The 60948-nt window shown below is 51.6% G+C and overlaps 3 protein-coding genes and 1 pseudogene across 4 annotated transcripts; 1 reads left to right on the top strand and 3 right to left on the bottom strand.

The window, feature by feature from the left end:
- Positions 1 to 5389: 5389 nt before the first annotated feature.
- Positions 5390 to 23996, bottom strand: SCAMP4 (secretory carrier membrane protein 4). The gene is made up of 7 exons (XM_079773249.1): positions 23920 to 23996; positions 17399 to 17446; positions 14389 to 14517; positions 13918 to 14074; positions 13024 to 13125; positions 8301 to 8418; positions 5390 to 7356 (listed from the first exon to the last, which is right to left on the bottom strand). The coding sequence occupies exons 2-7, from the start codon at positions 17403 to 17405 to the stop codon at positions 7177 to 7179; spliced, it is 693 nt and encodes a 230-aa protein (XP_079629375.1). The 5' UTR covers positions 17406 to 17446; positions 23920 to 23996; the 3' UTR covers positions 5390 to 7176.
- ADAT3 (adenosine deaminase tRNA specific 3) lies at positions 17460 to 23980 on the bottom strand. The gene is made up of 2 exons (XM_079773248.1): positions 23920 to 23980; positions 17460 to 19986 (listed from the first exon to the last, which is right to left on the bottom strand). The coding sequence occupies exon 2, from the start codon at positions 19967 to 19969 to the stop codon at positions 18905 to 18907; it is 1065 nt and encodes a 354-aa protein (XP_079629374.1). The 5' UTR covers positions 19970 to 19986; positions 23920 to 23980; the 3' UTR covers positions 17460 to 18904.
- Positions 23997 to 42792: 18796 nt separating the features above from the next.
- On the top strand, positions 42793 to 51773 carry ABHD17A (abhydrolase domain containing 17A, depalmitoylase). The gene is made up of 5 exons (XM_079771617.1): positions 42793 to 42951; positions 46723 to 47263; positions 48406 to 48600; positions 51024 to 51203; positions 51291 to 51773. Exons 2-5 carry the CDS (start codon positions 46932 to 46934, stop codon positions 51514 to 51516), a joined length of 933 nt encoding a protein of 310 aa, XP_079627743.1. The 5' UTR covers positions 42793 to 42951; positions 46723 to 46931; the 3' UTR covers positions 51517 to 51773.
- A 4267-nt stretch (positions 51774 to 56040) lies between these two features.
- On the bottom strand, positions 56041 to 59553 carry LOC307100498 (NADH dehydrogenase [ubiquinone] flavoprotein 3, mitochondrial-like; annotated as a pseudogene). The gene has a single exon. The product of its transcript is annotated as an NADH dehydrogenase [ubiquinone] flavoprotein 3, mitochondrial-like (transcript).
- Positions 59554 to 60948: the final 1395 nt, after the last annotated feature.

Genomic DNA, 60948 nt, shown 5'->3' on the forward strand with positions numbered 1-60948 from the left:
ATGTACATGAAGTGACCTATTAGTGTTTCTCTCTCTCCCTCTTACTCTCTTTAGAATCAATGAAAAGTGTATCCTTTGGTGAGTATTTAGATAAATAAATAAGTAGGTAAATAAAATTACCCTCCTCCAAGGCCAAAGACTGGGGCTGCTTTGTTCACTGCTGTGCCTGTACATACACTAGGCACTCTTTTTTTTTTTTTTTTTTTTTTTTTTAGGCACTCTTTATATGGGGAACAAAGGAAACTCCATAGTCCTCCCAGATTCTGGAGAACTTGGGGTTTTATTTCCTCAGACTTCCTGTTCCATCTCTTCTCTCCTACTCTTGACATTCAGGAAAATCTGCTTTTAGGTGCTCAACTCCCACGGGGGACAGGTGGCACCATGGTATTCCTCTCCAAAGGTATTTCAGCCTTAAACCAGAGCTCCAGCCTTGCCCTGTAAAAGGCAGGGTGGTTTGGGCAGCTGAAAGAATGCAGAAAGTGAGGCCAATTTAGGGATTTTGCCAGCCAGAGTCTGTGTGACTATGGGTAGGTCAGTGACCCTTTCTGGTCCTCTTCATCTTCATCTGCATGTTAGGACTAACGATTCCTTGGGTATAGGAATCCATGAATTAATAAAGAACAGCCAGCATAAGGCCTTAATGAACATATTTCTCTCTAATCACTTATTTGAACAAATGTCTCTCTAATCACTTGGGATCTTTGAAAAAGCAAACCGCCTTTCCAGCTTCCTTATTTTTAACCCACTTCAAATATGATCCACATGTTCCTGTGTCCTTTTGGCTTTCATCATGGGGACACTGGGGAAGCTGGGGTGTGAAACAGCCCCTTTGGGGTTCTTGATAAAATATTGAACCGAGGATGAGCTGGTCTCCCCATCACCCCTCAGAAAATCAAACAATACCTTGGCCAGTAAATCCTAAACTGCTGTGGTTTTCACAGAGAAGCCAGCAGGAAGCGCCCTGTTCTGTCTTTTACCCTTACAAGAGGCAGGTTCATCTGTGTCCCACTTCTTGGAGAGACCCCAGGACAGGCTCAGGGCTGCGTCCTGGTGTCCAGCACCAGCTCAGGCACAGCAGGTGCTGGTTCACTTTTGTTGAATTAGTGTCCCCTGCAGGCAGGACTCTCCCCACATAGTGCAGAGACACACTTGGACGTGCGCATTGCCCTTTTCAAGATGTGAAAACAGGTTTAGAGAGCGGAAGAAACTGGTCCACTGACCCCAGCTTTAAAACACCAATGCTGCTGCCTTCCACCATTGGGTAGTGCTAGCTCCCACTGTTCTGAGGGGGCACCTGGGACCCCCCACCCCAGTCCCAGGGCCTGCAGCCAAAAAGGGTGTTAAACCAAAAGTGGGGCATGGTGCCATATGCACACGACTGATTTAGAGAAGTCAAAGTTCTCTTTCTGGAAGTTGTGAGCAATGGAGGGGAAACTGGGCCAGAAGACATATGGGAGAGGCAGTGAGGAGCAGCCTTAAATAAACAGATCTGGCACTAGCCTGTTTGGCTCAGTGGATAGAGTGTCGGCCTGTGGACTGAAGGATCCCGGGTTCGATTCTGGTCAAAGGCACATACCTCGGTTGCAGGATCCTCCCCGGCCTGGGCCCTGGTCAGGGTGCATGCAGGAGGCAACCAATCAATGTTTCTCTCACATCGATATTTCTCTCTGTCTTTCCCTATCTCTTCTACTCTCTCTAAAAACCAATGGAAAAATATCCTCGGGTGAGGATTTAAAAAAGAAACTGAGGTCTGGAGGGTACAGAAGCTCCTGGGATGAACTATCCACCTCCAGGGTCTCCCCATCCTCTTGAAAACAGCCCCTAGCAACCTGGTGTGTACCACATGACAGCCCAGCCGTCTTTGACCCAGAGTAAACCAATCCAAACCTCCTCTGGTGCTCCTGAGCAAGAGGAGGGAACTGACTTGTGAAGTGGGACCAGATAGTGGCCTTTGGCCACAGGTGGCTTCTTGGGCATTTGCTTACCCTATTGTCATACAGTGTAGGGTAACCAAGCACCCCAGTGTGTCTGGGTCTCCTGGGACTGTCAGTACTAAAACCCAAAAGTCTTGGCAAACCAGAATGGCTGAGTCACCTGAATGTGGTGCATGTAGTGTCCTACCTGTGACCAAGGGCCACAAGGAAGAGCTTCTCCATCCCACTCCCAGGGGGCCAAGGCCTAGGCAAGGTAGAGGGTTGATTAGTGTCCACCCAAAATTTATGTCCACCAAGAACCTCAGAATACCATATTTGGAAATGGGGTCTTTGCAGATGTAATTAGTTAAGATGATGTCATGCTGGACTAGGGTGAGCCCTTGAATCCAATGATTGCTGTCCTTACAAAAAGAAGAGAGACACATGGAAGATGGCCATGTGAAGACAGAGGCAGAAGCAGTGAAGCAGCCATAAGACCAGGGACACGGGAGCCCCCAGAAGTTGGAAGAGGCAGAGAAGACCCTGCCCTGGAGCCTCCGAAGAGAGTAGGGCCCTGCAACACCTTGACCTCACATTCAGGTTCCAGAATGTGAGAGGATAAGTTGTTTTGAGCCACCCAGTTATGGTGGTGGCTCATACAGGTGTGGACCTGGATTTGGCCACTGTTACGGGTTGCATTGTATGCCCCCAAAAGACATGTTGAAATCCTGACCCCCTTGATACTTATGAATGGGACATTTGGAAATAGGGACTTTACAGATGTAATTAAGTTAAAATGGGGTCACAGTGGAGTAGGAGTGGCCCTAATGTAATGACTGGTGTCCTTATATGAAGAAGGAAACCTGGACACATGATCAGGGAGACAACCATGTGATGACACAAAAATTGGAGTGATGCATGTACAAGTCAAGAATGGCAAGGAGCCGAAGCTGGTTTGGCTCAGTGGCTAGAGCGTCGGCCTGCGGACTGAAAGGTCCCAGGTTCGATTCCGGTCAAGGGCATGTACCTTGGTTGCGGGCACATCCCCGGTGGGGGGTGTGCAAGAGGCAGCTGGTCGATGTTTCTCTCTCATCGATGTTTCTAGCTCTCTGTCCCTCTCCCTTCCTCTCTGTAAGAAATCAATAAAATATATTAAAAAAAAAAAAAAAAAAGAATGGCAAGGATTGCTGGAGCCACCAGGAGCTGGGAGAGAGGTCTGAAGCACCCTCCCTCATGGACTCAGAAGGACCCAACCCTGCCAACACCTGTTTTAAGCCACCCCATTTGTGGTCATTTGTTATAGCACCCCTAGGAGACTAAGACAGCATCAAATAGTCCTGTTTGAAGTATGGAAAGTAGAGCAGGTGATGGAAAGAACCGCTCCCACCCTGGCCAGTGTTGCTCAGCGGTTGGAGCATTGGCCCTCACACTGAAGGGTTTGCAGGTTCAATTCCCGGTCAAGGGCACATACTGGAGTTGCAGGTTTGATCCCCAGCCCTGGTGGGGGCATGTGTGGGAGGCAACTAATCAATGTGTCTCTCACATTGATGTTTCTCTCTCCCTTGCACTCTCTCTTTCCCTCCCTTCCACTCTCCCTAAAAATCAATGGAAAAAATATCCTCAGGGGAGGATTAACAAAAACAAACTAAAAAGTCTCACAAGCTGGTAACTAGAAACTACTAGTAGCAGGACCTCCTGTTCCACCAGCCTCCTGCCACTAAGGGTGACCTATCCCCACACTTGGCCAGGGTTAGCGCCCCCCTATGGATCCTGCTAAGGGGTCCTCTCAACCCACCCCTCCCCCAGGCATCCTCAAGTCCCCTCTTCCTGCCCACACCTGAGGCACCCTTGGGCTTTGTGCCCACTGTACCATGAATACAGCTCTTGTCCTGTCCCAGGGACACTGTCCCCCACTACCAACCCCCTAAATGCAGCCTCATCAGGGCCTGGCAGCCAGCAGATTCTCCAGCCCTGGGATGCCTTCAGCTTTCCTCTTGCTTCAAAGCCAGTGGTTCCCCTGCAGGTACCCAGTGGTAGCCTCAGAGGCGTGTCACCCTGGAACCTGTGAATGGGACCTTATTTGGAAATAGCATCTTTGCAGATGTAATTAAGAATATTGAGAGATCATCCTGGATTAGGGAGGTCCCAAATCCAACGATGGTGTCCTTGTAAGAGAGAGACACAAATAGAGATGCCTGGGTGAGGATGGTGGCAGAGACTGGTGATGCAGCCCCAATACTAGGGATGCTGGAGCCCCCAGAAGCTGGAAAAGGCAGGTAGGACCTACCCCTGGAGCCTCCAGAGGGAGCTCAGCCCTGGGACAGTTTGGTTTTAGATTTCTGGCCCCAGAATGTGAGAGAATAAATCTCTGCAGTTTAAGCCACCTATCTGTGGTCCTGTCACTGCCACCCTTGCCAAGGGTCCCTTCTCAACTGTCCTTGGTCCTCTCAACTCCACCACGTCCTGTGTCCTTCCATGTCTCCAGGATGGTGCCCTCCCCCCCCCCCTATTTCTTTTCCAGTTCCTTTCCTGCTTTGCACCATCACCAAGCCCGCCTCCTACCCAGCTGGGGGACACCCGCTCTCTGTTCTCAAGGCATGTCCACCCAATCCATGTTCCATACACCACTGGACATGTCCCTAAGGCTCAGTGCTCCCCAATCTGTCTCTTTACTCCCTGACATTTCCTGTTACTCCCATCTCTCCCAGCTTCTGGTGGCACTAGCATCCTTGGTGTCCTTGGCTCATAGACACATCGCCCCAATCTCTGCCTCCATCTCCACAAGTGCCTCCCTGTGTCTGTGTCCAATGTCTCCATTACATGACACCAGTTGACTTGGATTAGGGCTACCCTGCCCCAGTATGAACTCACCTTACGTACACCTAATAAGGTTCCATTCTAAGGTCCCAGAGGGTCAGGACTTCCACATGTGAATTTTGGGGGGACAGTGTCCGGTTCCTCTCTAGGTCTAGTTTCCTTCCCAGGGTGGTAGTGTCCTGTGGAATAGGATTACCACGCTCTCTCCTGTGTCTGTGGGGGGGTGTCCACTCTGTTACCGGCAGGCCCTGAGGCTAGCTAGGCCTCTGTAAAACAAGAGTCACTTCTAGTCCAGCTACACCTACCATTATTTTTCCTTTATGGTAAGCAAAGTTTTATTTTCTGTGAATTTCCTTTTTCAAATGAAAACTATTGAATGTGGAGAAAACAAGTTGACTTAAAAGAAAAACCTGAAGGAAGCCACACTGCAGTGATGTGTGGACATTACGTGAGGGCAGATGCCTGGGTGCACAGTGCTGGGCTGAACGGGCTCTGTCCTTGGTGCACAGGGAGGTTCGGTGCTTATAGGGCAGGGTCTACCTATCAATGGAAACTAGGTCCAGGTGCACAGGCCGTCCTGGTGGTATTCTGTCTGAGGCCGTACACACTGGGGTACTTGACACACATACACCACAAACAGCCCCTGGGAGGCTTGGTCTGCTGCAGAAAGGATGTATTTATTTTCAGAATATTTTCCAATAACAAAAACTACAAAATAAAGTAACATAATCAAAAAAACAAAAACACCTATTACAATGTAACCAAGGTGCCATGTACAGTGGGGTGGGGAGTGGGGTGCTCATATGTGTTCATTCTGCACCTGGTTAACCGGCTCCATTACTAATGGCATCCCAGTCACAATGAGATTCGGTCCACAATTTGCCCAGTGTGAGCCATCGGTCGGTCATAGGAAGCTGGCTTGGTGATGTTACTGAGAACCCGGGAAATCTGAGGTTTTTGTTTTCCTCCCAGGAAGACTTGCCCTTCAGGGACCCAGGCCCAGGTGCTTCCTCAGGGACCTTGGCCACCTTTAGACACCATGTGGCATTCGGCACAAGAAAGCAAAGCAAGCAAACATGGACACATTCTGGCCATGCTGGAGCTTCAGGAGAGGATGGCATCCCAGCAGAGCGGGTGTGACAAGGGACAGGCAGTCAGGAGCCAAGGGGCAGCATTACTGGAAGCCTGGGTAACATGGGCTGAGAGGCCACCAGGACACCTCCCTCAGCCCGTCCATTCACAAAGGTGCTGTGGCAATACCCACACAACATCCAGTTCCTCCATCTCAGAAGGAACTAGAAGAATTGAGAAAAGAAGTGACGGTATTTAGATTCCTCAGTAAGGCACAGAGATTTGTCACATCTTGTTTCCTCCTAAAAGGCTTTTCTCCTGAGAAATGGGATCTGCTTCCACACATCCAGAAAAGGGCAGTGTGGATCACAGCCCGAGTGGCTGGCCCAGCACTCACACCTCTAGGCAATGGCAACCTCGGGGCCATACACACTCTGATGAGATGCACCTGTTTTCCTGTTTGCACAGTGGGGAGAGAAGCCCATGTCCCCACCAATGGGTTCAGTCCCAGGTTTTGGATCTCGATGAACATCCTGCTGAGGTTCCCTGCATAGGTACAACCAGCCCAGGCGTGGGAGTTCTAACACCTGGGAGAAGAGAGCGTCTCTGGGGGAGAGCGACTGAGGATAGAAAGGCTGGAAGCAAGCTGGCCAATGGTCCTGAACAGCGGCTGAGGACCAGTGCAGAGGACCTGGGACAGATGGACAGGGAAAAGCTGAGATCATGGCACCGAGGCAGTGAACTAGCCTCTGGCCATCCCCGTGAGCCCCAAGCTGCAGATGGACAAACTCAGGACAAAACGTTGAGCACCCAGCTGTACATCAAGTGTCTACATCACCAGCAGGGAGGAACCTCCCTCTTCCTGAGCACTGGACGAGGGTGATGGCCCTGACAGGAGTGGGGTGAATTTGAGGAGCCCTTCTTAGCGTCCCCAGCACTGGCATGGAGGGCAGCCAGCCTCCTTCCGACTTCCTAGGGAGGCCCAAAATCAGTCCTCTGAGACCCCAAGGGGAGAGAGTGTGGCTGCTGCAGTGGACATTATGTGACCAAAAGTTTTCAGGAGCGAGAGAGGCATCCTTCTGCTGGCTGGCAGGGCCAGCTGGCTTCTGGGCAGTGCTTGCAAGGACCTCTGCTCTTGGATGTGAGATGAGCTATGGGCACGGGTCCCTGAGAGCTGCTGGCGTCTGCCATCCCACCTGGAAAAGGTCCCGGTGGCCACCAACCTCTGCTGCCATCCTGGCTGGGGGAGGAGCCTACCTGCCACCTGGGGACAGATGCTTAGGGCTTCACCGGACCCAACGTGGCTACAGGCGTGGATAGGGAGGAGGAGGAGGGCTGGTGGTGGCAGGCAAGCGACAAGACCAGTCAGCTCCCTCTAAGGCCACTGGCTACCACTGGCTGGATAGGTGGGTACAGTGGGGTATTCAGGCAGGCTATTCCCTGAGAAGTTGTTGAACTGGGCCTCCCGAGACAGTGGGTCCCGCCAAGTGCCATTGGTCCACTCTGTCTGTGCCTTCTGGAAGCTTCCACCGGTTCCCCGGTAGATCCTGTGTACCTGCAGGGCAGAGGGTGGGAGCAGAGGACAAAGATCAGTACTTCTGTGAGTGATGTGGAGGCCGCTCACATTTAAGGTTGTGTTTTTCTTAAAGGAAGTACAAAAGCCACAGAAAGGTCTTTGTGGAAACCTTAGAAAACATGTAGAATCCAAGATTGTGAACTCAGGAGACCCAGCTGTGAGCCACAGCCCCTGGTGCCTCTTGGTGCTGACCTCTGTTGCCATGTGAGGCCCACAGCACGTCTGTCATGGAGAGAGGCTCATCCTGTCATGGATTTGGGGCTTATCTCTTCCTGTGACTGCCCCTACACGACACCCAGTACCTGGAGGGCGGCTCTGGGTACTCTTGGGCAGTGCTTGGAATGGAGAAATCCACAAGAAACTTGTATGACAATCATTTGATGGCCTCCTGACATGGCAGTGTCAGGCCCTAGACAGTGCACATAGCCATCCCTGGGTGCTAGTAGTGATCTCCACAGCAGAGACCCCTGGGACAGACCACTGACTCCCCACCATCCAGAAAGGCTGAGCTGACCTGCCCTGGCTGAGCACATGGGGTAAGCTGTTTTATTTCATTTTACTTAATTTGAATTTAACTACAAGTGATAATACATAGCCAGTGTGGACAGATCGAGCAGTGTGGACCTGTGTGTGCTGGGGACACACCCAAAGGTAGGTGTAGTCAGTAGCAACTGATAATGTGCCATTTCCCCAAGTCCTTTGTCCTTGGAAGGCCACTGAGGGCAGACAGGTGGGGTCTTGGCCTGAGCAGTTGAGGGTCCTGACTCAGAGAGACTTCTCTGCTGAAGGAAATCATGTCACTTCCCAGACACTGTACTGTCTCTTGCTCCTGAAACAGGGTAAGACGAGTCCCCAGGGCCAGGAAAGTCAGGTGACAGGATGCATGGAAAGAAGCTGAATGTCTTGGGACCCAGAGGACTTACCCTCATGATCACAAAGGCCATCATGGCGGCTGACATTGTGAACAAGATGGCCGGAAACAGCATGACCACGGCAGCTCCAACACTGGTCTGGAAGAACCCGATCGCTGCCAGCCAACCACTGCAAGGGGTAAGAGAGAGTGTGGGCGCCAGCATATCTGCCGGACAGGGACCACTACCCTTCCTATGTAAAGAGCTCTGAGAAAGGAAAAGGTAAACGACCTGCAGAGCAGTGGGACATTCTCCCAAGGACTACCGAGGAGTCAATAAACTCACAAAATGATGCTCAAACCCACCAATAAAGACACACAAGTTAGAACAAGTATCATTCTCCTACCATCGTATGGGCAAATGTCATGTGTACGAGGAAATGGAGACACGAATACCACTGTTAGTGGTAGTGTACACCCTTTCTGGAGGGCAATGGGGCATTATCTGTAAAAAGACTGTTACCCCAACAGTTTTAATTCTAAGAATTTACACTACAACAATTCTTTGAAATAATGAAAAACTGGGAGTACCCTACCTGTCCATTGGCTGGGAACAAGAACGTAAATTATGCTACAGCCACACGACAGATTACTAAGGAGATGGTAAAAAATAAGAGGGGAAAAAGGAAGTTGAAGCTCAGTTGGCACAGCAAGGTCCTATGAAATAAGAACATCATTGGCCCACATGAAAAAGAATGTCCATCTGTTTATACATGCTCCCTCTGGGAAGGGAAGTCAAGAAACACAGTCTTTTTGAGAATATTTTTTCTTAACAAGTAGTAAAACCACAGAGTTCAAAGATTAGGAAATTTAAAAGAATATACAATAAACAGTCTCTCTCCTGCCAACCCCACCCCCCATCTCAGAGGGAACCAATGTGATCTATTTGCTACGTATTCTTCCACAGAATCTTTATGAAAACATGCATGTGTCTACTACAGGCACATGTAAACACAGTACCCACTCCCGCTCTGTGAATGAAGGAGGAACATTCTACATACACTGCTTTCCACTTAGAGGGGTGTGAGCAAAACTGGGCAATGGAGGGCTCCGGTGGGCACTGGGAGAAATGGAAAGGCAGATAAGGTGGGGCAGCTGGACCCTATCCTATAGGGAAGGGGATCATCCTCAGGCTCTTGGAGGGGAGGAGGCACTGCCTCTGATGGGCATCTCCCACTAAATCTGGAGCCCTAGAACAAGAGGCTGAGTAGGTGGGGGTGGGGGGGCCCCAGTCTGAGGATCATGGTCTCTGAGGAGGGTGAACATACCTACAGTTGGGACTGTAGAATGGGGAGCCTGCTCCGAGGCACCGCCTCCCAGACTCACCAAGGAGTGAGCTGGCAACTGCCAGCTTCCCAAAGAACAAGCTCATCTATGACCCAGAATGACATCCCTTGCAACAGCGGGTGATAAACTGGCCTCAATCAGCTACAAACAGATGACAAAGTCTACTATACCCCAACCATATCCAGAGAGGCCAAGACATGCAGCACAGGGAACAGGAGGATAGAGAGAGGCCTGGGCACAGAGGGCAGGGACAGGGCGGAGAACAAGGGAGCCAGGGGGTGCCAGGTGTTCCCCCAGAGCCACTCAGCCAGGGGCACAAGGGGCCAGAACTAGGGAGAGAGGGACAGAACAAGAGAAAAGACAGCAGGGGACACAGCCTGTAAAATCTGTGGAATAATCTGGCAGTTCCTCAGAAGGTTAAAATTAAAATAGTTACCTTGTCACCTAGCAATGCCATTCTTGGGTATACACTCAAAAGAAAAACACACGTCCACACAAAAACACATAGGAATTTCACAGCAGTGCTACTAACAATAGCAAAAAAAGTAAAAAACAACCCAAGTGTCCATCAGCTAATGAACGGATATACAAAGCGTGGTTCATCCACACAATAGAATAGCATTCTGCCATGAAAAGGAAGGAAGCTCTGACACTCACTACAATGTGGATGAACCGTGAACACACGCTCAGAGAGAGAAGCCAGACACAAAAGGCCACACAGTATGTGATTCCATTCATGTGACATGTTCGGGACAGGCACATGCACAGGGACAAAAAATACATGAATGGTTGTTAGGGGCTTGGAGAGAAGAAGGTGGTGACTGTTGATGGGAACAGGGTTTCCTTTGAGGGGTGATGGAATGTTCTGGAATTAGATGATTGCATACAACCCTGTGAATGTATTAAAAACACTGATTTGTACACCTAAAGCAGGGTTGGGAAACCTTTTTTCTGCCAAGGGCCATTTGGATATTATAACATCACTCATAGGCCATACAAAATTATTAACTTAAAAATTAGCCTGCTATATTTGGTCAAACATTTAATTAATCATCCCTAAAGCCTTGGCAAGGCCAGACCAAATGATTTCACAGGCCTTATACAGCCTGTGGGCCAGACGGTCCCCATCCCTGACATAAAGGGTGAATTTTTGGTCTGTGTGTGTAGAATGTGTCTCAATAAAGCTGTTACTCTAAAAACCCCAAATATGGGACATTGCACAGGACAGTCAAGCCCACAGATCAGGGAAAGGCAGAAAAAGGCATCAACTCATAGAAACAGGCACAGCTCACCTGGGTCTGATGTGAACACTGGGCTAAAGCAACAATTAAATAAATGCCATAAGAGCCCCGCTGGAGTGACTCAGCTGGTTGAGCGTCATCCCCATGCACCGAAGGGTTCCTGGTTCGATTCCCAGTCAGGGCACAAACCTGGTTGCGGGTTTGATCCCCAGTCAGGGAGTATACCGAAGGCAAGTGATAAATGTTTTTCTCTCACATTAATGTTTCTCTCTCCCTCTTTCTCTCTTTTCCTCTAAGGATGTCCTCAGGTGAGGATTTTTTTAAAAGGGCTTTCATGGATACTGCTGCAGAAATGCAAATGGAGCCTGCAGTCTGGGTGGGGGCAAAGGTTTCAGGAAGATGGGTGGATGGCAACGCTCTATCCTGTCTCTGCACATTCTGTAAACCTCAGGGTAGCCAAGGTTAAAAGGCTATTTAAAAAGGAACAGGAGCCACTCAGCCGGCATGGCTCAGTGGTTGAACACTGACCTATGAACCAGGAGGCCAGGGTTCAATTCCCAGTCAGGGCACATGCCCGGGTTGCGGGCTCGATCCACAGTGCGGGGCATGCAGGAGGCGGCCCATCGATGATTCTCTCTCATCGTTCATGTTTCTATCTCTCTCTTCCTCTCCCTCCCATCATGGTCATATTTACCTATGATATGTTCACATATTCTAAGTGTCCTTCTCTTTTATAGATTCACAGGAATGTGCTTGCAGAGCAGACCACAGAGGTTGCAGGGAGTGACAGGTCCACATGACACGGGACTGGCTGGAGTGGGTGACTGTCACAGGGGCCCTCGTGAGAGCATCCCTTCTGCATGGGGATGAGCTGCAAGTCTCCCCTGAAAACTGTCCCTTCTGGTTCTTGCTCTCACCCCACCAGGAAGTCCCTCTGCCCTGTTCAACCCTGGAGAAAAACGATGCCTGAGCCCTAGCTGGTTTGGCTCAGCGGATAGAGCATCGAACTACAGACTGAAGGGTCCCGGGTTCGATTCCAGTCAAGGGCACATTGCCCGGGTTGTGGACTCGATCTCCAGTGGGGGGCATACAAGAGGCAGTCGATCAATGATGCTCTCTCATCATTGATGTTTCTATCTCTCTCTTCCTCTCCCTTCCTCTCTGAAATCAATAAAAATATATATATATTTTAAAAGACCCAGAAAAAGTGGAGCAAGAAGACTTGAGCATGTGACGCAAGAAAATGTTCGGGAGCTGTAACTGCAGATAAAATGAGCTCCTGTCATTCGGAAAACAATCAACCAAAAGGCCAACCACTCCAGGGACTGCCAGGTAGTTCTCGTGTGAAGAGAGCCACTCCAAATGCCTCTTACCCAACACTGGACACCACAGACACCACCTGTGGTTGGTAACAGCCCCGATGTCCTGGTCCCAGTAACTCTCGACACGTCTGTCTTCTCATGTGGTAAAGGGACTTTGCAGGTAGGATTAAGTTAAGGCCATGAACTGGGGATGACCCTGGATTACCCAGGGGGCTCAGTGTCCTCACAGGGTCCTCACAGGAGGGAGGCAGAAGGAACAGTCAGAAAGATGGGAGAGGCTGCGCTACTGGCTGTGAAGATGGATGAAGGGCCATGAGCCAGAGATGTAGCACCCTACAAGCGAGGAAAGGCAGGAAATGATTCTCCCCTGGAGCCTCCGAAAGGACCAGCCCCACCCACACCTGGGTTTAGCGCATGAGACCCACGTTGGACTCCCCCAGACCGGAAATGAGAAGTGTGTTTCATTTTAAGTCACTGAGTTGGAAGTAATTTGTTACAGGGGCCATGGAAATGTCATCTAATACCCTAAAATCAAGCAAACAGAAGACCGGATCTCTCTCTAGATGGTGGGATCACAGGTTGCTGTTCTCCAAACTTCCCTCCTAGGACACACTGCTGGCCCATGCCTACCGGTCTCTTCCTTGTGGCCAGCGTGGCTGGTAATCAAGCATTCACAGGCACTGGGTACCAATGTGGAGCAGACACCTGCCCCTCAACCTGGCACCTCCTTGGAGCATTTATAAAAGCAGGAAGTAAATGTCTGTTCTCCATCAGCCGTCAGAAGTTGGGGACTATGTTACAGTCTCAGCCTGCACTGACTGACACATGTATTCACGCACATGTCTATAGTTAACACCCATCATAGAAGCCACGTTCACAGACTTACCAAGCACCCCATCCCGAGAAGCCGATAGCCTGGATGACGGTCAGGACAAACTGGGCTCCGAAGATAAAGAAAAATGCCATGAAATTGAAGGAACTGTCGGCCCTGGAGAGTGAGAGGAATGACCATTATGGCTGCCCCAGCCTTTTAGTGACAACCACCCAGAGGAGAATGTGAGGCAGAGACAGCAACACAGAAATATTCTCCCTTCTTCAGGTACAACATGCATGAATTACTGCACCCATGCTCACACAAGTCTCTGACCATAGGGGCCGAAACACTGCCCCTCTGAGAAGATGCTGCATGATGGGTTCCTTACTGGAAAGGAGTATAAGAACTCTTACCTCCTAAGGATGGGATTTAGGGACCATCTAGGACCAATACACCTGAATAGCAGGGGACTGGCTAGGGGCCAATGTTCATAGAAGCAGGTTATGTCCAAAGGGGCTGGGGAGGGGATAGGGGTGACTGCTAAGGGGGATGGGGCTTCTTCTGAAGTAGTGAAAATGTTCTGGAATTGGATGTGATGAGTGTACAACCTTGTGAAGTCTCTAGAAACACTCAAATGCTAGGTGAGTTGTACGGAATGTGAAGTATAACTCAATAGAGTTATTAAAAGACATGTTCGTGAATACATGTGTCAGTCAGTGCAGGCATCTGTGGGTTGTAGTGCGCAGACCCCGATACAAGCTGTCATCCAAATTGGACAAGAGAAAGGGAGGGTTACTAGCACCTGGGCTAGGGTGACAGGTGCAGAGCAGGCACAGGTTCCAAGTACAGGAATCAGCATGGAGATGTGCACACACAGTTGGGGGCATCCTGGCTACTCAGTTTTGAACCCACTGCCAGCACAGACACTCCAAGGCCCCATGAGGGCATGGCCAGGCCCCCACTTACCGGAAGGCCTTGTAAGCAGGCTGGAACCAGCACACATAGCTACAGGGGGAGAAGAGCAGCAGCCAGACCAGGGCCAGGCCGAAGTTGGCTCCTGAGCCGCCTCCGATCCACCAGGCCAGGCATGCGACGAGATTGACTGCCAGTGTGGCGCAGTAGACTGGATAGGGGAGGCAAAGAGGCTTCAGCCGGGGTCTGAGAGTTAGGGCACAAGCACCTCCACCCCCCTACACAGGGACCAAAGGCCAGAGAAGGCTCAGGGAGACAAAGGTTCTTGCCCAATGGTCCACCTGTCTCGTCCATCACACCATGCCGCCTCTGGGACAGAATTTTATCAGAAAGGAGAGTTACTAAAAAGACCTCAAGTTCTCCCAGCCCAAGGATGGGGCAGCTTCCTGACCTGGGCCTGGCCTGGGTCTCTGCAGTGGTGTGGGGAGCCCCCCACCCCCGGCCCCAGCCAGCACCACCGCTCACACAGCCACAGCCGGTAGATCCTCTTCACTAGGACCTGGTGCTCAATGGGGATCTCGTCGGAGAAGTTCTGGTAGAAACAAGGCTTCAGAGGGATGAACTTGGGCAGCGGCGGGAAGTTGTTCTCCTTTTCTATGGGGACACAGAACACCGTGAGACTAAGCCATGCTGGGGCAGCACAGTAAAGGCCCCAAAGATGTCCCTGTCCTGTTCTTGGCACCTGAAGACATGTTGTCTCACACGGCAGAGGGACTTTGCAGATGGATTAAATCAATGCCCCTAGGATGGGCATGACCCTGGATTCCTGGGGGGCTCAGTGTCCTTACAGGGTCCTCTTAAGAGGGAGGCAAGATGCCGAAACCGGTTTGGCTCAGTGGGTAGAGCGTCGGCCTGTGGACTGAAAGGTCCCAGGTTCGATTCCGGTCAAGGGCATGTACCTTGGTTGCAGGCACATCAGTGGGGGGTGTGCAGGAGGCAGCTGATCGATGTTTCTCTCATCGATATTTCTAACTTTCTATCCCTCTCCCTTCCTCTCTGTAAAAAATCAATAAAATATATTTAAAAAAAGAAAAAAAAAACAGCAATGAAAAAAAAAAAAAAAAAGAGGGAGGCAGAGAGTCAGATCAGAGATGGAAGAGGCTGAGCTGCTGGCTGTGAGGATGGAGGAAGGGGCCACAAGCCAGGGATGTGGCGCCTGAGACACTGGAAAAGGCTGGAAACGGTTCTCCCTAAAGCCTTGGGAAGGACTAGCCCTGCCCGCACCTGGGTTTAGCCACCCGAGTTTAGTCTGTTAGACTCCCGATAAATCCTGTTTAAGTCACTACATTTGTGGTGACTTCTTAGAACCGTCACAGGACACACACAGACTCACGGGCAGAACCCAGGTACTGTTAACACCTGTTGCCAGGGGCGGGTCCTTCCAGCCTCTACCAGCTGCTAGGGGCTCTAGGCATCCTTGGATTGTGGCCACATCACCCCAGTGTCTGCCTCCATGGTCACATGGCCTTCTCCTGTGGTAGTGTTCAAATTTCCCTTTTCGTATAAGGACACCTGTCCTTGCATTAGGACCACCTTACTCCAGTGTGACCCACTTTAACTAATACACTTGCAAAGACCCTCTTTCCAAATGAGATAGGTTCCAATCCCAGGTACCAGGGGTCAGGACTTGAACATGTCCTTTTTGAGATATGATTTGACCAACAGCATGGTAAAGTCAGTGCGGCCTGTGGCCTCTCAGGGTCCTTCCACTTCATCCCCACTGCCACTGGGCGTGTTCCTGAGTACCTGCGTGCCAGGGTAACAAAAGACAACACACGGAGCCCTGTCCTCGGGCTCCATCCCCACAGGGGGACCAACCATCACTGTGACAGATGGGTATCAGTGTGGAGTGCTGAGACACGCTGAGTGCTGTAAAGAGGAACCACCAGAGCAGGTGGGGGCCAGCAGGGACAGTGCTAGGGGTGTCAGCTTTGACTTAAAAGCAGGGTCAGGGTGGCTTTACTAAAGGGTGGCATTTGAACAAAGCCTCAAGAAAGTGAAGAAGGGAGTTCAGCGGATTCTGGGGGAGGATGCTGCCAGTGCAAAGGCCCTGAGGTGAGGTCCTACCTGTCTTGGAGCAGTAAGATCAGAGGCTGGAGGAAGGAGAAGGTTGGAGTAGCCACACCTTGTTGGCCACTGAAAAACTCAGGCATTTACCAAGTAACACAGAAGCCGGAGGTGTCCTGACCTTGCCTGGCTCTCTAGGAGACCATGAGAGGCAGGGTTTCCAGCCTTCCGCCCTTCCAGTGAGCCCACCCAGAGGGATCTCCCCAGCTCTGGTCACAAACCCCACTTATAGTGCCCGACCAAGCCCTATGGCCATGCACCCAAGGCCCCAACAACAGTCCCCACCCAGCTATCCATTCCCTCGTCCTGTTGCTCCCTTGGCTCCCAGGACAAGGCAGGGCACCCCTTTTCCTGCCTGACTGACATCCAACCCCCACAGCAAGAACAGGGTGTTTCCAACAGTCAGTCCCACCAGCACGCACTGTGACAGGAAGGAGGCAGAAAACTGGCTGAATCTTGAGGCTCCTTGAAACCTTGTTTTCTTGGCAAAACATTTTGCGCTGGCCCTAACCGGTTTGGCTCAGTGGATAGAGCGTTGGCTTGCGGACTCAAGGGTCCCAGGTTCGATTCCAGTCAAGGGCATGTACCTTGATTGCAGGCACATCCCCAGTAGGGGATGTGCAGGAGGCAGCTCGTTGATGTTTCTCTCTCATCGATGTTTCTAACTCTCCCTCTCCCTTCCTCTCTGTAAAAAACAAAACAACAACAACAAAAAAACATTTTGCGCTGACTTGGAACCCATGGGCCTGGGTTCAAATCCCAGTTCTGCTACCAGCAGGGTGACCATGGGCCACCAAACTTGGGTTGTACGCTCTGCCCGTTTTCAAGCAGGACGAGGCAGGCCACCCTGGGGGCTCACTGCAGACTTCATGAGGAAATGAGGGCATCATCGTATGTGTATAGGCATGAACCCAGGTGACAAATCTCAGTGCCCACCCGTGGTGTCAACAATAAAACGAGCCCCAGGCAGAAGGCCTGGCCGGGCTGAACACCAGCTGACAACTCATGTGGAAACTGAACGCCATAAAAATAAGGCTTTTAAAAAAAGCAGCAGCAGCCCTGGCCGGATGGCTCAATTGGTTGGAGCGTCATCGCATATACCAAAAGGTTTCAGGTTCCATTCCCAGTCAGAGCACACACCTCAGTTGTGGATTCAATCCCCGGTTGGGGTATGTATGGGAGGCAATCAATCGATGTTTCTCTTCTCTCTCTCTAATCAATTTTTAAAAAGAAAGAAAAGAAACTGTGCCTCCCTGTGATCCCCTCAGTGCCAGGATGCGACTCCAACAGCCATCCTGGGAGGAGGAACGTGAGGTGTGCGCCTACAGTGGTCCGAAAGGGTCTGGCACCTGAGGGCACTTCCCCGAGGAACAGACACAAACCCCCAGGGCGCCCAGGAAAGACTCACCTGGCATTTCCAATGTGATGACCTGATGAGGCTGAAGCCTACAGCCACCTAGAGAGGAAACAGCAACAATCACCTTGGCTGCCAGCTGACCCTGACACCAGCTGTAGGCCTGTGCAACTGCTGTGGCTAGAGTCTAACCTCCAGGCTATCCACAGGGGTGTCTGGGCTCTTGCCTGGAAGGCCACCCCAAACGTGTGACCAAATGTGTCATTACTTCACCTCTGGGCAGCATCTGTGATGGTGGGAGGGGAAGAGTTAGCCTGCAGCCCCTGCCATCCACAGGCCAGCCTGGAGCCAGGACATTCCTGGGATCCCAGTGACCACCCCTCCTGCCCTCCTGTCATCTCATCCTCCTCACCTTTTATCCACAGATAGCTGAGTGCCTCATTATGGCTGCAGTGCCCAACTTCCAAATCGCCAAGACTGGGTGCACACAATCTGGTCTGTAGTTTTTGCCCCATGAGCCTTGTAAAACTGAGGACCCCACTGCAACCCAAGTGAAGCTCCAGGGGACCCTTGGCACCAAAGAGGGCCAGGAGCCATGCTTGAGGCTAGGCACTAGGAATATTCCTCACCTACAGTCCAGGCAAGAAGGTTCCAGTGATACTGAGTTCCATGGGGCCCATCCCTCAGCTTAGCAATGTTCCCACTGAGACCCTCTGTCATGCCCTGGCTGGCTCTCCCTGCAGGCAGGCAGGCTCATGCCCCACCCATGTCTGGCCACTGCACTGGCTCTCAGATGGAGCCCCCGCCTGCCCTGCCCCCACGAGATTGGAGCGTCCCCAGGAGCCTGAGCATCGCTTGGGACAGGAATGTCCTGGAACCCCTGAAGTGCCTTTGTGGTCAGACAGTGCACGGTTGCTGGATGGACAAACAGCCTGCTCCAAGTCCCAAACAAACAACTTGTTTCTAGTGCTGACTGCTCTGAGGACCCTCTGGCCACCTGAGATGGAGCAGAAATGGGACAGCCGGAAGGAGCCTTTCGATCAGCTGAGTCCAGACACACCCTAGCCAGCAACACCCCTTCAGACCCACAACTCAACTCGGGCAGAGCTCTGGTCACATTTGATTCAGAAGCTCCCCTCCAGCTGTGTAAGCCCAGGCCCTCGATGGAGGCAGCCCCACAATTGTCAACAGACACCAATCTGGTTTAAGGGTTGAGTTTATTTTCATGGGTCAGACTTGAGATAAAGGGGATACAATCCCAGTAGACCCGTGGACTAAGGGTGAAGGCGGCACAAGGAGGGAAGCCTGAGTGCCCAGTGATGAGGCCCGGCGGGGCCCTCGTTATGCTCCAGCCCAGGGAAAAGCTTGGTCTAGCAGAAATGCAGCACCACACACCAATGGAAATAGTGTAGGCACAGGTTCCGGGGCTGGGAGGCACGTCCCTGAAATCCAGACAGGATCGCAGCCCTTAGACAATGAGGGAGCCGGGGCCCAAGTGGATCTGTGAGGAGGCTGAGGCTGAGAGAGCAAAGAACAGTCTGGAGCCAGCAAGCTTGGCACCTACGTGTCGGGGTCCAGCTGGCGGCACTGGGCCTCCAGCACACCCTGGAACACCTGGAAACGGTGATTGAGGTCAGGTCGCGCATGGATGCGGAAGCGGGTGCCCAGGGCACCATCAGGAGAGGGTGCCCCATAGAAGACACGCTGCACACGGGAGTGCACCAGGGCCATGGCGCACATGGCACAGGGCTCGCGGGTAATGTAGAGGTCGTAGCCGGTACACACATAGGGGAGGCCGTTATCATCCGTGTCCATATCCTTATCCAGTGCGTGCATAGAGATGGCCTGGACACCCTGGGAGGCTGAGGCTGGGGTGAAGGAACAGGCAGGGTGGGGCCTGAGGTCATAGGTGCCTTGACCCTGGCCCTGGGCCACCAAGTCAATGCACACCATGGTGGCATGCAGCAGGGGGCTGGCTGAGCTGCTACAGTCGTGGCCCGTGGCCAGTACCCGGCCTGAGGCCGGGTCCACCACCACAGCCCCCACAGCCCTCAGGCCCCTGGTAGCCGCTTGTCGCGCCACCCGTACAGCCCGCTCCATGTGGCCCTGCATCTCAGCCTGCTCCTGTGCTGAGAAAAGTTGCCCAGCCAGGGCACGGGTCATGTGCTTGTCCTCATGGAAGGATGTGGGCCAATGGGCACGCGCCTCCTCAAACTGGCCCCTGGTCAGGGGTGGCCAGGCAGGCACAGGCACCAGGAAGGGCTGTCCCAGGCCTCGGGGATCCACTGCTGGATGTGGGAGGAGCTCAGCCAGCGATCGAGTGCCTGCAACTGGCCCTGCCAGGCACAGGAGCATCTCCAGCACGTGTGGACGGCTAGCATCACGGCTTGGGCGAACCCTTTTCAGGTGAGGCTGTGCAGGCAGTGGGTGGACAGCCGACACCTCCTTGAGGAGACGTGAAGTCTGGCGCTTGTCGAGGATGGGTGCGGCGTAGGCCAGCACCAGCTCCACGTCCCTGGACTGCTGCTCGGATAGAACAGGAAGGGCTTGCCACAGCACAGGCTCTCGATTTGGGCTCTTGGCCTTCTTATCCTCACACTGCTCCATGCAGCCCAGGGGATCCATCCTTGGCAGGGCTCCGACTGTGGGAGACAGAGATTGGAGCAGAGCATCATCTGTCAGCCACAGGAGGCCTGGGTGAGCCGAGGAGTCCATCCTAGGAGTGTGCTGAATCTGAGGGCTCATCCAAGAGCCCCAGCCCAAGTAAAATGCATCACTGGTCATGTTCTCACTCAGGTCTTACCAACTCTTGATTTGCAAAGTTTAAATCGCCATTGATTTTTTTTTTCCTTTTTCTTTGAGATGTGCTGTGAGCAAAAATACACACTGGATCTTGGAAACTTAATACGAAGACAAGAACATAAACTACCTCATTAATTGTTTTTATATTGACTATGTGTTGAAGTGATGACACTACATGTTTTAGGTTAATTAAACATTATTAAAATTAACTGCACCCATGACTTTGTACTTTCTAAAAATGTGGTTTCTAAAACACTTAACATTATGTATGTGCCTCTTATTCCTGTTGGTCAGGGCTGCCTTGGAGAATGTTAGAGATAAATCTCAGGTAACCTCAACTGGATTCAGGAGGAGCTAAGATGCAGCCGCCTGGCCAGAACACACTGCCCAGCTGGGTACCTGGAGTAGACCAGCCCCTCCTTCCTCTTCCCTGTGGACAAGAAAGTGTTGAAATCATTTTACAACAGTGGGCTTTTACTGCTCATGACATGCCCCGTGGCTTACTCCTAAGCTCCATGCGCCCTCATTTATTTATCAACCAGGCCCTTCAAAGGGCACGTAAGGTCCTGACCCACCACAATGTGTCCTAGGCTCACAATACCAGTTTGACAAACATACTGAACTAGTAGCCAGTGGCAGCCATTAAAATGGAACTCATGAAGGGTGCCCCTCATGTGCCCACAGGAGAGTCCATAATGCCAACTCTGAAATCTGCTCTGAGCACACACCATGCCCAGGATCCCACGCCACACACGGCCTTCCCTGGACCACAAAAGTTCTCTGTCTGTACAGCAAACACAGGCTGACTTGTCCTTCTATAAGTGCAACCTCTGTCTAACCCAGTGGTCGGCAAACCGCGCTCGCGAGCCACATGCGGCTCTTTGGCCCCTTGAGTGTGGCTCTTCCATGAAATACCACGTGCGGGCGCGCACGTACAGTGTGATCGAAACTTCGTGGCCCATGCGCAGAAGTCGGTTTTCGGCCTGGGCGAGTCTATTATGAAGAAGTGGTTCTAACGCTGAGCCACACTCAAGGGGCCAAAGAGCCGCATGTGGTTCACGAGCCGCGGTTTGCCGACCACTGGTCTAACCAAAACAAAACAAAAGACAAATAATGGAGGCTGCCTTTGGGACATATCTGGCTGGGCCCTAGAGAGGGCGGATAATATCACAGGATGATCACCATTTGACCCAGCAACTTCCCTCCACTCTTAGGCATGTGCCCAGGAAAACTGAAAACCCACATCCACACAGAAACCTGTACACACGTGTTCACAGCACCAGGATTCACAACAGCCAAAAGGTGGATGCAATGGGTGTTCACCAACAGATGATAAACACAATGTGGTCTGTGAATACACTGGAATATTATGCAGCCATGAAAAGGAATGAGGCACTGACACTCATCACAGGGCAGAAGGACCTTGAATACATGATGCTCGTGAGAGAAGCCAGACACGAAAGGCCACACAGTGTGATTCCATTTATGTGAAATGTTCAGAGCAAACAAATCCTCAGAGACAGAAAGTAGATTCCTGATTACTGGGGGAGGTAGTTGGGGGTGATGGCTAATGCAGACAGGTTTCTTTTTGGGGTGATGGAATTGTCTGGAGTTAGATAGTGATGACATTTCCACAACCCTGTGACTATACTAAAAACCACTAAAATGTACGCTTTAAATGAGTGAACTACACGGTATGTGAACTGTATCTCAATAAAACTGCTATGACAGAAAATGGGGAGAGGAAAGGATATCTGGCGAGTCACTAGGCCAGAAGACCCCAGACAAGGCCCAGCACGTCGGAAGACAGTAGCCTTTACGTAATACCATGTCCACGTCCTCACGCTTTCCCCAATGGGCTCCCCACTCCTCCCCACGACCTGGTAGGGAGATGTGGGACTGTCCCCTTTCTACAGGACAAGGCCAGGCGCCCTGAGTGGAGGCTCTTGACCAGGGCACATAGCTGCTGCTCACCAGCTCACCGACTGCTTTCCGAGTCCCTCTGTAAGACAGAGGTCCTGAGCCCATTCTACAGATGAGAAATAAACAGGTTCCACAGAGAGAACCCGAGCCCCCATCCCAAAAGCCCTGCAGGGAATGCCAGTCCACCTACAAACAGAAACTGCACATTTTTGCTTAAACACATCCAGGGATCTTAAGTACGGCACCCCGACTACCCCTACAACCCACCCCCACGAGGTCCTGCCCAGGTCAGTCCCTTCCCTGGGTGCGTCCATTTCCTCTGCCTGCAGCTATAGCTGCCTCCTAATAACGTCTGTGCTCTGGTCTCCAGGGGGAGGCAGACAACCTGGTCACATTTATGGTAGTGGTGCCTCTGCCCTGGGTGCCAACTGTCCAGGGCCAGAAGCACTCAACTGCACTGGCAGATCCTGGAGGGTCTGGTGGACCAGGGAGATGGATCCCTAACTGCAAGGCCCCTCAGCGGCTTAAGACTACCTGCTGCCCCAAGGCACCAAAGTGGAAAACAGGTGTGTGCTGGGATTCCTGGGAACACTGGGCAGGAGCCTGCTGCGGGGAGAGGAGGGCCGTGGCCCTGGGGTCCCAGGATGAGTGGACTCAGGCTTTAGGGAGGGACTTGGTAAATGGTGCTTATTCAGTGAGCCGAGTCAGGCTCTGCAGGTGACAATGTAAATCTCAAACAAGAGGCCTTCTTTTAGCCTCGGATTAGGAAGGCCAGAGCCGGCACCTGGCTGTGTCCTGACCAGATTGCCTGACTAACCCCCACTGCAGCTTTCCCCTCTGTGAAATGGGAATCCATCACCACCACGCAGGGGGGTAGGGGCAGAAAGTGAGCTAGGCCAAGAGGACTGTCCTGGATTGATGAACAATCCCACAGCCCCTCTAGGGCCCTGTGCCCTGTCTGTGGCAGCAGGAGGGCTCTTCCACAGCAGGGCCTGGAAGCCAGGCAACGAGGGCAGGGAGACCTGAGCAGAAGGGACAGCCAGTGCTGGAGCCTCAGAGGCACCCACAGTTTCTAACGCAGTTTCGAGGTCCTGGCTCTACAACGAGGAGAGAGCCGAAATCTGCATTTCTAACGAACACCCCAATGGGGTGCAGTCGCCAAATAACGCATAGGATACCGTTACATTCTAATTCTAGATGAGCGGAGATTTTTTTTAGCATAAGTGTGTCCCATGCAATCTTTGGGACATACTAAAAAAAAGTTATTGTGAAATTAGAATTTAATGGGGCGTCCTGAGTGTTTGCTAGACCTGGCACCCTACAAGTGGGCCTTCTGGGCAATAAAAGTTGGAGAACCTTGGGCTTGTGGGGTTTGGGAGAGACCTCTTATCCCGTGGTCGGGGTAAGAAATGGCCTTGAAAAGTCACACTTCCTATAAGCAGCAGGAAGGACCATCAATGTTTAGGATGTATGTCAAGATTAGGGACCTTCGCCTAAAGCGCGCAAAAGGCTGGTCAACCCGCAGCCTGGTGGCAGGGGTAGGCCAAGATGATCCGAAGGCAGGGCGCGCCGGAAACAGCTGGACACACGGGGTCTGATCACCACGCTTCAGGGGCGCACGCAAGCGCAGAAGGGAGATGGGCACAAGGAGCCGGGCTGTCCTGTGCGCACGCGCACACGCGACGCTCCCCGGTCCGCCCGAGACGGAGACGCGCGCGAGCCCTGCGCGGTTGCCCCCTCGCCCCAGCGCGGCCGGCGTCCCCCTAAGCCAAGTCCCCCGCAGCCGCCCTCGCCCCACCTCCGCGGGAGCCTGGGACACGACAGCCGAGACCCGGAGGCCGCGCGCTTACCTAAGGAGACAGACGCTAGCGCTGAGCTTCACCAAGCGTTAGCAACTGGCCCGCCCGCTCCGCCTCCGCCAGGCGCCGCGGGGCACGACGGGAGCGTAGTTCCAGGGGAGGGGTTGGCGCCAGGGGGCGATGGGGCCGGGACTACAATCCCCACAGGGCCGAACGCGGCCGCCTCGCTCCGCCCCTATGTGGGGTTGCTGGTCTTGTGACCCGCAGGAGCGCCCAGCGTGCTTTTAGTTGTGGGTTCGAGACCCTATGGGGCGAGGGGCCGGGGTCGGCCTTTTGGAAAATCAGCAGAGTAAGGACACTGAGTCAGAGGGGCACACGACACCCGCTGCAGTCACTCACAGAGCTCAATTTGCTGTTGTCAACGTAGTTCCAGAGAGGCTGCCCCCCTGGATGAATTGCCTTCTAATTCTGGGTTGAGGCCCTGGCCAACTCCTGGCCTCAGTTTTCCCATCTGCACAGTAGGCGAAGAGAACCTCTTGACTTTCCTGGACAAAACATGCTCATTTTATGAGCAAATCTAGTGATTCATTTTAGTTAAACAGGTTTAAACCAGTTATTTTTTTCAACCAGGGGCAATGTCTGGGGACATTTGTGGCTGTCTTGACTGGGTGGTGCACCTGACATCAAATGGCATCAAAACCTGGAAGCCAGGGATGCCATTCAGCACCCTCCAGTGCACAGGACGCTCCCTCTAAACAGAACCGGCCCAAATGTCCACACTGCAAAGGCTGGAAAACCCCAGTTTAACCCCATTTCTAAGTAAAGAAAAAAAAACCCAGGTCTAAAAAACCCCTGTTTGTTGATTAGTAAAGGAAACAATTTGATGATCTTTGATTACCAAGTCATTAAAAACTGCCTAAACTTTCTGCATATAATAAAGTGAATCCCTAACGGAAAAATAAAAGTCTCTTTAATGTAACTTTCTGCCCATTTTTCATTTCTCAAAAATTAAAAAAGACATACAGGTAGGGATGTAAAATGGTGCGGCAGTCTATCAAAAACAGTTTGGTGTTTCTTCAAAAAGTTAAACATAATTACCCTGTGACCCAGCAGTTCTACTCTAAGCATATACCCAAGACAATTGAAAGCAGGCACTCAGAGATTTGTACACCCAATACCCAGGTCCACAGCAGCATTCGCCACAATAGCCAACTTATATATTCATCAACAGATGAGTTGATACATACAATTTGGTTCATCACACAGTGGAATATTATTCAGCATTGGTCCCTGATCAGGAAGCGTGAGGGAGCCCATCTGAGGTTATGTTTCCAGGACTCGAATTGGGGTGGGAATGGAAGTGGATTGACATCCCCTAAAGTGGAAGCCCCCCTACAGGTGGCATCTGCATCCTGCCCATTCAGCACCCAGCTCCCCTTCTGGACCTGGCACCCAGTGTTTTGTGGGAAATTGTCCCTCCTCCGCTCTCAGTTCATGTACTAGGACCTCAGGGCCAACGAAGCCCTGTCAATCAGAGCATTTTCTTCCCCCTGGCCACAATGGCGTGGGGCGGGGGGGTGGGGGGGTGGGGAGGGAAATAGACGTGTGACTCAAGTGAGACCAATGAGAGTCACCCCTGGGATTTGAAATATATGCAGAGTTGCTCTCAATGTACTATAGAGTGTAGCCTGGAGCTGCCAGGAATCATTTTTGCCACACAGCAGTGGAGCTTGTCTGTAAATGAAACCAAAACAGAAGAAAGGAGATCCCAGAAGGAGGGTCAATGCCTTGACAATGTTGTTTAAGCACCTGGATCTAGCCATGCCTGAACCAGGTGTCTTTGAGCTTTCCTGTGTTTTTTTTTGTTTTGTTTTGTTTTTTGTTGTGTGTTTTTTTTGTTGTTGTTGTTTTTTACTTAAGCTAATTTGAGTCTTGATTTCAGTTCTTTATACACCAAGAGCTTCTACTGATAGTCCCTTTAAAAAAATGTATTGATTGCCCAAACTGGTTTGGCTCAGTGGATAGAGCGTTGGCCTGCAGACTGAAGGGTCCCAGGTTCGATTCCGGTCAGGGGCATGTACCTTGGTTGCGGGCATATCCCCAGTAGGGGGTGTGCAGGAGGCAGCTGATCGATGTTTCTAACTCTCTATCCCTCTCCCTTCCTCTCTGTAAAAAATCAATAAAATATATTTTTTAAAAAATGTATTGATTGATTTTGAAGAGAGGAAAGGGAGGGAGGGAGGGAGAAAGGGAAAGAGAGAGAAACATTGATTTGTTCCATTTATTCATGCATTTATTGGTTGCTTCTTGTATGTGCCATGACCAGAGATCGAACCCAAAACCTTTGTGTATAGGGTAGACACTCTAACCAACCAAACTACCCAGCCAGGGCAGAGTCCCTTTTGTTTTGATGTTCATTGTCCACAAGTAACACGACCCTCAAAACTCATGGCAACAGGTTTGTGTCCAGCACCAAAAGGTTGTAGAAAACATGGAATCTGTTCCCCAACTGTAAGTTTAAAGGTAGTGAAAGTGCCCTGGAGTCCGCCAGAAGCTTGGGTTAGCTGCTAACTGCCTGGGTGGCCATAAGCTTGTCAATGTCTGTAAGGCAGTTAAGAAACGAGTGCACGGGAGGAGAGGGGCTTGCCTATAAGCCTCCACATTCGTCCCAGCAAGTTGTGTGGCCCGTATTTACCCAGCTTATCATCCGCTGACGTTCTGAGGTTACAAGGGGCAGTCATGTGGGCTCCAGGTGTTTCCCACTTCTGTGGTGATCCTCAGGCCAGACTCTTTCCGGAAAGGGAGTGGAGGTGGGGCAGGGGGGGGGGCGGCGGGGGGACTTCCTTTAACTGCCCAGCAAGGCCAATCAAAGCCTGCTGGACCCTGACAAGGAGGGAAAAGTGCCATCGTGGCCTGTTTGTTTCCTGATTATAGGGCACTTTGCTGCCCCCAACAGGTCTCTTGATAAATGAATTCCTGCCTTCCTGCCCAGATTCTAGAGGGCTCCACAACCCCATCACACACACACACACACACACACACACACACACACACACCACCAACTGTCACTTCCTCTTCCCTGAAAACATGTTTCCAAAAAGCAAACTCAAGTGTCACCAAATTCTAAAACCCAACCTCTTTGCTCACAGCCCTTTAACCTTTAGTTTGCACACAATAATAACCAAGCTGGGTTTTCTGCTTTCCCAGGTCCCAGAGGCTGACACTAACCCTATATAATAAAAGGCTAATATGCAAATCGACCGAACAGCAGAACAACCGGTTGCTATGATGTGCACTGACCACCAGGGGGGCAGACGTTCAATGCAGGAGCTGCCCCCTGGTGGTCAGTGAGCTCCCACAGGCGGAGTGCCACTCAGCTAGAAGCCCTGAGCCCGGTCACTGCTGGCTACTGCAGCAGCAGTGGCAGGAGCCTCTCCCACCTCTGTGGCAGCACTAAGGATGGCCGACTGCTGGCTTAGGCCAGCTCCCCATTGGGAGTGGGCCTAAGCCGGCAATCAGACACCCTCCAAGGGCTCCCAGACTGGAAGAGGGTGCAGGCCAGGCTGAGGGACCTATAATAATAATCCTCTCTAATAAAATGGTAATATGCAAATTAACCATCACTCCGCACATAAGCCACGCCCACCAGCCAAGCCATGCCCACCAGCCAATCAGGGCGAGTATGCATATTAACCCAAACCAAGATGGCTACAGCCACAGAGAGCAAGGTTTCCCAGGTAACAGAGGAAGCCAAGCTTTCCATAGCCGTTGCAGGCCTAAGCCTCCACTCAAGCTACAAAGTTTCAATTATAGAAGGTAAACAAATAGAAACAAATGGCGGCAGAATGGAGCTTGAGAGAGCAGGCCAGGGTTGCCGCCGGCAACAGGGGAAGCAAAGCTTTCCGCACACCCTAGCCGGGCTCACCCGCTTAAGGCTACAAAGTTTCAATTGTAGAAGGCAAATTAACTGCCACAGAAATGGCTGCCGCCCCGCCCCGGAGGGAGCAGCAGGCTTGGCTCCGCTCCAGGCTACAAAGTTTCAATTGTAGAAGGAAAATAAATTCCAGATACCAGGGCCTCTGCTTGGGTTGCCAGGGGGCATTGCCGGCCTGCAAACCACCACAGGCCCCTCGCTCAGGCCGCCCCACACCCCAAGGGAACCCCCACCTGATCCGGGACACCCTTCAGGGCAAACCAGCTTGCCCCCACCCGGGCACCAGGCCTCTATCTTATCTAATAAAAGAGTAATATACAGATTGATCATCACTGCAACACACAATATAGCTGCCCCCATGTGGTCAAAGATCTTGCCCCCATGTGGACACAAGATGGCCACTGTAAGATGGCCAGCAGGGGAGGGCAGTTGGGAGGCACCCAGCCTGCAAGGGAGGGCAGTTGAGAGGGACCAGGCTTGCAAGGGAGGGCAGTTGGAGGTGATCAACCCTGCAGGAGAGGGCAGTTAGGGGTGACCAGGCTGGCAGAGGAGGGCAGTTGGAGGTGATCAACCCTGCAAGAGAGGGCAGTTAGGGGTGACCAGGCTGGCAGAGGAGGGAAGTTGGGGGCAAACAGGCTGGCAGGGGAGCAGTTAAGCATCAACCAGGCTGGCAGCGGAGTGGTTAGGGGGTGATCAGGCTGGCAGGCAGAAGCGGTTAGGGGCAATCAGGAAGGCAGGCAGGCAAGCAACTGGGAGCCAGCAGTCCTGGATTATGAGAGGGATGTCCCAGATTGGAGAGGGTACAGGCTGGGCTGAGGGACAATCCCCCGCCGTGCACGAATTTCGTGCACCGGGCTTCTAGTATAATAATACTAGAGGCCCAGTGCACGAAATTTGTGCACAGGTGTGGGGCAGGCTCACCTGAGCATAAAGGGCATGGGGGGGGGGCGCTTCCTCGGCGCACAAGCCCTGGTGTCCTGGGGGAGGGTAGCAGGCGGAGTGAGAGCGAGCTTGGTGGACACCCTGCATTCTCATCGCACCTCTGTCCCTGTCACCCCTGCCTCCAGGTAGCCAGTGAGAGGTGGCAGCACCCCGCCCAGGCACCGTGGGAGGTTGGTTGCTTTCCACCTGCTGCTCAGCGCACGTCATAGCAAGTGGTTGAACTCCTGGTCTCCTGGTTGAACTACCATCCAAGGGGACAATTTGCATATTAAGCTTTTATTGCATAGGGTAATGTAACAATGGCAATAGCCATTATTACTATTTAATAATGGTTAATATTTACTGAGTACTTTTTTGGAACCAAACACCATTCTGGTTCTAAGTACTTTACATCAATTCATTTAATCGTCATGAAAACTCTATAGAATAGTATAAGTGCCATAGCCTTCAGGGGGCAGGACATGCAACCCACTGGGCACAGTTTCTTTTCTTTTTAAAACACTTATTGATTTTTAAAGAGAGAGAGAAACATCGATGTGAGAGAGGAATATCAATCGGTTGCCTCCTGCATGCTCCCTACCTTTCCATGCATGCGATGACACCCAGCCAACTGAGCCACACTGGCCAGGGCTGGGCACTCAGTTTCACAACAGATTCTCCCCAAAGCCCTGGGCACGTGGAATTGGCGTATGGGAGGATCTCCTCTCCTCTGTTTTGGTAGCCCTGTTCTCTCCTGGCCCACCTTTTACTGTAATGTCTTCCTAATGCTTATTATTGCCTGGTGACATCTTATTTATCTGGGATGTCTGCTCCATGAGGGCTAGAAATTTTGTTCACTGTGAACCCCCACTTCCTGGCTCAGAGTGACTACTCTCGGTGCATGTGAACAGCCGATGCTGTTGTTGTTATTTTGGCAAGACACATGGGATTGCCCCTGCATCCTGGCCTCCCTTCTTCCTGGACCCTCCAAATATCAAGCAGTCACTGTTGCCACCTACTGACCAAAGGAGGCATAGCTGAATCTCTGGCTTCAGGCAGGATAAGAAGCTGTTATCTTAGTCCTTCCCCAAACAGCCACAGCCACTGCCACTGGCCCCTTGGAGTCAGACTGGCCCTGGGCTCCAGGTTCCTGCAGGGACAGTGCACAAGCAGTGGGGCTCCAAATGGGCTCCAGCGGTACCTGGGGTCCTTTATAATTTCTAAAAAATATTTTTATTGATTTCAGAGAAGAAGGGAGAGGGAGAGAGATAGAAACATCAATGATGAGAGAAAATCATTGATCAGCTGCCTCCTGCACATCCCCTTACTGGGGATCAAAACCCAGGCATGTGCCCTGACCGGAATCAACCATGACCTCCTGGTTTATAGGTGGACACTCAACCACTGAGCCACACCAGCTGGGCTGCAGTCCTTTATAAATGCAGGTTCTTGGGTCTCGCCCCAGACCTGCTGAATCACAAACTCAGGACTAGGCTTGGCCACCATGGAATTCCTGTGCACACTCAAGTTTGCTCCCCCACATTTGCAATGTCTTGGGACATCTGTGGTCATCATGACTGGGGTGCTCCTGGTATTGAGGTGGTGGGGACCTGGGATGCTGCTCAACCCTCCACAGTTCCCAGGATGATCCCAAATCAAGAATCATCCACCCTTTAGCCCTGGCTGGATAGCTGAATTATCTATCCCAAGTGTCAATAGTGCCAAAGGAAAGCAATCCCTTTGCAAACCATAGTGGGGGACCTTGTTGGATCAGTGGGTGACTCTGTATTTAACCTTTTAAAAAGTATTTTTATTGATTTCAGAGAGGAAGGGAGAAGGAGAGAGAGATAGAAACATCAATGATGAGAGAGAATCATTGATCGGTTGCCTCCCGCACACCCCCACTGGGGATTGAGCCCACAACCCGGGCATGTGCCTTTGATTGGAATCGAACCCAGGACCCTTCAGTCCACAGGCCAATGCTCTATCCACTGAGCCAAACTGGGTAGGGCTATATTTAACCTTTAACAGAGCTGTGACACTGTTTCCCACAGTGGCTGCCCCTATACTTCCCCTGCCTCATGTGTGGGTTCTGATGTTTTCATATCCTCCTCAATGCTTGTTTATTATCTATCTTTTTTAGTGCAGCTCCCAGCTGGTGTGAAGTGTTATGAACCATGGTTTTGGTTAGCATTTCCCGATGACTTGGACATCGAGGAGAAAATCAGTATTGCATGGCAACTATGCACCAAGTCAAATAAAATAAAGATGAGATCATTTCTAGTGAAGTTCTCTGCGGAAAGCTGAACGCCTGTGTTGCCTTCATGGTGACCGGGTGGCTATGGTAAATGGAGTGGTCAGGAAAGGCATCTCTGTAGAGGTGACACTTTCCCTGAGCCTCGAATGATCAGAGGTTTTCTGTGGGAAGAGTGTTCCAGGCAGAGGGAACAGCCCATGCAAAAGTCCTGAGGCAGGCCCTGGCTGGGCATATTCAAACAAGGAAGATCCCACAGGGTAAAGTTTGGGGAGCACTGTGGCTCGTGGAGGAGATGAAACCAGAGAGCTCAGCCACTTGGGAAACCCTCTCGCAGTTTCTACAAAAGCTAAACTCATGTATATTCTATGACCCAGCAAATCAGATCCTGAAAGGATAGGCACCTGTTACGGACTGGATTGTGTCCCCCACAATACATTGAAGCCCTAACTGTTAGGACCTCAGGATGTGACTGTATTGGGAGATAGGGTACTTAAAGTGCTGATTTAGATAAAATGAAGTTATTGCTGTGGGCCCTAATCCAACATGACTGGTGTCCTTATAAGAAGAGGACATTAGAAACAGACTTGTACAGAAGGAAGATCACAAGAAGACACAGAAAGAAGATGGCCATCTTCATGCCAAGGAGAAAGAACTCAGGAGAAACCAGCCCTGCTGAAACCTTGATCTTGAACTTTCAGCTTCCAGAACTGGGAGAAAACCAATGACTGTTGTTTAAGCTGTCCCATCTGTCCTACAGCATTATGGCAGCCCCAGCAAACTAATACAGCACCCAATAAAATGAGTGTTTCTGTCAAGTAAAAGACTGGTGAATATTCACAGCAACTTTGTTCATAATAACCCCACATAGTAAACAACCCAACTGTTCATCTGCCGGAGAATGCATCCAAGAAAAGTGGGCCCAGCTCTAGCCAGTTTAGCTCAGTTGATAGAGAGTCAGCCTGCGGACCAAAGGGTCCTGGGTTCGATTCCAGTCAAGGGCACATACCTTGATTGCAGGCTCCTCCCCAGCTCAGGCCCTGGTTGGGGCACATGCAGGAGGGAACCAATTGATGTATTTCTCTCACATCGACGTTTCTCTCTGTCTTTCCCGCTCTCTCCCACTCTCTCTAAAAGAGCAATGGAGCCCTAGCCGGTTTGGCTCAGTAGATAGAGCGTCAGCCTGCGGACTGAAGGGTCCCGGGTTCAATTTTGGCAAGGGCACATACCAAGGTTGCTGGCTCAATCCCCAGTAGGGGGTGTGCAGGAGACAACTGATCAATGATTCTCTCGCATCATTGATGTTTCTATCTCTCTCTCCCTTCCTCTCTGAAATTAATAAAAATATATTAAAAAATAAATAAAAAATCAATGGAAAAATATCCTCTGGTGAGGATTAAAAAAAAAAAAAAAGACACAAAAAGCTGGGCCCAGCTGGTGTGGCTCAGTGGTTGAGCGTTGACCCATGAACAAAGAGGTCACCAGTTCAACTTCTGGTCAGAGCACATGCCCAGGTTGCCGTCTCGATTCTCAGGAGGGCGTGTGCAGGAAGCAGCTGATCCATGTTTCTATCTCTCTATCTCTCTCGCTTCCTCTCTTTCTAAAATCAACTTAAAAACATATCTATATATATAAAAGAAAAGTGTATGTTTGTGGAATACTGTGCAGTAACCAAAAATGTAAATAACTGCTACACACAACCCCATGGCTGAATCTCACAGACCCAATGTAAAGTGAAAGCAGCCAAAACAAAAGAGAACATACTATATGACTTTATTTACAGAAAGTACACCAAAAGGTTGTGGGTTCAATTCCCGGTCGGGGCATATACCTAGGTTTTTAGTTCAGTCCCTGGTCAGGGTGAGTACAGGAGGCAATTGATTGATGTGTCCCTCTCACATCTATGTTTCTCTTTCCCTCTCTCTTTCTCCCTTCCTCTCTCTAAAATCCATAAACATTACCCTCAGGTAAGGATTTAAAAAATTTTGAGAGGTGCCGAAACCGGTTTGACTCACTGGATAGAGCGTCGGCCTGCGGACTCAAGGGTCCCGGGTTCGATTCCAGTCAAGGGCACGTACCTTGGTTGCGGGCACATCCCCAGTAGGGAGTGTGCAGGAGGCAGCTGATCAATGTTTCTCTCTCATCGATGTTTCTAACTCTATCTCCCTTCCTCTCTGTAAAAATCAATAAATATATTTAAAAATTTTTTGAGAGGAAGGTACAGAGATTTCTCATATACCCCTTGCCCCAACACATGCACAAACCCCCATTATCCACATTCCCCCACCAGAGCGGGACATTTGTAACAGGGCTTGACCTACACTTACACGTCATTATCAGCTAACATCTAACATCCTAGAACTGGGTTTCACTCTTGGTATTGTACATACTATGGGTTTGAATAAATGTATCCATCATTATAATGTCATACAGAGCATTTTCCCTAAAAATCCTCTGTGCTCTGCTTATTCACTCCTCCCCCAAACCCCAGCATCCACTGGTCTTCTTACTGTAGCCATGGTTTTACCAATATGTGTGCAGTTTAATTCCGCTGTGCAAATGGGATTTGTGCACATTACAGTCTGTAAGTTATATCTTTTTTGTTGCTTTGTTAATCTTCACCCAAGGATATTTTTTTCCATTGATTTTATTATTTATTTAATCTTTATTGTTGAAAGTATTATACATGTCCTCTCCCCCCTTCCCCTCCCCATTGATTTTAAGGAGAGTAAAAAGAGGGATGGAAAGGGGGGGGGGGGAGAGAGAGAGAAACATTAACATGAGAGAGAGAATTGATTGGTTGCCCCCTGTACACATCCTGACAGGTCCAGGATCAAACCTGCAAACCCTTCAGCGCTCAGGCCGACGCTCTAACCACTGTGCCCACAGGCCAAGGCTATAAGTTAATTTTGTTTTTTTAAGAGAATGGCTTTGCCCTGGTCAGTTTGGCTCAGTGGATAGAGTGTCAGCCTGCGGACTAAAGGGTCCCAGGTTTGATTCCGGTCAAGGGCATGTACCTTGGTTGCAGGCACATCCCCAGTGGGGGGTGTGCAGGAGGCAGCTGATCAATGTTTCTCACTCTCTATCCCTCTCCCTTCCTCTCTGTAAAAAATCAATAAAATATATTTTTTAAAAAGAGAGAATGGCTTTGTTCCTTTTTTAAAATATATTTTTATTGATTTCAGAGAGGAAGGGAGAGGGAGAGAGAGATAGAAACATCAATGATGAGAGAGAATCATTGATTGGCTGCCTCCTGCACGCCCCACACTTGGGATCGAGCCTGCAACCCAGGCATGTGCCCTTGGCCGGAATCGAACCGGGGACCCTTCAGTCCACAGGCCAATGCTCTACTCACCTAGCCAAACCACCTAGGGCTATATCTTAATTTTTAAAACATTATTTCTAGCCCTAGCCAGTTTGGCTCGGTGGTTATAGGGTCAGCCTGAGCACTGAAGGGTTGCAGGTTCGATTGTGGTCTTAGGCACATACCTCAGTTGTAGGCTTCATCCTCAGTGCAAGTGCAGGAGGCAACCAATGGATGTCTCTCTCTCACATGGATGTGTTTTTTTTTTCTCTCTCTCCCCTTCCCTCCCTCTCTTTTACTTTTTCTAAAATCAATGGGTAAAAAATACCCTTTGGTGAGGATTAACAAAAAACAAACAAACAAAACACATTATTTCTATCTGTGTAGATGGAAGAAGACGATCTGAGTTGGGGATTCCTCAGGAAAGCCCCCATGCTTGCTGGGGGATTGGCTCACTCCAGTCCAACCTCCTCTCTCCAACCTCCTACCCAATCAGCTAGCAACTGCTGCTATTTTAGGAGCCCCTCCCCCGCTCAACTTCCTTCCTGGCTGTTTCAGGAACCCACTTCCTGATTAGGTCTCACTCTCTCCCCTCAGGGTGGGGCAGACAACTTGCACGTTGGGGTGCTTTTCCACCAGCCTCAGGGGCCCAGACCCCCACCTTGGGCCTCCCTGTCCTTTCCCCAAACCAGGACTGGCCATGTAATTTGCAGATCCCTGTTTGAAATAAAAATACAGGCCTGGCCAGTGTGGCTCAGTGGTTGAGTGTCCATCTATGAACCGGGAAGTCAGGATTCAATTCTGGTCAGGGCCCATGCCCGGGTTGCAGGCTTGATCCCCAGTGGGAGGCATGCAGGAAGCAGCCCATAGATGTTTCTCTCTCATCAATGTTTGTCTTGCTCTCCCTCTTCCTTCCTCTCTCTAAAATCAATAAAAAATAAAATAAAATAAAAGCAGAACAAACTCAGATATTAAGGTGTGAAGGAGAGGAAAAACGCACCGGTGTTCTCATCTCCCCACATCACCCCCGTTCCCATTGTGGCATGTTTTTCTGAGTGGGGAGGGGATCTATGACTGCTTTGTATCCTGGATGCAGCTGAATAGACCTTCTCATTAGTAGCCTCTGCTTCCAGGAATCATCCATGAAGGTCTCGGCCCTCAAGGGTGAAACCCCTCACCCGCCATTTCTGTTCTGGCCACCGTGGGAAATCAACCTCCATGTCCAACAAGAGGGGACTGAGTATGCAAGTGGTGGGTCAGCCCTGGGGGTTTCATGAGAGCATTGCAAATAGGCCGAGATAGAAGAAGTGACTATCGGCATAATGTTTGTTGAAAGCTATAATGTGGGTTTAAAAAAAAAGGGGGGGGGTGGTTTCCTCTGGTCAGATATTGGTGCAGTTGCACACGGATGCTGGGTTTCTCAGCACTGAGTCAGGAGTTACAGGGAATATTGGGAGCCTTGTGATGGAGTCGTCTGCTTCCTGGGGAATCGCCTTTTAGATGCTTTGAAATTTGAACCTTGTAAATATATTTTCTATAAAAACATGAATACAGGTAAAACAATTTTTAAAAAAATGAACCAATAACTTTGTATTGGTCTCATACCTCAGGGCTACACTGTTTTCTAACAGGGTTTGACCATCATCTTTTTTTTTTTTTTTTTCCACATTATAAGAGAAAGTTTATTCAGCCCCAGCTAGTGGGGCTTACTTGGTTGGAGTATCCTCCAGTGCACCAGAAGATGGTGGGTTTAATCCCAGTCAGGGAGTGTATGGGAGGCAACCAGTCAATTGATCTTTCTCTTTTACATCAGTAGATCTCTCTCTCTCTCTCTCCTTCCCTCTCTCTAAAATCAATAGTAAACATTTCTAGTCCTAGCTGGTTTGGCTGAGTAGATAGAGCATTGGCCTGCAGACTGAAGGGTCCAAGGTTCAATTCTGGCCAAGGGCACATGCCTGTGTTGCAGGCTCAATCCCCAGTGAGGGGCATGCAGGAGGCAGCAGATCAATGCTTCTCTCTCATCATTGATGTTTCTATCTCTCTCTCCCTCTCCTTTTCTCTCTGAAATAAAAAAATATATATATTAAAAAAAAGTAAACACTTCTAGAAAGAAATTTAGATTTTAAAAAGAGGAAGTTTAGCCCTAACCGGTTTGGCTCAGTAGATAGAGCATTGGCCTGCGGACTGAAGGGTCCCAGGTTCGATTCTGGTCAAGGGCATGTACCTTGGTTGTAGGCACATACCCAGTAGGGACTGTGAAGGAGAAAGCTGATCCATGTTTCTCTCTCATCGATGTTTCTAACTCTCTATCCCTCTCCCTTCCTCTCTGTAAAAAAAATAAATAAAATATATTTTTTTAAAAAAAGAGAGAGAGAGAGAAAGTTTAGCCCTGGCCCCTTTGGCTCAGTAAATAGAGCGTCGGCCTGTGGACTGAAGGGTCCTGAGTTTGATTCTGGTCAAGCGCACATGCTCGGGTTGTGGGCTTGGCCCCCAGTAAGGGGAGTGCAGGAGGCAGTCAAGCAATGATTCTCTCTCATTATTGATGTTTCTACCTCTCTCTCCCTCTCCCTTCCTCTCTGAAATCAATACAAATATATATATATATTTTTAAAGAGAAAGAGAGCCAAAACCGGTTTGGCTCAATGGAGAGAGCGTTGGTCTGTGGACTGAAAGGTCCCAGGTTCGATTCCGGTCAAGGGCATGTACGTTGGTTGCGGGCACATCCCCAGTAGGGGGTGTGCAGGAGGCAGCTGGTCGATGTTTCTCTCTCATCGATGTTTCTAGCTCTCTATCCCTCTCCCTTCCTCTCTGTAAAAAATCAATAAAATATAAGAAAAAAATAAAGAGAGAGAAAGAGAAAGTTTACAGTCAAACCTCCCACCTTGAACAATTCGGTTCTCCATCAAGTGGTTCACAGAAAAAAATGTCTTGGTTGTAGACCAAAACTTCAGTTTTCGACATGACAAAACACTTTCTTGCTGAAACTTCAGCATGACAAAAAGCGTCTCTCAGGCAACAAACAAAGAAGAGAATGCTTTGATTGCTGGAAAATTGATGATTAGCACAATTTTAAAACATAAAGAGGCCATCAAGAGTGATAAAGTTGTTAAGAGTGTGAAAGTGCTCACAAAACAATCATAGGAAATTGAATATGTAGAAAAAATGTTGATTGGATAAACGAAAAGCAGAACATTTCTGAGGCAGTGATATATGAAAAAGTTGTTTAAGGCTAGTAGGAGGTTGTTTGATAATTTTAAGAAAAGAACTGTTGCCGAAACCGGCTCAGTGGATGGAGCGTCGGCCTGCGGACTGAAAGGTCCCGGGTTCGATTCCGGTCGGGGGCATGTGCGTTGGTTGCGGGCACATCCCCAGTGGGGGGTGTGCAGGGGGCAGCCGATCGATGTTTCTCTCTCGTCGATGTTTCTAGCTCTCTGTCCTTCTCCCTTCCTCTCTGTAAAAAATCAATAAAATATATTTAAAAAAAAGAAAAGAACTGTTTATAAATTAAACAGTACATTAGACATGAACTATCTCTCTATATAAAAGCCTAAGGGACCGTTACAACCAGACGACCGGATGACCAGCTGGTAGCTATGACACGCACTGACCACCAGGGGCCAGACACTCAATGCAGGAGCTGCCCCCTGGTGGTCAGTATGCTCCCATAGCCAACCTCCCACGGCCAACCGCCCGTGGTCCCTCCCCCCCGGCCGGCCCAAATCTGCCAAATCGCTGACCAGGCTGAGGGACCACACCCATGCATGAATTCGTGCACCGGACCTCTAGTATATAAGAAAGGTTAAAACAGGGAATCATTTGGGGGATCTAGAATGGATTAATTCAATTTATATTATTTCTAATGGGAAAAAATGATTTGGTTTTTGAACAAATCACTTTACGAAATGAGGTTCCACTGTATTTAGAAAGTATAGAGGAGAGAGAAAGGCAAAGGTAATGTGCCTGAGGGGGAGAAGAGGAGAATGGGAAAAGCGAGGTTGTGCACCAGGTTGACCATAATCTTTTATTTTAAATAGTTTGATTTTTTAGAGAGAGAGAAAGGGAGAGGGAGAGAGAGAAAAAACATGGATGTGAGAGTGTGACATGGATCGGTGTGACATGGATCTCTCTACCAGGGATCAAGTCCAAAACCCAGACATGTGCCCTGACCAGGAATTGAACCAACAATCTTTTAGTGCATGGGACGACAGCACCAAACTGAGCCACACCGGCTATGGCTTGACCATGATCTTTTTTTTTTTTTTTTTTTAATATATTTTATTGATTTTTTACAGAGAGAAAGGGAGAGGGAGAGAGCGTTAGAAACATCGATGAGAGAGAAACATCAATCAGCTGCCTCCTGCACACCCCCTACTGGGGATGTGCCTGCAACCAAGGTACATGCCCTTGACTGGAATCGAACCTGGGACCCTGGAGTCCACAGGCCGACGCTCTATCCACTGAGCCAAACTGGTTAGAGCTTGACCATGATCTTTATATTTAGCCTCCTCTGGCCGAACTTTAAGGACATTTTTCTGTTTTTCACTATTATAATTAATGCAGGGATGGACATCTATATGGAGCCAGCTACATGGCTGTCTTTCATGTTGTTTACTTGGATCCTTAGACGATAATTCCTCCTTCCCTCCTTCCCTTCTCTTCTTCCATCAACATTTATTGAGCACCTATTGAATGCTAAACCCTGAGCTGGGCACTGGGGACACAAGAGGGAAATAATAGACACAGCCTTTCTTGGTGGAGCTCACCATCTAGACTGGTGTTTCTAGAACTTTCCAGGTGATGGTTCTTTCTGTGTTCTCCATCTGTGCCATCCAATATGGGAGCCATCAGTCCCACTTGGCTCTTGAGAACTTGAAATAAGGCTATTGCAACTGAAGAACTCTATTTTATTTTTTTAAATATATATCTTATTGATTTTTTACAGAGAGGAAGGGAGAGGGATAGAGAGTTAGAAACATCGATCAGCTGCCTCCTGCACACCCCCTACTGGGGATGTGCCCGCAACCAAGGTACATGCCCTTGACCGGAATCGAACCTGGGACCTTTCAGTACGCAGGTCGACGCTCTAGCCACTGAACCAAACTGGTTAGGGCTGAAGAACTATATTTTAAATAATTTTCTTGGCTTTATTTAAAATCCTCACCGGATGATATGTTTTTATTAATTTTAGGGAGAGAGAGAGAAACATTGATTGGTTGCTTCCTGGACTGGGGATTGGACCCTCAACCTAGGTATGTGCTTTGATTGGGAATCGAATCTATAACCTTTTTGGTGTATAGGATGACTCTCCAACTAACTGAGCCACCCAGCGAGGGTAAAAATTGTTTTCTAAACCCTATTTTTAAAAAAATGTTTTTATTGTTTTTAGAAAGAAAGGAAGAGAGAGGGACAGATGGAAACATTGATGAGAGAGAAACATCGATTGGCTGCCTCCTGCACGCCCCCTACTGGGGATTGAGCCCACAACCTGGGCATGTGCCCTGTCTGGGAATCAAACCCATAACTTCTTGGTTCATGGGTTGACACTCAACCACTGAGCAACACCAGCTGGGCGGCCAGGACAAATTTTATTGACTTTTAATCAATTCATTTAAACTTAATAAGTAGCCATTTGGGGGTAATGGTTCCATATTGCACAGCTAGGGGCTGGAATTCATGGCTCCCTAGTGGGAGCATTTTTAAAAATATATACTTTTATTGATTTTAGAGAGGAAGGGAGAGGGAGAGAGAGATAGAAACATCAATGATGACAGAGAATCATTGGTCAGCTGCCTCCTGCACAACCCCTCCTGGGGATCGAGCCAGCAACCCAGGCATATGCCCCTGACAGGAATCAAACTCGTGACCCTTCAGTCCATAGGCTGACGCTCTATCCACTGAGCCAAGCCGGCCAGGGCCTAGTGGGAGCATTTTAAGACACATTAATTCCTGTGGTCAACTTATTTTCCAGACGGGTTGAGCTTCTCAAGTCAGCAGGGAGTGAGGGAAGGCCACAAGTCTGTGCTGGGTGGCACTCAAAGCCTCAGTGAACCTCCCTCCACCCTCACAGAAGCCATCTCCTGGGTCAGGAATTATCTTTATCCCATTTGTTATGCATCCATCAATTCATCAGACAGCATGGGAGACAACTGGGGACATGGTGGATGAGAGTCTGCGTCCCTGCCCTGGGAATTGGGTGAAATATGGGGAAGACAGATGAGTAACAAGGAAACAGCTCAATAAAATGATATAAGATGGCAAGTTCTGACGGAAATAAATAGGGTATAGGGATGGGAGTGCATGTAATAGGGACTTTGGCTGGCGGGTGGTCAGGGAGGACTCTCTGAAGGAGTGACATTTGAAAGGATGCCTAAAGATGAGGAGCCAGCCATGTGGCTATTTGGGGATAGGGCACTTCAGGCAGAAGGCATAGCTCATGCAAAAGCCTAGAGGTAGGAATGAATCTGGCATGGCCAGTGTGGCTGGGACAGAGAAAGCAAGGGGGAAAGTGGTGGGAAGTGAGGGGGTAAAAATGGGCCAGTGGCACCCTAGCTGGTTTGGCTCAGTGGGTAGAGCATTGGCCTGCTGACTGAAGGGTCCCGGGTTCGATTCCAGTCAAGGGCACATGCCTGTGTTGCGGGTTCGATCCCTAGTAGGGGCGTGCAGGAGGCAGTCGATCAATGATTCTCTCTCACCATTGATGTTTCTATCTCTCTCTCCCTCTTCCTTCCTCTCCGAAATAAAAAACATATATATTAAAAGACAATAATGGGCCAGTGGCTGGACCTTGCAGGCCTTTGGAAGGGGAGGAGAAAGGGTGACTGCTGAGATGTTGGGAAGTTTACAGCAGCGCCTTTGTCTTTGCAGAGTCCCCTTTGGTCGGTGGGGGAACTTGGTGAGGGCAGGGGCAGGCCACATTTGGATGGGAATTGAGCCCCCTCCCCACCTTCTGGGCCCACCCCCTTCACAGTGCCAGCCAGTGTTCCCTTTGGTGCAGGTGGAGCTGGGATTTCTGGTGCAGCTGCAGCTCTGGGCCTTTCCAGCCCAGGGGAAGAAGGGCTGGATGGGAAGATGGGGCTGGGGAAGGAGGCTGTAGACAGGCCTCTTTCTTCTTCAGTGTCTGAAGAAGTCACAAGGAAATCAGAAAGAACCTGCCAGATTGTAACCTTTGGGCCCCAGGTGACCTCAGCTGATGCTGGGAACCGTGAGCGGGGGCAGCAGAGGCAGGGAGACTCGGGGGCACCCCTGGATAGCCCTCTAGCACACAGTGGGGAACCCAGTGGTGGCTGAGCCCAGGCCAGGGGGCAGAGCTGGAGGCCAGAGGAAACCAGCTGGAAACCAGTCCTGGGCAGTGTCCACTCCTGAGCCTGGTAGGTGACTGGAGGAATGGAGCCCTGGGGGAGGGCTGGCTGGGGAGCCCAGAGACTCTGGCTTATCTCTGTAAATGAAGCTAAAGATTAGAGTCCTTGGGGAGAAGCTGGGGTGGGGTAGGGTGGGGTGGGGACTGCCTGCTGGGGGTGGGCATTTTGAGCTGGAAAAGGCATGCAGGCTGGGGGAAAGGCATCTGCAAAGACTGGAGGCCTGGAAGGACAAGACTGTCCGACTCATTCACAGTCCTGCCTCATGCTGGGCCTTGTTGGCCTCAGCAGCCTTTCTGCCTGTGTCACAGTCACCCCCTCAGAAAGGCCTGCCTTGGTCACCCTAGTCACCTTTAGCCACATCCCCCATTTTGTTCACAGCCCTTATCCTCTCCCAAGCAGCATGAGCAGAGCCGGGAGGCACTAGGGTAAGGTGATAGAGGCACTTGTCCCAGGCACAAAATTTAGGGCATGCCAAAAAGCTCAGCTACCAAAATTCATAGTGTTTTCATGCAATATTTTAAAAGGTGAAACACGTGCAAAAAACCCAGGAGAAACAAAATATCATGGTTTTATTTTTTTAAATTTTTATTTGTTAAGCTTCACCGGAGGATTTTTTAGAGAGTGGAAGAAAGGGAAGGAGATAGACACATTGATTGGTTGCCTCCCGCTCGCGCCCGACTGGGGCCAAAATTGAACTTGGAACCCAGGTACGTGCCCTTGATCGGGAATAGAACCCGCGTCTTTTCGGTACACGGGCCGATTGGTCCAGGGTGAAAATATCATGATTTTAAATAAAGGCAGGATCCGACCCTGCACTTGCACCTTGCCTCACTCTTCTCACCTTGGTCCTTACCCTGGAATGAGTAAAAGAACCTATGAATTATGCGGAGACCCGGCTCCTGAAAACTAATGCTGAAACCTGCAACCCGGGCCTAGCCCACCCCGTGTCGGTTCCGCCCACCCCAGCCCCGCCCCCAACCAAGACCTACCCGTCAACCACGACTCGGTTCCGCCCACCCTACGCTGAGCTCCGCCCCCAAGTCCGGTCGCGCCGGCGCCCGGTGCCCAGGTCCAGGCTCCAGCCCTAGGCTTCGGCCCCTCGGGCCTCCGGGCTGGCCTCCTGCCTGAACGTCACTTCCGGGAAGGCAGCGGGAGCGAGGCTGACTTCCGCCCGCGGGGGAGCGGCGGCGGCGGCGGCGGAGGTGCAGGAGTAGGAGGCCGAGCCGCGGCGCCGGGGGACCGACGGGCGCACAGGCGGGCGGCCAGGAGCCATGGAGTGTGGCCCCGGGACTGGGGTGCGCGGGCCGCGGCGGTGAGTGCCGAACAGGGGCGGGCATGGCGGCGTGGGGCGGCCTCCGTGCCGCCCTGGCCGTTTGGGGAGCCGGGCCCGGCCGCGAGGCTGGGGCAGCCTGGTCGGACTCCCCCGAAACCCCGCACTCCCGGGGTAGCCGCAGTGTTCCCGAAGGGACCCCACGCCAGGGGCGAGGACCGCGGGCCAGCGTTCCCACTTTGGCAGAGCCTTGTCCCCCCTCCACTCAGCCTTCCGACGTGGGGTGGACACCCACCCTCCTATGACGCGGTCCCCGCTTCTTCCCCCCGCCTCCATTCTGCCCTCCGGCGTGGAGGTGAACGCCCACCCCCCCTGGGATGCGGCCTCCGCCTTCCGGGAGTGCGCTGCCCGAGCCGCGGACTCTGCCCCTGCCCCGGAACCGGCCCTGCAGCCCAGCACCCGGGGCTGCGGGCCCGTAGCCAAGCCCTGCTTCCTAAACGTCTCCCAGGCGCCTCTGCCCCTTCGCAGGCTTCCCGGCCTCCGCTCCATTTCAAGGAACATCCACAGGCGCTAACCCCGGTCCAGGATTCCTCCGGGGCTCCGTTTCCCACAGAATGAAGTCCAATATCTGCAGCAGAGCGCACGGGCGCGGCCTGACCCTGGCCTTCTCCGGGGCCCCTCTGGTCGCCTCTTCCTCCCAGTGTCTGTCTCCTCTAGCCAGAACCCGCGGTTCCTGGAAGGCGCCGCCACCACTGGGGTTTGCCCATGCCCTTCCCTCTGCCCTGCCCCCTATCATTTGGTCACTGTCTCCACCGATCAGACTGCACCTTCCAGGCAGCTTTCCTACCCTGACTGGCTGGGTGAGGTGCCGTCACCGCCGTTAGTATTTAGGTCGTCCTAGAGTATTGCAATTGCTTTGGTTCCTCCTTGGTCCTCTTAACACTACTCCAGCCTGCATGGGACCCGGCAGCATCTGCTTGTGAGTGAAATCCCTGGAGCTTTGGGTCCCAGGGGTGTGTGCCCAGTGATCGAGGCACCTGAATGTGCACTGCCCAGTCTGAGGCCTGGCTCTTGGGGCACTACTCAGTGATACTCATAAATGATGTGCGGGAGGTCCCAGCTGTGTATGTCCTGAGAGAGACTGTCCCTGTTCCCTGTCAGATCTGGCAAACTCTGTAGCTTTCCCATTTCCTCTTTTCCCCTTGTCATTTGCCCATTCGTTCAGCCATTGTTTATTGAGCAAAAACAGATAGTGGTCCTACCCTCATGGAGTTTTTCTCTGATTGGAACTGGGAACCATGAGAGCATGGTGGACGTGGGGTGGGGGTACCTCAACCTGACCAGGTTTAGGCCTCTTTGAGGACACTGAAGTGAGATCTGACGGGTGGAAAGGACAAGAGCAAGGACCATCACATGAGATTGGGGAGGGGGTCCCCAGGAGGGAAGCTGCGTGGGCTCTGGCTCTGAGGCATGAGTGGGCAATGGGGCTCGTCCGAGGAGAGTGAGGGGCACCAGATGAGTGAGGCTGGAGAGGTTCCTCCAGCCAACTGCCAACCTGGCAGACTGTGATGAGGGATTTTGTCTCTACTCTGAACACAGAGAGGTGGTATGATCAGATTTGTGTTGTGAAAAGATCTTTCAGCTGCTGGGGGGTGGGGACAATGGCCTGGAGTGCTGTGATGGTAGCCAAGGGGGCACCAGCAAGGAAGGAGACTGCTGAAGGCCAGGTGATGACAGAGGAGGGGACCAGTGGCAGGTAAAGAGAGAAAGAGCCAACAGGGAGGAGTCCAGGACCACATCCAGGGTCGTGGTTTGGTCAGTGTGGCTTGGCCACCTTGGTGTACTCCTTTATCCTCAGGGCTGTGGGGGACCTCCTACCTGCCCCCCCTGGCTCTCAACGAGGTCTTCCTTTCAAAACCAGCTTTCATGCCCAGCCGGTATGGCTCGGTGGTTGAGTGTCGACCCATGTATGAGGAGGTCACTGGTTCAATTTCCGTTAAGGGCATAGACCTGGGTTGCAGCTTGATGATCCCCAGTAGAGGGTGTGCAGAAGGCAGCTGATCAATGTTTCTCTCCAATTGATGTTTCTGTCTCTCCTTCTCTTGGAAATCAATAAAAACATGTTTGTTTGTCTTTTAAAAAGAACCTAGCTTTCACAGAGCCACCTAAACTTCAGACCTTTTACTCCCTGCTTGCAGCCGTGGACCACCACCTGTTGGGGCCTGGACCTCTTTGAGAATATGTTGGTTGAAATTTGGGGACACATAATTCTCTCTTGGAGGGTACACTGTGGGGTGTTAAGCAGCATCCCTGGCCTCCACCCTCTTAATGCCAGGAGCTCCCTTCCCCAATCCTCATAACCAAAAACGTCTCCAGTCATTGGCAAGTGTTCCCATCTGAAACCAGTATGATAGACCCTCTCTTCTGAAAAATACTTGCACATGAGGTGTGCATCCTGCCTGGAAGTTTAGGGTCTCCTGGAAGCTGTCCATGCCCTCACCTTGGCTTTTGCAGTTCTCCCACTCCCCTCTGTGCCCCAAATCTGGGTGACAGCACGATGTGGCTCTCTCCAGCCCTTAGTCGCAGGTCACAGGTCCGGAGGGAGTAGGTGTGTTCTGGACCTCAGACTTCTCTGACCTACTCTGAATTTGAGTGTCCCTGGCCCCAGTGGTTTTCAAATGCTGTGGCCTCAAAACTGAACGTGTCAAGGTCCTCTGATGCTAAAGCTGAGGAGTGTGTGTCTCCCTCCCTCGGTCTAGTCTGTAGGGAAAGCGTAATAAGTGGTCAGGTTTTATCAAACCTGTTTTTTTCCTAGTCTCTCCTTTCACAGCTCTCTGTATATGATTGTAGTTCTTCTAGCAGTTTAACTGTAGTCTATTTAGTTTCACGATGCTCTGTCAAAAGGAAGAACATTTGAGCTTCTACTCTGAGCCATGTCCCCTGCCCACTACTAAAGCCCTCGTGTCATTTACTATTCCTGTGATGTGAGTGGTGTCTTATTGATGGATAAGGAAACTGAGGCTCTGGGAGGATTAGTGAATTGCTCAAGGTCCCAGACCCTGAAGTTGGCAGAGCTGGAGGAGGAGCCTCAGCTCCCAGGACCCATCACCCCCTCTACAGCCTGGCCCCTGGGCTTGGCCCCCAGCACAGGGGAGAGCCATTGTTCAGCTCTTAGCCCGAGATGTATCCTGCTTTTGTTCCCAGAGCCTTTGTTGTGTTTCCTCTGCCTGGGCTCCTCTGTCTCCTGTCCTCTGGCGGGCCCAACCCCTGTCAGCGCCCCTATCAGGGAGCTTTTAGGTCCCTGTCTGAAGTCTGTTCTTGCTTCAGCTGCTCTGTGTGTGTGTGTGCTGGGGTGTGTGTGTGTGTGTATGTGTGTCTGGGCCAGCCTTGTGGACAGAATCATGGGGGGGGGGGGGGGGGCGGGGTGGTGGTGACAGGGTTTCCCTGGGCCCAGAACTGGAGGAGGAGAGCTGGAGTGGGCCAGGGGGTTTGCTTGCCCAGCACAGCCATCAGGTTGTGGCTGGGCTGACGAATGGGCTTACATGGCAAGATTTGGTGACTACAAGCTGAGGAAGGGTGGTAGCAGGCGGGGACAGGTCAGTTTTGGGTCCCACAGAGGCCACTTGGGAGGTGCATGGTCCCCTGAGCGTGGTAAGCTGGGCTTGCAGGTCTGTGGGGCAGAGGGTGGAGCAGTCTTGATCAGGAGAGAGTGGACTGGGCTTTGGGGAAGGCCAAGAGGCTCAGGCCATGTGAGATTGGGTCCCCGACTCTGGTTGTGCCCTGGGGAAACTCACATGTTGCTGTTCTTTGCAGGGCTTTCCTGTGCAGGACATGGAGACGTGAGGCTGCAAGGCTCCCGAGGGCTCGGCTTGGACCGAGATGGGGCTGGGCTGCTGCCTCCTAACAGGGCTTTTGTTGGGGCAGTGGCTGGGGGTTGCCCTCCCCCCTCTCCCACCCGCATCTCGGAGCAACCCTACCCCTCTGCTGCTGAGCGAGGCCTGTCTTGGGGCCCGGTGCCCGCCATGAACGGCCTGTCGGTGACTGAGCTCTGCTGCCTCTTCTGTTGCCCACCCTGCCCTGGCCGCATTGCCGCCAAGCTCGCCTTCCTGCCGCCGGAGCCCACCTACTCGCTGGTGCCTGAGCCTGAGCCCAGGCCTGGTGGGGCTGGGGCCACCGCCTTGGGGACCCTGCGGGCCTCCACGGCCACCCCCAGACGTTGGAAGCTCCACCTGATGGAGCGCTCTGATTTCCAGTACAGCCAGCGTGAGCTGGACACGATTGAGGTCTTCCTGACCAAGAGCAGCCGGGGCAACCGCGTTGCCTGCATGTATGTGCGCTGTGTGCCCGGAGCCAGGTGAGCCTTTAGGACTGGACCAGACAGACCCAGAGCCAGGAAGGATGGAGGGGCGGGACCTGGGCAGAGCCCCATGCTCATCCTCATGGTTCCTGGAATGCCAAAATGGGATGAAAGCCCACCAGGGGTTATGGGTGCCTGGGGGTGCTTCTTGCCAAGGTCTGGCAGACCAGAGCTACCAAGGGTGTGCTTCACTCTGCTCACGGCCGCTGCTCAGCTCCCGTAAGCTCTTACTGCCAGGTGCCCTTCCCTTTGCAGCTCCTCTCATTATCCCATCTTGCAGATGAGGACCCTGAGGCTGAGGGAAGTGGCTTCAAGTGGCTGTGTCACATCACCACTCTACACGGAGCAGGGTCTCGCAGGCGCTCGGTGCCCAGTGAAGTTTTGGTACTTGAGGCTGCTGGTGGCTCAGGCTCAATCTGCCTTCCCATTAACAGGGCACCTCAGGACCTGCAAGCAGAGCTCTTTCCTGAGCCTGCAGGGTGGGGCAGAGGCAGGTTTTCCAGGTGCTTCTGCCTCACACCAGGCAGTCTTTGACTTCAGGTCTAAGTTCAGAGGGAGAGTTCTTACATTTCCTCTGGGCCAGGCAGGGCTGGCGGGAGTGGGAGCTGGGACCCAGTAGTGCTGGAGGAAGAGGACCTTGAGAGTCTGTTGGCGAGGAGTCACCTCGTTGCCTGCTCTTGGCAGGACCTCGGCAGGCCCTGTTCGCGGCAGCTTGGCAGGCCTGTCATGGGACACAAGATCTGAAAGGAGTGCCATGGTCATTTTCTGCAGGAGAAGGAGACCCAAACCACTGTGATCAGGGGTTGGCTTTATTCACTTGTGGGGCAGGGGACGGGCCAACTGTCAGGAAGCGAGGGGACAGCCCTGTCGATGAAGTCTCGGAGCAGCAGGCCCACGTGCCTTCTGTCCTCAGGGGCTGTTGGAGTCCCTCCTAAGGAAGGGACTCAAGGAGAGGCGGCGGGCCCATCCTGTGCTCAGAACGGGACAGAGATCACACAGGCAGGAGGAGCTAGGCTGTTTTGTGGCACAGGCCGCCTGTCCTCCCTCTCCCCCACAGCACTCCTGTCCCTTCCTGGTTGAGGTGTGAGTAGACCCCTCTTTCTCTTGTCCTCTGACCCTGTCTTCTCCCACCCCGCTAGGTACACAGTCCTTTTCTCACATGGCAATGCAGTGGACCTGGGCCAGATGAGCAGCTTCTACATTGGCCTGGGCACACGCATCAACTGTAATATCTTCTCCTATGACTACTCGGGCTATGGCGTTAGCTCGGGCAGGCCCTCTGAGAAGAACCTCTATGCCGACATCGATGCTGCCTGGCAGGCCTTGCGCACCCGGTGAGCTGTGTGCGGGGACTTGGTCAACCTAAAGTGTCCCCTTGGAGGGGACCAGAAACTGTGAAACAGGGTGGGTTGGAAGGTGCCCACTAGGGACTTAGGCCTACCTCCCTGGGGAGGAAGGAAGCCTGGGCCAAGTCCTTGTGGGTGGCCTTGCTGGAGAGGGGAACTGTCAGTGGCCACAGTGGTCCAGATGATGAGGCCTGACCCGTATCCCTTCAGCATGGTAACAGATATGCTTGGTGTGCAGGCAGGCATGTCGGCAGTCTTCAAAACTCCCTGGGCAGGGGCAGGGGCAGGGATGGGCTGGGGCTGTCTCCAGGGGAGTGGAGGTTCCCTCAGAAAGAAATGTTAAGTGGAGGACCTTGGGCCCAGTGGTAGCATATGAGGGCTGTGTGAGTGAATTGTGGGAGCCCCAAGGCAAAGGGAGCACATGGGGTTCAGGGCTGGGCTGGGCTGCATTGGGATTCTGGGGGCAGGCCTATGAGGTACTTATAGCCGTGGAACTGGGCCTCATCCTGGGTCAGTGGGTAGGGGTGGGGCTCCTCTAGGCTTAGAGGGTTCTGTTGGGCAGCTTGGTGCCTAGCACAGCATTGATGGCTGGTGGGAGGTCAGTGAGCAGAGGACATATCCACATACTTGACTCAGGGCCATTCCCTCTCTGGACCTCCACCATCCTGGTCATCCAGATCCTGGGCAGACCCCTCCCACCCTAATACTCACTCACTGAAGCACCTTTACTCTGTCTCAGTGCTGCCCTGAGCCCAGCACTGCTCTAGAAGGAGGTTAACCCTGGCCTTCCTGGAGGTGGAGCCCTATCCACTGTCTGCTGGGGGATACCCTACTTCAGCCCTGCCTGGCTGACCTGCCGGGCCCTCTTCTTCGAGGCCCAAAGTCAGTCTGCCCTGGGGAGATGGGGCTCATAGTGATGGACCAGGCAGTCCCTTTGGCAGGCCCTGGGAGCAGGGTCCCCTGACACCAGGGACCTATCTTGGGTGGTGTGATACAGATACATGCCTGCCCTCAACTGCCTCAACCCTTCCTTCTGTCCTTCTTGCGCTGGGGGTTGCTGGCAGAATCAGACGCCGCTGTGGGGTGAGGGCTAGGAGCTTTGTCCATTGTCCATCTATCCTGTCACCAGCATTGACTTCCAGAGACTTGGTCCCTAAGCTCCAACAGCCTAGAGGCAGTAGGAGGCTTGTGCCCAAGCAGTGCCTGGGGCTGGGAGGCCTGGGGGAGAAGAGTCACTCCATTTGTCACCTGTTGAGTTTATTCAGGTGGAGATGGCCAGGGGCTGCTGGGGTCCCTGCTTGGTGCTGGGTAATAGGGCTGTGCTGGTGCTCAGCACAGTGGTGGCCATGGCAACCTGAGAGCATCCTTGAGGCCTGGGGGTAGGCTGGGGTTAATGTGTAGTGTTAACCCCAGGGACAGGTGGGGATAACCCTGTAGACAGGGAGGTGGAATCTGGCTTTTCAGGTGTGTTCCTCAAGTGAGATGCAGAACTGTCCTGGCCCCTGTCTACCATGAACAGGGATGTCCCTTTGGGTTTGGGGTCTGATGTGTTGAAGGAGAACCTTGGAGGCCACCTGCATGGGGAGGGTGGCAAGTGGGTCCCCATGTGGTTGGGAATAGGCACATAGGGGCCGTGGAAATGGCTTGGAGCTGGATCAGCTGTGCTGGGGGATTCTAGGGGAGGCATATGGGAGACATGACAGGCTGGGGAAGGGGTTGGGGTTGGGGTTTGAAAGTGGGAGTTGGTGCTGAGGAGGGTGACCCAGGTCTTGGTCACTATATAGGGAAGGTGCCAGAAGGAGTTAGCACACACCCACCTCCCCACAGCAGTGGATATTCTACTCACCAGTGTTGTACTGAGCACCTAATTGGGCATGGAGAACACCAAGGGGTGACACATCGGGATAGCTGCCTCAATTCCCCAAGCAAAGGGGGTGGGGAAGGGGTACAGGGAGGAAGACAACCCCCTCCCCCAAAGAGCTATCTAATTCAGAATAGCAGGGACAGGAAAACTCCAAGCAGAATCTGGATGTGGCCCTGGTCAAGTGTGTATAGGGTTGGAGAAGTAGGAGAGGCCCCAGAGCTACCCTGCTCCCAGCAGCCTTTGTGGGGCCCTCACCAGGTGTGCTCCTTTGGCATGAAGAAGTAGATCCTGTTGGAGAAACTGAGGGTAGATCCAGGTGACCGGGGCTGAGGCCTGGTTGGGGAGGGTTGGGGGCAGCTGTCTTCACACCTGCAGGGGCCCTGCCTCCCTGCTAAGTGCACCGCCTCTGTTGGGGGCCTGGGGAGGGTCCCTGGGACCAGCCTAGTTGCCTAGAACTGTCCTAGGAGAATGGGGGACAGACTGCCCAAGGAGGGAGGGCTGTGGGAGGGGAGTGTTGCAGTTGCAGCTGACCCTGTGCCACTGCCAGGTACGGCATCAGTCCAGATAGCATCGTCCTGTATGGGCAGAGCATCGGCACAGTGCCCACCGTGGACCTGGCCTCCCGCTACGAGTGCGCTGCAGTGGTGCTGCACTCCCCGCTCACCTCGGGCATGCGTGTTGCCTTCCCAGACACCAGGAAGACCTACTGCTTTGATGCTTTCCCCAAGTGAGCGCTGGGCTGCCCTGGGAACCTGGGCGGGGGTGGGGCCTTGGTGGGGCGGGGCTTGGAGGCCTGACGCGCCCCACCCTGCAGCATCGAGAAGGTGTCCAAGATCACATCGCCGGTGCTTATCATCCATGGCACGGAGGACGAGGTGATCGACTTCTCGCACGGGCTGGCGCTCTATGAGCGCTGCCCCAAGGCCGTGGAGCCGCTGTGGGTGGAGGGCGCCGGGCACAACGACATTGAGCTCTACAGCCAGTACCTGGAACGCCTGCGCCGCTTCATCTCCCAGGAGCTGCCCAGCCAGCGCGCCTAGTGGAGCTGCTGCGCCCCAGCCAAGCCAGGAACAGACCTCAGCAATAAGGCGGTGCCCCGGCCCCAGGGGCTGCATGTGTACCCCTCGTGAGCCCCAGTCCCCCAGGCAGCTGGCCGGCAATGAGGTAGAAACTGCCCCTGCCTAGGGGCTGTGGACGATGTGCAAGGGGCAGAGCCACGCTTTCCTTTTCTCTTGGAAGCAAAACAAAGGAAAAAGGTGAAAAATTAAAGATTAAAAATTTTAACGTTTCTTCCCTTTCATGGCTCCTGTGTGCTCTCCCCAGGGCTCTGCGAGTTCTCAGAATGTGCTGGGCTTGCCCCCAAACCCCCAGGAGAGTTCACAAATGCAGATGCCACCATCACTCCCACGGAAGAAGGGGTTGGGTTTAGGTCCCAACCGAGCACCCCTTGAGCTTGCTGTTGTCTGGGTGGTGATGTTATCTGGGAGGGTGGTGGGCGCCCTATCTTTTCAAAACCCTTGAGGGGTAGGGTGAGTAGCCGCAGCAGGTGTGTGCTCGGCCTGCTCTGGGGCCCCAGTGAGGCACCCTTCCGCTCCCATAATGGGTAAGGACACTGCACAATCGCTCCCTTGGTAGATAAGGATACTGCAATCACAAGGCTCCTCTTCCTGTCCTGGGGGCGGCCTGCACAGAGTGCCAAGACAGCTCACCAAGGTTCTGAGGGGCCAGGCCAGGTCACTTCCTTTGCAAATGAGGCTGAAGCCCAGGGACAGACTGGCAGGTCTGAGGGCCTTATGGGGTCTTCCCAAGGGGCCACTCCGGGGCTGGGTTTCCTTTACACTCCTTGGGGGCTTTGAGCTGTCTTTGCCTCGGGTGCCCTTGAGATCCCGGGTCTCTCTGTACCCCAGCTGGAGGCCAGGCTCACCACCAGGCCCGGAGTGCCTCCTGCGACCTCCAAGGACAAAGCCCTAGAGCTGGGAAAGCCTCGGAGACGAGTGACCTATCGTCCACCCCAGGGTCTGGCGGCCGCTTAGCTTGTGCTGCAGAATCAAGGGATGGCGGCCACCGCCCAGATCTGCTGGTTTCCACCTGGCCCCAGTCCGAAGCCTATGGCGTTGCACGGCCCTTTAAGAGGGGGCGGTGCTTCAGCCTGGGGGGTGGGGACTACGCTGAGGGGGCGCGGCCGTTGGGAGCTGTGTCACCTGCAGGGTCCGGGCGGGAGCGGAAGTGGCGTAATGCTCGCCCGGAACCGGCGGCGGATGGTCGAGGAGGCCGCGGCCTCGCCGGTAAGTGGCGGGGGCTCGTACCCCGCCCGGCCGGTCCCTGCCCTTTCCGCCATTCCCGACGGTTCCCCTCCGTTCCCATGCGTCTCAGCCTCTCCACGTGCAGAACGGGCTACCGCGGGGCCGGACCGCACGCAGTCCCACCGTGCCCCGGCGCCTCCGCTGGTCTCAGTGTTGACACTTAGCGGGCTCAGGTGGCGGTAGATCGCTTCCCGTCAGTCCGGCCGGGTTTGGCCTCGCAGTACGTTGCTCCTCAGAACTTTTGGTTGCTTGTAATGGGGAAGGAGAGACTTGGGTGCTCAGAGAGCTTAGAATGGGCCGCCGGGGGCATAAAGAGTGTCACAGTCCGACGGAAGGTGACTCACCGGTGTCACGCGGGAGACGCCTTTTCTACCAAACCTTTCCTCTACCGTCCCTCCAGGCTTGCTCCGGTATCCTGGCCTCGGGGCAATCCAGCCTGAGAGTCTATGGAGTCCTGGCCCACCCGTCTCTATCACTGGAAAGGGCCCTGGCCTGGGGGTGGGCGGGGAAGCTGCTGGTGCCTTCGCCCCTCCCAAGCCCCATGGGCCCCTCTAGCTGGGACTCTGGGGTCATTTTTGATAATACGGGACGTTTAGAAGCCAAACTGAACATGAGATAGGTATTCATTAGAGCAGAGAACATACCCAGGACATTTGCACAGACTGGTCTTTGAGTCTGACATACCCTCACTAAGCCCTGGTCTGTCAATGCCCCCAGCATAGTTAACGTTTCTTAACAATTCTGACTTCCTCACAGTCTCTTGCTTCAGTTTCTTCCCCAAAGCAGCCCTACTCCTGACTCCTCAGCCCTGTACTCCCTCCCACTGACCCATGGTGCCTCACTTGTCACAGAGTATGTTGTCTTTTCACCCTCTCTGAATGTAAGTTTACTGAGAGACAGGGCCCCATAATGCAATAAGTTCAAAGCAACTGCTTACAACTGAACAAAAATGTTTTCAGATACAGAGTAAAAAATGCAGAGCATGTAAGATCCCAGGGAAAAACTCCATGTCATACCTATCCCTGACCTCCAAGGCCTAGTTCCTGGTCCCCTGGGGCAGAGATAAACCAGTTTCTTATGTATCAACAGAGAAAGTCTATGCACATACATCTAATTCGTTTGTACAAAACATCACTCACCATGTGATCCCACTTGGAGAGTGCTTTTTATGAACTCATTCGTTTTAATGGCTGTATCATATTTTATTAGTACTGTGTATTTATCCTATTTCCTGTTGGTTGAAATTTAGGTTATTTCCAGTATTATAACAAGCAATGCTAGGTTGACTATACTTATAGCCAAGTAGGAATATTTCTGTCGGCTGAATTCCTTGGTGCAGAAGTGCTAGGTCAAATGGCTTTGTGCAGATCTCTAACTGGGAAATAATTTCTTAACCAGTCATACCAAATTGTCCCCCTCCCAACAAAGGAAGGGGCTAGTGTCCCCCATTGCTTGATCTTGAAGAACCGGTAGGCATAAAATAGTTTCATTGTAGCTTTACTTGTTTCCTAGGAAGTACAATGGATCTCAGTGCTTTTGTCAGATCTATTTTTTATGTTGATAATTTCTACCATTTTGAAACTGGAAAGATCTATATTTATTATAAACGTGCTTATATTTAAAAGCTGTTTGTATTTCATAGTCTTTGCCCATTTTCCTATTGGGTTGTTGGTGTTATTCTTTTCTAGGCACACTTTCAATATTAAAGCAGTTAGCCCATTGTCTGTTAAAGTGTTTTTCCCATTCTGTCATTTGTCTTTGACTTGGATTGGGTCTTTTTGTTTGTCTGCCTTATTTATTTATTTATTTATTTATTTTAAATTTCTTTATTGATTAAGGTGTCACATATTTGTCCTCATCCCCCCATTCCCATCCCACACCCCTCCCCTTGGATGCCCCAACCCTCTGTTGAACTTAAGCATTGGTTAGGCTCATATGCTGCCTTATTTATTTATTTATTTATTTATTTATGCCAGGCACTTAAAGTTATTAGTTATTATTAGTATTTTTCATATGTAGCATCTGCATTTTGTATCACACTCAGAAATATCTTCTATAGTTCAAGATAATATAACATTTGATATTTTCTTCTGGAAATGTAATGGTTTCTTTTTAAAATAATTTAAATTTTGGTCTAATTCTAGAAACTACTCTTCAGAAAGAGTGAGGTAGGAACCCAAACTGCTTTTTTCTAAATCATTTGCCCCAACTACCTGTCCTGAAAAAGCCATCTTTCCCCACTGAAGTGCCATCTGAATGGTATGCTGAGCCCTGGCCTGCGTGTGGGTTGTTCTAGGCTGTCACCCCAGTTAGCCTGAGCCCCCTGTCTTGATCACGGAGGTCTGGAAGCCCGTCTTCTCTCCTCACTTCTGCAGGTTCTTTTTTCTTGTCAACCTCAGATGGGCTTATCCACTTCCCTCACCCTGATTTTTCATTTTTGCAGAAAGTGGGATTGCTTAGATTTATAGATGTAGTCGAGAGAAATTTGTCATCTTATAATAAATAGTTGATACCTTGCACATAAATCATGCAATGCTAGTTCACAAGGCACACTCCATGATAGAAAGGATTCTGAAAATTTAAGTATGAGCATCCTCCCCCCTACCCCCCACAGCACATGATGTTGACCTTGATGAGGCAGTCTGCTGAGACTCTGCTCTCTCCACACCAGGTGCCTGTGAGGGGCTCACCCGGGGCCTTTCTCCAGACTCAGGGTTACCATGTAGTGGCAGTGATGGGGGAAGCCTGTGGTACATTCCAGAATGCGCTCCCTTTCCCTTTCATTTGATATGGCCCATGGGTCTGGCTGCATGGAAGAAGGGCCAGCTTTTCTGTTCTCCATTTTGTAAGTTTTCCGGACATGTGCTCACACCTGGCAGTGGCGTTCTCCTGTTGCTCAGTGGGGCCCTGAGCACAAACCCACTCTCCAGGAAGGCAGTGCATGACTGTGGGGCCCAGATCTGAAATGAGGCCTCTAGTGGGAGACCCAAGCACCCTAGTCTAAAGGTATGGGCATCTCCCTCCCCGCTGGGGCAGTGCTTAGGGTTCATGGTTAGGGTGCAGGACCAACTATTGGCAGTGGGATTCATCAGACCAGAATGCTGGCCCAGCATCAGAGTACCTCTTCCTTACATTTCACAACTGCTGCCATGTGCCAAGTTGATCTTTATGAAAATCCTGAGCTGCTGGGTTCACCATCCCTATTGTTTCCACTTACAGGGGAGACAGCTCAGGCAAAGCTGCCCCCAGGGTGGCTCTAGCCTCGGGTTTCTGTGATGGCTTATAGTCTTGGGCCACTTCATGCCTCTGCTGGACAGTGAGCTCTGAGCCATCAGACCCCAGTGCCTGGCACTGGCAGGGCACAGACCATAGTCGTGTGTGTCTGTAGCACGTGCAGATGACACTCGGAGGGGGCTGGGGCTGGGCCTGGCCGCGGCCATTGTTTTGAAGCCCAGCATGCCTAGCAGAGCTCCCCCTGACCCATGTTGGAGGAGGAGGGCATCCTGAAGATGGCTTTTCTCCTTCAGCAGATCAGGGGGGACTAGAGGAGCATGGGCCTTTGAGAGGTGGCCCGGAGGCCAGGCCCTGGGTGTCCTTGAGAGCCAGACAAATGAAACATGCGTTGTGCCTCTCTGAGCCTCTACTTTCAGGGGTCTTGGGCCAGCCAAGGAGTGAGGATGAGCAAGAGCTCTGTGGAGGGAATCCCCATGTGAAAGGAAGTAAGTGAACACCAGGTTAGAGCCAGATTCTGTCCCTCCCACTTCCTGGAGAAGGAATGGGGCCCCTGGGTCTGTCCCCAGTGCTCTGAGCAGGGGTCTAGTGCATTTTGTGTGTCATGCCAGTAGTAGGTCAGTCATATGCCCACTATCTGGCTAGGCCTGGCTGGGGCTTGCTTCATCCTGGCTACGTCCATTGTCTTACCCTGAGCTCTTGGCTGTGAGGGATCCCTGGACCATGGTAAGTAGTCTCACACATGTTGGAAATAAACATGGATGTCTTAAGAGAGTGGGAAGTGTGCATTAATCTCTAAAATGCTCTATCACAAAAGGCTAGAACATTAGCTTGACTAGGGGGGTGGCAGATATATATTAACTCTGGTGACTCTTTGAAATCAGAATTGGATTAAGGAGAAGACCAGCTGGGTAACATCTAAAGAAACTAATTTTTTTTGTTTTGTTTTGTTAATCCTTACCTGAGGATATTTTTTCCATTGATTTTTTTAGAGAGAGTGAAAGGGAAAAAGGGGGAAAGAGAGAGAAACATTGATTGTTTGTCTCCACATGCACCCTGACTAGGTCAGGGATCTAGCCTGCAACCCTGGTGTGTGCCCTGGACTGGGAATCGAACCTATGACTCCTATATGTGTGGGCCGACACTAACCACTTAACAACACTGGCCAGGGCTTTTTGATATATTTTTATTTTTTTCAAATATATTTTTATTGATTTCAGAAAGGAAGGGAGATGAAGAGAGAGAAACATCAATGATGAAAATCATTGATCGGCTGCCTCCTGCACACCCCCTACTGGGGGTTGAGCCCGCAACCCAGGCATGTGCCCTTGAATGGAATTGAACCCGGGACCGTTTAGTCCGCAGGCCAACGCTCTATCCACTGAGCCAAACCAGCTAGGGCTTAATTTATTTTTATTGACTTTTAGAGAGGGAGGGAGAGAGAGAAACAATGATGGGCTGCCTCTTGCAGCACCCTGACTGGGGATCGAACCCACAGCCTGGGCATGTGCCCTGACCAGGAATGGAACTGGTGACCTTTCAGTGCACAGGACGGTGCTCAACCAACTGAGCCTTATGGGCCAGGGCTAGGCCAGTATTTTATTTACGACTTGAGCAGACTTTATTTTGCAGGCAAGAACGCAGCGGACAACGAAGGGTGATCATTAAACTGAGCTCTCAGTGGCGAGGTGACTCTCGGCCAGAAGAGGGCTGAGGCAACCTCCGGTTAGAGAGGTCCAGGGTCACGTCTAAGAAGGTGTACACGTTGTAGTCATGATGCTGGAGGTTCTTGTAGGAGTGGTGTCAAACGGCTCAGCAGGAGCGGCGGCTGGTGCAGGCTTTTTTGGTGGACTTTGTTTCTTGGAATTTGGTGGCAGGCCCTTGTCACTCTTTCCTGATTCTGCAGAGAGAGAGGCTGTAGACCTTCCAGAAGCAGAGTCTTCAGCGCACCGGCTCGCCCTTGCCACAGCAGAACGAAGGCCGCCATCGCGGTGACTCCGAGGCCGGCCCGCCTAGGCCAGTATTTGTACCAGAGTAGTGAACAGGACAAACACTGAGTGGTTAGGGTCATATGTGCCAACACCCAACACCAGGCAGGTGGCTGAATAGGGCGTGTGCTATCTGACATGCCCCTCTGAGAGCTGGTCCACGGCCTCCTAAATCTCCATATCCCATCTTGTTCCTCCCATGTCCCTGCAGGCCCCTCTACAGGTAATCACTGTGGGCAGGCTACAGAGATCACAGCATGAATGGTCCTCCTGGCTCCTCCTTCCCGACCCTGTGTCCTGGTTCTCCCAAGGAACTTTCTCCATAATTTAATAACCAGTGTTGAGGTGGTTTCTTTCTTTTTTCCAATTACAAATAGTTCAGCTATATATACTTGCTTCTTTTTAAAAAATATATATTTTTATTGATTTCAGAGAGGGAGAGAGAGAGAAACATCAATGATGAGAGAGAATCATTGATCGGCTGCTTCCTGCATGCCCCACACTGGGGATTGAGCCTGCAACCTGGACATGTGCCCTGACTGGGAATCAAACCATGACTTCCTGGCTCATAGGTCGACACTCAACCATTGAGCCATGCTGGCCAGGCCGTACTTGCTTCTTTATGAATATTTTTTGGTACCTTTTTTGGAGTGGAATTGCTGGGTCAAAGGGCACAAAATTGGCAGTTTTGGTAAGCTGTATACAGAGCAATGATACCACGTATAGTTCCTCTGATGTAAGCTGCTACTATCCATGTGGTCATTATTATTAAATTACTCCCCCCCAAAAAAAATTACTCCCATGTTCCCTCTCCACGTTTGTTTTAAAGTTTTTATCTTGGAATCATTTGGGGTTTTTCAGAAAAGTTGCAAAGACAGTATAGAGAGTTCCCATCTACATTTCACCCAATGCCCTTCATGTTAACATTGTGTTAAAGCCAATAAATGGACTTGTGTGCATTCCCATCAACTACATGCCAGTCTCATCATATTTTCCACTGACATCCTTATCTGTCCCAAGATCCAACCCAGATCCTCACATCATATTTAGTCATCACATCTCCTTAGTCTCTTACAATCTAGGGCACTTCAAGACTTTCTTTTTTTTCATGACCTTGACAGTTTGGGGGGCGTTTTATGAAATGTCCCCTATTTTGGCCTTCTGTTTTCTCATGAATAGACTGGGGCTGTGGGTTTTTGGGAAGAGCATACCAATGTGAGGTGCCCTTCTGGTCACATCCCATCAGGAGTTCCCATCACACACAGGACATCAACCTGAGGTGGACCTTGTCCACGTGGGTGAGGTGGGGCCAGCAGGGTATCCCCACTGCAGATTGTTGTCCTCCCCCTTTCCTGCCCTGTTCTTAGGAAGTGAGTCACTGAGTCCAGTCCACACTAAGGGTGGATTTATTTAAAAAATCGTTTTTCATATAGAAAACTATAAAAAACAAAGGACAGGTGGCCCATAATTGCACTGCCTAGATACCTGTTGACATTTAAAGAAAATAAAAAAATACACATGGGTAAAAGTTGTATAGAAAGTACTATTAAAACAAAAAATTGCTGAAGCCGGTTTGGCTCAGTGGATAGAGCGTCGGTCTGCGGACTGAAAGGTCCCTGGTCCGATTCCGGTCAAGGGCATGTACATTGGTTGCGGGCACATCCCCGGTGGGGGGTGTGCAGGAGGCAGCTGGTCGATGTATCTCTCTCATCGATGTTTCTAGCTCTCTATCCCTCTCCCTTTCTCTCTGTGAAAAATCAATAAAATATATTAAAAAAAATTAAGGCTTCACTATCTAAAAGAAGATATTGGCCATTCCAGTATGTCTATACATACACACACACATACATACCCTGGAGCCTTGATTTTGACCTGACCTATCTGTGTACCTTTCCCATGGGTACATGTGCTCCAGGGTGCACCCCACTTTATGTAGCCTTCCCCTCACCTGCACCTGTGTGCCGTCCACCTCCACATCTGGCTGCATCTGCCCCCATCCCTGAGTCCCTTGGTGCTCTCAGTGAAGGGCAAAGATGGTCTCCGGTTTACAGTTGAGGAAACGGGTCTGGAGAAAGGAGGGACTAACGCCAGGTGGGTGCTCATCCTGGACTAAGCTCAGGCCATCTCCCTTTGTGTGTTCCCCAAACTCTCACTACCACTTAGCTCTGTGCACCGGAAGGCTGCTGCTCAGCCCTCTTGCAACCTTGATTTCTGTCTGACAACTGAAGGGTTGTAGTAAGAACAGAGTGACCAGGTACAAGGCTAAGCTGAGCATGGGGTCAGAGGGGTGTGTGGGGGGGTCATGGGGGTTTGAGGGTTATATATTTGCTGGCGGCCTGGGTGTAAAGAGAAATTCCACAGGTGGAGCAGGGATCTCCTGCCTGCAGAGCAGCTGTCGTGGCCCGTAGATGGAGGCCCTAGACCTTCATTATCCCTGAGAGTGGTGCACATCTGAGGCCCTGACAGAATGACTTGTTCGGACCACTCAGCCTGCTGGGCACAGCCTGTATGGCAGTCCAGACCCCTGCCTTGCCACAGCTTACCCCCTTCCTTCTGTAGGAAGAGGGCACCTCTTCAGCCACTGCCCTGGATTCCTGCCACACCACCTGAGGTTCTCACACTTCAGGCCCCAGATGGATCTGCCTCTGGGACACTACCCCTGCTTCCTCCACTTGTCAGGCCTGTGCCTGCTCACCCATGCCATTGTCAACTTCCAGTTGCCTTGCCCTAGACTGAGCCCCTGGAGGTCAGCCTTTGTGGGGCTCCTCTGGCCCAATAAACATGGGCAGAAGGAACGAAAGGTCCCAGCCTTTTTCTCACGCTGCTATTTGCCTGTGTTGCCTGGTGGGGAGATCCTGCAAAGGGCTGCCTGCCTCTTCTGGACTTGGAGAAGTTGGGTTGTGGGGTCCGAGCAGCATCTGCGGGTGGGACTACTGAGATGGGGGTTTGG

The sequence above is a fragment of the Cnephaeus nilssonii genome (assembly GCF_951640355.1).
Source record: "Cnephaeus nilssonii genome assembly, chromosome: 5".
Lineage (NCBI taxonomy): Eukaryota > Metazoa > Chordata > Mammalia > Chiroptera > Vespertilionidae > Cnephaeus > Cnephaeus nilssonii.

What these genes read in the sequence shown, in the direction of transcription:
- SCAMP4 (XM_079773249.1), bottom strand. An exon ending in CCTGCTTACAAGGCCTTCCG is followed by an intron (nt 13,126 to 13,917) that starts GTAAGTGGGGGC and finishes CTCACTCTCCAG; the next exon opens with GGCCGACAGTTCCTTCAATT. An exon ending in TGGCCTTTGTGATCATGAGG is followed by an intron (nt 7,357 to 8,300) that starts GTAAGTCCTCTG and finishes TCTGCCCTGCAG; the next exon opens with GTACACAGGATCTACCGGGG.
- ADAT3 (XM_079773248.1), bottom strand. Translation starts at nt 19,969, where the DNA reads ATGGATCCCCTGGGCTGCATGGAGCAGTGTGAGGATAAGAAGGCCAAG.
- ABHD17A (XM_079771617.1), top strand. Translation starts at nt 46,932, where the DNA reads ATGAACGGCCTGTCGGTGACTGAGCTCTGCTGCCTCTTCTGTTGCCCA. An exon ending in CGCTGTGTGCCCGGAGCCAG is followed by an intron (nt 47,264 to 48,405) that starts GTGAGCCTTTAG and finishes CCACCCCGCTAG; the next exon opens with GTACACAGTCCTTTTCTCAC. An exon ending in TGCTTTGATGCTTTCCCCAA is followed by an intron (nt 51,204 to 51,290) that starts GTGAGCGCTGGG and finishes CCCACCCTGCAG; the next exon opens with CATCGAGAAGGTGTCCAAGA.